At 47.4% G+C, this 71,796-nt stretch overlaps 2 protein-coding genes and 1 non-coding gene across 3 annotated transcripts; 2 read left to right on the forward strand and 1 right to left on the reverse strand.

Annotated features, from left to right (window-relative positions):
- Positions 1-12,725: 12,725 nt before the first annotated feature.
- TRNAK-CUU (transfer RNA lysine (anticodon CUU)) lies at positions 12,726-12,798 on the forward strand. The gene has a single exon. It is a non-coding gene; the product is annotated as a tRNA-Lys (tRNA).
- Positions 12,799-14,160: 1,362 nt separating this feature from the next.
- On the forward strand, positions 14,161-19,306 carry LOC100284180 (40S ribosomal protein S24). Its single transcript, NM_001157076.2, has 5 exons — positions 14,161-14,343; positions 14,451-14,492; positions 14,578-14,748; positions 18,732-18,818; positions 18,943-19,306. Exons 1-5 carry the CDS (start codon positions 14,260-14,262, stop codon positions 18,970-18,972), a joined length of 414 nt encoding a protein of 137 aa, NP_001150548.2. The 5' UTR covers positions 14,161-14,259; the 3' UTR covers positions 18,973-19,306.
- Positions 19,307-20,794: 1,488 nt separating this feature from the next.
- On the reverse strand, positions 20,795-30,835 carry LOC100279587 (hexokinase6). The gene is made up of 9 exons (NM_001152584.2): positions 30,451-30,835; positions 29,798-29,948; positions 29,501-29,683; positions 29,213-29,287; positions 28,914-29,069; positions 28,661-28,759; positions 28,450-28,580; positions 21,488-21,569; positions 20,795-21,404 (listed from the first exon to the last, which is right to left on the reverse strand). The coding sequence occupies exons 1-9, from the start codon at positions 30,741-30,743 to the stop codon at positions 21,060-21,062; spliced, it is 1,515 nt and encodes a 504-aa protein (NP_001146056.1). The 5' UTR covers positions 30,744-30,835; the 3' UTR covers positions 20,795-21,059.
- Between the last annotated feature and the right edge of the window lie 40,961 nt (positions 30,836-71,796).

Consider the following 71,796-nt stretch of genomic DNA (forward strand, 5'->3'; position numbering starts at 1 on the left):
CCGCGTCCAGCTCGGCCCCGCCCCGCCGCGCCCTTCCCCGGCGAGCCCCGCGCCCCCTCGGCCTCCCCGCGGCCGGCGAGCCCTCCCCGGCCCCTCTGCCCGCGTCGCCCCGGCGTCCTCGCGCCCAGTGCCGGCGGCTCGGCCCCTGCCCACGCGCCCTCGCCTCGTCGAGCCCGCCCCATCGCGAGCCCCCGCTCCCCGGCCGTGCCCCGGCGGCTGCGCCCTCGTCGCGCGCTCCGGCGGCCGTGCCCGGCCCCGCGCCCCTGCCCCGGCGACTCGCGTCCCGTGTGCCTCACGGTTCGCGTGCCTTCGGCACGCGTAACGTGCTTTCGCACGTGCGACCGTAGTCGCACTATGCTTAATCTCGTTTTAATCTATTTTAAATTGTTTAGTCGACATGCTGCGTCGCGCGCTTCGACGCGCGATGATTCTTTTAATTTTTAAATATTAGTGTGCTGTGTCGCGCGATGATCCATTTTGATTTCAGGTTGTTTATTGTGTGACGTCACGCGTCCAGTCGCGCGACGTTTCACTTTAAGCTCAGCTCTATTGACGTATGTCGTCGTGCGCTTCGTCGCGTGATGCTTAACGTCTCTTTATAATTAATGCAAGTGTCTCGTTGTGCGCTCTGTCACGCGGCGAGTCGTTTACCTCTTAATTTAATCTAAAAGTCGTGTCGGACGTCTCGACGTGCGACCACTCCCTTTCATTCATCTTCAATCGCTTATCTACTACTACTCCATAAGGACGCAACAAGGGCGTCCACCCCTGCTTCGCCACGCCCCCGCCTCCCTCTCGCGACACCCGCACCCGCGATTCCAGGGCCGCCTCGCTCCGCATGTCGTCCCCTTCCATCCACGCCTCTGCCCCTACACCCGCTGTGCATGCCCCTCAGTCCGCGATCCACATGCCCCTGCCAGCCCTCGCGTGCCCCGCCAGCCACCGTACGCCTCCTCCCTGCGCCCGCTCACGGATGTCGTCGCACGCCTCCACTGCGCCCGCCGTGGATCTCACCCACAACCCATCGCCCGTCCCCCATCCCCGTGTCCCTGCTCCCGTCCCCATCCTCCCGCAGTGCCCCCGCACCGTGCGCCCACCGCTACCGCCATCAAGGCTCCTACTCGCGCGACCCACCCCTGCCCGCGGGGACGCCCCCGAAACCTAGCTGTCACCCGCACCACCACAAACCACTACACATGGTAAGAGGTGAAGAGGATGGCACTGGCTCACCAGCAGCCCTATCGACGTGCTAGCTCCGGGGAAGGCGCGCCACCATACTCCCACCTCGCTTCGTGGTGCACTAGTAGAGATGGCAATGGGGACCCGATCCCCGATTCCCCGCGGGGAATTCCTCTATTAGGGGACCGGTATGGGACTAATTTAGTCCCCGCGGGGATCTAAATGGGGGAAATTTAATCCCCGTCGGGTTCGCGGGGACGGGGACGGGGAACCATCCACCGTCCCTGTTCCCCATGTACCCGCTCCACGAAACTATTTTATCCAAGTTAGTTAATTTACTTGTTAAAATTATAGTAAGAACTCAGTGCATGACATTGTTATAAAATAGAAAAGTAAATTCTAAAGTAGATGTCTCTTGTAATTTTCAATCTTGTTTGTTAAATTTGTATTAATTTGATACAATCAATTTAAATTTATCTTTAAATATTGTACTTCTAGCGGGGACAGATTCCCCGCAGGGTTTCCCACGAGGATAAATTCCCCGACGGGGACGGGAGAAAAAGCTCCCCCGTGAGCGTTCACGGGGACGGGGAATTTTTGTCCCCGCGGGGACGGGGATGGGAAGCCATTCCCCGACTGGGAAATCCTCGTTGCCATCCCTATGCACTAGATCTGCACTGCCGCCCCTCCAAGTAAGGAGATATGTCATACAGGGCACCAGATCACCAGCAGCCCTATCGACGTGATAGATCCAAGTAAGTTTTTTATTGTAATAATGTTTTTCCATCCCCTTTTCTATAGAGTTCGTGGATAGTTTGCAAAGAAATTGCTAGGGTTTCGGGAATTATTTTTGTTTCCAATGTCAAGTGGAGAAATCAGATGTAGGAGTTGATATTGGGAAGCAAATGAATGAGGGTGCGAGAGATGAGGGAGATGATTGTAAGATTGAGAGGAGCCACCCAATCAATCTGAATCGGGTGCCAGTCGAGGAGCACCCAGGGAAATGGTGAGACACATGGTGAAGAAGTGTCAGGAATTAAGGATGTAGTCACCCAAAAGGACACAACGAAACCCACTAATATAGATCTCATGCCCCGTTGTGGCGTTACCGAGGACGACACTCGTCGTGGACCTGCAAAGCGGCATCTGCGACCACCGACACCGGGGACGGGAGCACAGGCGCACCGACGACATGAGGTACTTCATGAGCCCCTTCCAAAATCCCGAATTTTCCTTCAATTTCAACCCTTCATTTTCCTCTACTTCGTCCTCTGCTCCAATGCTTCAGGAATATAGATAGTCAGAGAAAAAACAGAAAATAAGAGGAGGCGAGGCATCGAAATTCATGTTGGAAGTTCTGTTGTCCAGCTATATGCAAAGGAATCAAGCAAGATGATGTTGGAAGTTCTGAGAAAAGGCCCAAGGACTACTGCAGAATTGGAGGCACCTGTAGCTGATACATCTCTTGTGTCTGCTGATGCACCTCGTGTGCTTGCTGATATTGTACTGGATATATCTGGTGGGGAGCATGCTTTTATTGAGGCAGATGAAACAAAGGAACTGCTTAGTCCACTTACCAAACCAGGGAATTCATATAAAAGAATTTGCTTTAGCAACAGGAGCTTTGGTATTGGTGCTGCTAATGTTGCTGGTCCAATTCTTGATTCAGTTAAGAATCAGCTCACAAAGGTTGACATCTCAGATTTTGTGGCAGGAAGGTCTGAGGATGAAGCCCTTGATGTGATGCGCATATTCTCCAAAGCATTAGAAGGTTCTGTCCTGAGATATCTGAACATCTCTGACAATGCTTTGGGTGAGAAGGATGTCAGGGCATTCAATGAGCTCCTGAAATCACAGGAATCCCTGGAAGAACTATATGTGATGAATGATGGCATATCAGAGGAAGCTGCGAAAGCTCTATATGAGCTTATTCCTGCAACTGAGAAGCTTAAGGTTCTCCACTTCCACAACAACATGACGAGAGATGAAGGTGCTATGTATATAATATGATTTGGAGCTCCTGTTCCCATGTATGTGTCTTTTATTTTTGTTATATTTCCTTCCTCAATGATTCTATTGATTTCCTTGAATTTTTCTGAGCACCCAACATAGCTTCCCAGGTATTCATGGAAAATTTAATGCACTGTGTCGAGCGCAATAATTCTCTATTGGTTGTTTCTTGGGTTCATCATTTTTAATCCTTTTTGGAGTTCAATTCAATATTTGTTATGTGTTTTCTAATCATTTTGAGGTAATTCGTGCTCATCCTATATTGTTCTTTAGTTTCCTGATTTCTTCTCTGAATCATGCAGTCGAATTAAATAAGCAGATCTCCTGCACGCTGCCGCTGACGAACAAGACAAACAAGCAGGTCACGTTCAAGTTCAAGGTAAATGAATCCTTCTTGTGCATTTTAAGGTAAGACTGGACTTGTGCAGCATCGCTCGACTGTAGGAGCTGTCAATTTTAATATTTGTTATTTGGATCATCAATAAAAGTTACAATAGGGAAGCGTACTTCAAGATGGCTGAGATTTTCTGCGAAAAGAAGAACGAATTTTAGTGGAACAATTTGAAATTCGTAACTACTACATGGTGATGCTTTTTTCCTTCACGTTATTCTTACCATGAATTGCACAATTATCTTAATTGTAATCGTGACCTTATATGCATGGTTATCGTTACCTGAATTCATATAATAGTACCACGGAGGAACCAATTTCGGACGTACTTCTGGTGGCCCCTACATCACAACCAGCTATGATTACGATGCACCTTTGGACGAGTATGGTAGGTTTGTCTAGCTATATACATACATATAGTACAAAGTATTGCTACTATGTTGTTAGATTAATTTTTTTGCATGTATTAGGTAACATTAGGCAGCCCAAATACGGGCACCTGAAAGACCTCCACGACCTGATCAGGTCCATGGAGAAAATCCTTGTCCATGGGAAGTACAATGACACAAGTTATGGCAAGAATGCCATTGTACGTAGCTTTCACAACTGACGATTGTCTTTTTTTTTGTCTTGGTAACTAAAAATGTTGTTCATGACAATATGGTTTAGGTGACCAAGTACACGTATGGTGGTTCTTCAGTTTGCTTCATCAACAACTAGTTCGTCGACAGGGATGTGAAGGTGACCCTCAGCGGCGGAACTCACCTCGTTCCGGCATGGTCCGTCAGCATCTTGCCCGACTGCAAGACTGTTGCCTACAACACTGCAAAGGTTCTTTTCCTTTCTGTTTGTTTATATACGCAATATATAATATGATTTGGCTGTGCATTAGATCACTTACTGTCTTACTGATTTGAGTTTGCATTGAATTGAATGGCATAATTAGATCAAGACGCAGACATCGGTGATGGTGAAGAAGGCCAACTCGGTGGAGAAGGAACCGGAGGCCTTGCGATGGTCGTGGATGCCCGAGAACCTCAAGCCCTTCATGACGGACCACCGTGACAGCTTCAGACACTCGCAACTCTTGGAGCAGATTACAACATCCACTGATCAGAGCGACTACTTGTGGTACAGGACAAGGTACAAGTATTGTATTTTTCCCCAGCAAATAATATACTATTTGCATTGTAAATGCTGATGCAAATCAAATTTTACAGCCTTGAGCACAAGGGAGAGGGAAGTTACACGCTGTACGTGAACACAAGTGGCCATGAGATGTACGTTTTTTGTAAACGGAAGGCTTGTTGGTGAGTAGCGCCACCAGCACGACAACACCGAGGGCTTTCTCCTCCTGTTATTTATTTGACAGGGCAAAACTACTCGGCCGATGGAGCGTTCGTCTTCCAGCTCCAGTCTCCGGTGAAGCTCCACTCCGGAAAGAACTACGTTTCTCTCCTCAGCGGCACAGTCGGACTCAAGGTACCTCCTGCGCTAGCATCGATCAGCTTGTACCTTCGTTGTTCACCATGTATGCTTATTACTTTTGTGTTTAAAAACAAATAGAACTATCCCCACATCAATGTTATTTAGGAGTCTTTTACCAATTCATGGCTTCTATTATCTAGATATTGTTACGTGCCCATGTATAGATTTAACGTTTAATTCTCATGACAACCACCACATGGACATGGATCTACAATTGTTTTTCAAGCCTGGTTGAGGGCTAGGAACATGCAGCCCACCTACACAACATTAATATATACAACTTCAAAAAAAAATACAAATAGGCCCATATATTCTGCAACACTAATATTCCATCTTTTGCAGAGCGCAAAGACATTGGTCATTGTTGTGGAGAATCCTGATAAGTTCAGAGTTGTTGCTTTTTCTGCTCACTTCTAGCTAATCAGGTACAATGATGTTCTGAGTAGATTTTTTGCCCTTTTATTCAAAGCTTGAAAGAACAATTTTGATACATTTGTCTTCCAGCAATTGATTACCCAGTGTGGTATGCTATATAGAGTCCACTGGTCTTATTAGCATTCTTCCTAAGGGTGTTGCTTCATAGTAATTTGTAATAAAATTTTATTCTTTATTAAACTGTTCTCTGGCATAGTTCCTATTGTCTGAACAACCAGTCAAGTCCTACTATGCCTCATCATCTTGTTCAGACCATTCACCTTCAACCTCGAATTCAGATGGACAAGTAGTTTCTACGTGAACCTTGCAATTTCATTTTGTAGAACCTTTGCTTGAACTTTCTTTGACATATATAAGCACTAATTAGAAACATAAACACAATACAATTGAAGATTTGAAACTGCACGGAATTGAGGCATTATGGGGGCTAGAAGATTTAAACCAGCTCAAGTAGTTCTCTACAAATATCCCAACAAATCCAAGAAGACTAAAAGAGGAGAATTACTATCTGTGCTATTTTTTTCTACCAAATTGGGGAGAACTATGTTAGCAGTTTCACGATGAAGTTGCTTGAGGAAGCTAGGTTTTGATCTTTGTGCACATCTACTAGCTCTACGACGTTACCATTTCATGGAAACATCTTATTTATATTAAAGTAATGACGTAATGTTTGTTTAATCATAGTATTTTAGTCATAGGTCATGTGTTGGGGGGGGGGGCAATCCTGTTTTGAGACTGCTAGCAAACACAAGCAGTTAGCTTAGGTTCTGAAGTTTGTCATTTGCAACAACAAGCTCAAGCAGTTATTTTAGGTTCTAAACATTGTTATGCATGCAATTTTTTTTCATATTTTAGGTTGCAAGTTATTTTCTTTATTACCAGTTAGTTTAATTTGCCTAAGTTGTATTGGTTGTAGCAGTTAGCATGCATGTTTGTTGATATGAACAAAGTAGTTCATACTAGATAAGGTCACTATTTTTAGAGAGATTTTTTTGCTTTAGTGAAATTTTACTCCCTCTATTGCCATCTGAAGAAAAATAATAAGAGGCTATAAAGGGAACAAATCGGATGTCAATTTTGCTAACTTTATCGTCAATGCAAGAGTTCTTCAGAAAATGGCCATCGATGTCCCTAAAAAGCATAATGACAAATGGATGGCTAATCAACTTTTGAAGCTACATCTGGAGTAAAAAGCTTTGAAGGATGCTCATCTTCAGTTTATGCACTACTATTTGTTGACTGACATGGACTTGCAAAAGCAGACTTAATACTTGTCAGTTTTGGATCCATTTGTTGCATTGGTCGATGTCTTCGGTGGAACAATCTCAGTTAGGGATATTTCCTTCTGATTCGTTACTATTCAACATTTTAAGAAGTGGTTTATTAGTTTTGTTCAGATGTTTGTAATTATCTATGACATTGTAACCTTCATCAATCATACATGTATGTCATCGCTTCGTTCAACTACACAACGTGCATCTGTTAAGTTTTGTAAGTTTTGAATGTGCACATCATAAATTGATTGTTGTCTTATCTTATTGTGAGCTTGCCAGTTTTTAATGTGCAGATTAATGCACTTTTGTTTCCTTATTTGAAGTCTCTGTCACCGTCGCCTAGACCAACCAGATGCTCGAGGACCTTTTCTCGTAACAGGAAATCATAAATTTGTACATAAGTTATCATGTTATTATATGTTCCCGTTGCAACGCACGAGCATTCACCTAGTAATGATTAAATGTGGAACTTGATTTTACTTTATGCTAAAACGTAGTATCCAAATTAATGTCCTTCTGTTAAGCGAGTGGTTTAATCTATAATCATGTAACGTGATCGTTTCTCGACTGTCTTTTTTCTCTTTCTCTCTTAACCTTAATTGCGAGCCCGCGTGGAACGTCTGTTTATTTACCGCATTCTACTGTATGTTGTACTGTTCTTTTGTATTAAATGTGTGGATGTATGTATGTTTGCGCTCGCATAGAGAACGATCCGGTTGAAGAGCCCGAAGAACTCGCAGGAGAAGCCCCTGAGCAGCAATCGGTTGGTGGAGGCAAGTGTCCCTTGACCTATCTCTGTCCTATACATACTTTAATTCACTCCCCGCATTTCACAGTTATACCTAAGGATTGACTAGCCTTTGTTATCTCTATCCTTGTTTACCTATTTGGGTTGGATTATTATTGTTTAGCTTTATGCTATTGCTCAACTCTAATCAATGAACATGATGAGAATTATCAATGATACGTTGTTTTCCCCTCTTTTATTATGATGTTATACTTGTGGTCTTCAAGGGGGCTCGAGCGGTTTCTCGAGTGCCTCTCCGTAAGGACCTGTTCGTTGGATGACCGCCCGGGAAAACAGTGCAACCATGAGGGTGGAATGGGGTGCCCTTAGCTGAATAATTAGAGGATCCGGGGTGTAGTTTGCTTAGTCGTCGTGCCGTCAATGGGGCTCGGTGTATGCGACTCGCTCTGCCAAGCTTGGGTTCGCCCCTTGGGGAGGAGTGCGGTGCATTTAGGAAACCTAACGGGCGGCTACAGCCCCGGGGAATCTTCATAAAGGCTACGTAGTGATGCCCTGCTAGGCCACCTATGTAGTGGTCAATGGGGAGTAGCTCTCTCCGGGCAGAAAGGGAATCACAGCTTGTGGGTAAAGTGCACAATCTCTGCAGAGTGTTTGAAACTGATATATCAGCCGTGCTCGCGGTTATGAGCGGCCAATGGAGCTCCAATGATTAGAGATACTTGATCAGAGATGTTCGGATTTGCAGGTGGCAATGAGAATGATGGTTCTTGGTTTTGACTCTGGTAATGGTAAGTGGTACTCTTTCCGTTTGGAAAGGAGTACGTTTGGGTTAATAACGTGGGCTAAATCTAAAACTTGGCTTTCTCTACTAGTAACAATAATAATCTGACCAACTAAAAGCAACTGCTTGACTTACCCCCACATAAAGCTAGTCCACTACAGCCAAACATGATACTTGCTGAGTATGTTGATGTGTACTCACCCTTGCTCTACACACCAAACCCCCCCATCCCCAGGTTGTCAGCATTGCAACCACTGCTCAGGAGAAGATGAAGCCGTGGAAGGAGACTTCTAGGAGTTCCAAGACTACGACGAGTTCTAGGCGTGGGTTAGCGGCAAACCCCCAGTCGGCTGCCTGTGAAGGTCGCGTTTATCTACATTTCTTTTCCGCACTTTGATTATTGTAAAGACTATGTGGATGTCTCAGACATATGATGTAATCGATTATTTCCCTTTTTAATACTATTTGAGCACTGTGTGATGATGTCCATGTTATGTAACTGCTGTGTACGTGAATTGCTGATCCTGGCACGTACAAGGTTCGCATTCGGTTTGCCTTCTAAAACCGGGTGTGACACCTTTTCACCAAGGCGAGCTCCCCATTCTTCCAATGCAGACGCCATCAGATCTTCGGGAGAGCTTGGTCGCCGCCCATGCAACCCTCAAGGTTGCTGATAACGAGGTGGGCAGTCTTCGTGCTTGCCTAGAGGAGGCAGACCATCGCATAGCAGGTTAGTGATGTTATCTTATTCCATGGAGACTCCTCCTAATTCTACCGACTCCATCTTACTCCTTGCCTTTCTAGAGCTGGAACTGTAGGCATCAGGTCTTTGCAAGGGCGCGAGCATGGTTATTGCCCTTGTCTGTGCCTAGGGCACTGACCGAGAGGACCATTTTTTTTGCATTTGACCCTTTTCGGGAAAAAACACGTCTGGACCCCAGGAAAACTTAATGTCATTTTTGGACCCTTTGATCGGCGCCATAGGATATGGCGTCGAGGTAACACAGCTCAACGTCATAGTCTATGGCGCCAAGGTACCTGGTGCGCTGGACTCCCTTGCTGCGCTGGTGCTTATGTGGCCGAGCTCGGCGCCATGATTCATGGCGCCAAGCTCCCATCAACGGTTGTGGTCCTGACATGAAGCCTGTGGAATCTATCCATGCATCCATCACAAAAGACTGGAACAAACACCGCCCTCTCTGCTGCACTGATCGTCCTGCACCTTCTACCACTGATGCTCTCGTCCCGACCTCGCTTTTCCCTACACACAACCCTAGTCAAATTTCCCACATGTGACCTAATTAACCAAACCCACCAAGCACATCATGCAAGCTCATTTCTCACTGCAACCACACACTAGTCGATCGACCTCACTCATCGAAGCTAATAATGCATGTCTGCACCCCCACACCTTTTTTGTGTTGATTTCATTCATGACTCAACGAAATTTAACAATGATAAAATCAAGGAAGCTTAGCGCATTGTCATACTCCGGTAGCCTGGTTCATATGAACTAGCACTGCTACATCCAGAGAGAAGGTGGTACATGACACTTGCTGGTTTTTGCAGAAAAGTTACTCCGACACATATAGCGATCCAATTTGCACATGCTTGGACATTTTTACACACGTGCTCATTGTACGTGTTGGCAATGCAGGTGAGGAAATAATGGCGAGGTGCACCCGCGCATACATGCAGCATGGGATTCAATTTGGCTACGACCGGATATAGGAGGTTGGCACCATAAATCATGGCACCGAGCTCAGCCACATAAGTGCTAGCGCAGCAGAAAAGTCCAGCGCACCAGGTACCTCGGCGTCATAGGTTATGGCGACGAGCTGTGTTAGGGTCCAAAAATGTCATTACGTTTTTCTGAGGTCCAAACTTGATTTTTTCCTAAAAAAGGACCAAAATGCAAAAAAACAGTCGTCTGTCGCGGTGCCCGACGCACATAACCGAGGTTCATAACCAAGGTTGTATTTGAAAGTTCCCTTTGTCCGGGAACATGATTTGGATGTCGCCTAGAGAGGGGGAATAGGCGAATAAAAATAACACTTAAAAACTAGAAATGCTTACTTTACTCGAAGATTGGATCGCAGTGGAATGAAAGGCCCTTCGAGTAGGTCGCAGCGGAATTGAAGTTTGTCTCAAAATACCATGCACTTCAAAGACAACTTGTACCACATATAAGTATTAAAGTGCAAGTATAAAAACAATTAAGATAGAGAGACATCACACAACACAGAGCAAAACATTAAGTTATTATTGTTTAAGCCATTTTTTGGGTTTTCTCATACATTTCTTATGTTATTGGTTCAGTAGTTCCAGAAAATATTAAGTCATTTCAAGCAATATTAACTAATTCTTGTTTTTAGCCGTTCTTCATGCTTTTTTCAGATATTTCTTGTTTTGGTTTAGTCATTATAGGCAACATTATGTCATTCCAGCATATAGGCAACATGAAGTCATTTTCGTTTTAAGACACTTTTTCATTTTTTCGATATTTCTTGTTTTTAGTTCAGTCATTCTAGACAAAATTAAGTAATTTCAAGCATTTAGGTACCATTAAGTCTTCTAGCGAACATAAAACATTAAGTCATTTGAGCACGTTAAGTCATTCATGCTTAGTAAGTTATTATATCTCGGCTCAACTCGTGAGGGGCACGCGCGGGTATGACGACTCGGCTTTGTGAGCGGGCGCGTGTTGGGTGAGGCGGCTCGGCTTGTGGACAGGGCGCGGGCGCTGGCTCGGGGCGGGACATGGTAGGGGGCGCGCCCTCGGTCGGGTCCAGGTGATGGACCACACCCTAGGTGATATATATATGTCAACCATAAGGCTTATTTGGTTGTACAACGACCGATGGAAATTGAAAGGGATTAAATCACTTTCTATTCAATTTTGACTAGGAAGAGATTTAACGCCCTTTAATCCTCTTCATTCTTCAACCCCCTCCTAACTAAACAAGTCCTAATAGATTACAAGTGTGGTTTTCAATGGGTTGCAACCAGATCATGAACATAGCTTTCATTTTTTGTCGACTAGGTTGTATGTGGTTGTGAGTGTAGATTTCATGTTAGCGAGTTGCTGAAGTCTTAAAGGCACACAAAAATATTAAAACATTAGAGGGAAGAAAAAGAACAAAGATTAGACCGAGCAGTGCTTTGGCAGCCAACATGAAAGAAACCATCTAGGGCAATTTATTTACCCGAGTTATAAGGTTTTTACCCATTAACATACTCATAGATAAAGAAATCAATCTATTTTCATTTTTATATCGGTTAAAACCGTCGGGTATTCGAGTTATAATACCTATTGTCATATTTATTTACATCATGTATAAACATCAATTAATCCGACACCATCCAATCATGATCATTGACAGTGGCAGAGCCACTCTCGAAAGGAAGCCTTGACACTCGTCGCAAAGGGCCGACGCACCATCAAGGCAATATTGTAACACTCAGTCTGCTTCCGAACCAGTGATACTTACTCCTGTGAGCCCTCTAAGATCATATATCATCTGCATAGACCAACACGAGTTTTTTGTACGCACTTTGTAATTACGTATGCGCACTCGAGAAGACTTACTAGTCGTTCCTCCGAGAAGATTGGTTTAGGCCAAACACGTTTAACTTGATCGTTTCTTTCGAGACAAGTTTTTTTTAAAAAAACACCTTATTAATATAAGTACTTTATTAATTCTATTAAATCAGGCAAGAATATCACAAACATTGTCGACACGTTCAGCACCGCCACAATCTTCATCACACTCGGCTTTGCGCTCCGCGTCCTCCTACAGAAGCGGTGGTCAACGATGGGAACTCAATGTGCCTAGACTGGTGGCTCTGCCACCGCTACTGGTCGCTGAGCCATGACCACGAGCAATAAAACTCCAAAAACTGCACACTCTGCCTTTTTTTCGACTTCACTCTGCTATTTTATGTGTTGAAACACAATAACATCGAGGCAACGACGGCTATATAAAAGGTTTCTAGGTGCAAGCGAGCTTGCTGATCTGTTAGATCATCATCCAACCAACCGTATATCCTTTTACCATTAGCTCGAGTAGTTTTATAAAAGAACCCAACAAATCGTGACTGTATGTGTCTGTATCTATTGTTAGATGGTGATCTACCAGATCAAAAAGATTGGAGACTCTTACATAGCGGCCGAATTTTTTGCATTTTAGTCCTTTCTCGAGAAAAAAATCACGTTTGGACCCTAAAAAATTTTAATGTCATTTTTGGACCCTTTGCTCGGCGCCATAAACTATGGCGCCGAGGTAATACAGCTCGGCGCCATCGCCTATGGCGCCGAGGTACGTGCTGCGTTGGCACAAAACGGACGCCGTGGCGCGGACGTGGCACTGAGCTCGGCGCCAAGATCTATGGCGCCGAGCTCGGTTATATAAACATAAAGTCTGTGTAGCTTAGTTGGTATAGTGTAAGACTCTTAATCTTGTGGTCATGGGTTCAAGCCCCACGGTAGGCATTCAATACTTTTTTGTTTTTGTCACTGATTTTTTTGTCCAGATTATTGTTCCCAGGACTATATAATGATACGTGCGCTGATTTATATTGGAACTAGACATTTTAAAAATCTGTGCCAGCATAGTTACTATTCTGACGAAATTCAAATGTGTGTTATATATAAACTTTCTAGTTCAAAAAGAAGAAACGTTAAATAAATCACATCACCGACACTTCTGGTAGACTTGAAGGAATTAAGATCCAAGCTTTGAAACTGTAATTCTACTGGTGGCTAGTGCCGTTCAACCTTTGCACGATGGTTAAGTGGGAAAAAACGCACGATGGCCTATTTGGAATATAGGATTATTATATAAATCAATACATGAATTTTGTAGTTTCAACAGTTTGATTTTATATAAAAGCACGTGAAAAAAAACTATTCCCATATTCCCGTGTTAGGATTAGGACTCGACATATAGGCCTTTTTTTAACCTTTTCGAATATTGAAAACCAACTCCAAGAAAAATATTTTGTTCACTCAAAATCTTTCAAGCCACGTTGCTAACGTATCCACATAAATATTCGGTTACCCCACATATAGAAATTATTAGGTGCAAATCCCATCTAGAAAAGAGAAAAGGCTGTATGAGAGTAATAATTTCCAGATGCATGTGTATTAGAAGACAAAAGTACTGCAGTTTTATCTTTACTCACGTATAGGAATTATTAGATGCAAATTCAATCTAGAAAAAAAAACTATATGGAATAATATTTCGGCATAAAAATATTGAACGCACGGACAAATCAGCGGCATAAACGAAAAAATCTGAACAATAAAAAAACAAATCAGTGACAAAGACAAAATATTGACTCATGATGGGGCTTAAACACACAACCTTAAGGTTAAAAGCCTTGTGCTCTACCAACTAAGCTAGACAATCTTTGTGGTTATATATTCGAGCTCGGCGCCATAGATCTTAGCGCCGAGCTCGGTGCCACGTCGGCGCCGCGTCAACTGGTGGACGACAACGCGACAGGTAGCTCGGCGCCAAGATCTATGGCGCCGAGATGTGTAAACTCGGCGTCATAGCTCATGGCGCCGAGAAATGGGTCCAAAACTGCATTTAAGTTTTCTGGGGGTCTAATTGGAATTTTTTGACACAAAAAGGACTAAAAAACAAAAAATTCGGACATAGCGGTGGTTGCCTTCAATCAACCCAGCGCAGACGCGGTGGCTAAATAGAAAGAGTGAAAGATGGGCCATTCCAAGCAGTAATGACAAGGATGGCCCGTTTGAAGACGGCCCATCGTACTTCACCAGAAACATCACAACCCGCGTATCCAATCCCACTGCATATATACCCACTTTGCCCACCGCTAGGGTTTTCCTTGCCGCCAGCCAGCCCATTAACCCTCGTTCCTGTCGCGCAGCCACGACCTCCACTTCCACATCTCCCCCGGCGTCGGCGCGGTCAGTTGAACCATGGCGGACTCCAAGGCCACCTCGGCGGTCACCCTCCGCACCCGCAAGTTCATGACCAACCGCCTCCTGGCCCGCAAGCAATTCGTAAGTGGCATCCATCAGACCAACATCTTCCAATCCTTCCGTCGATGCTCCCCGTCTCGTCCCCCATCTCTCACTAAATCTTTGCCTGCCCTCCCTCTGTCTTGCAGGTGCTTGAGGTGATCCACCCCGGCCGCGCCAACGTCTCCAAGGTGAGATCTCGGTCATTGTCCTTTATGCGCGTCTCATGTGGCGGGTACTTCTTGCCTGGATCTTAGGGTTGTTCTCTGTGTGTAGGCGGAGTTGAAGGAGAGGCTTGCCAAGGCGTACGAGGTGAAGGACCCCAACACCATCTTTGTCTTCAAGTTCCGCACCCACTTCGGAGGAGGAAAGTCCACTGGTTTCGGCCTCATCTACGACAACCTCGAGGCTGCCAAGAAGTTCGAGCCGAAATACCGCCTCATCAGGGTATGTTGTCGTCTGGCTCTGTAGCTATGATGCTAAGCGCTTACATATAAAAGTTTGGTAGTTGGACAGTAAAATGCCTGATTACTGATTTAGTACCGCTGGCATCATATGTGTCACTGTTGTTACACTTAACTTTCTTAGTAAACCCTGCTGTTCTGTCAGTTTGTTTTGTGGGAGCATCATTGCACCTCTGAAACTAGGCATTAATTGTGACTAGCACTGCTCTTGGGTATAAGTTTTACTTTCTAGCCCTATTGTTTGCTCATGTTCAGACAAATATTTTTTTTTTGACGAAGGGGCAGAGCCCCCTATTTCGTTAAGAAATAGGATAAGAGTCATTACAAACCAAACGATGAGTTACAACCCATCGACAAAAAGAGCACCTAGTGCTACTAACCCCTTCACACTATCATACTAGATAAGCAAGGATCAGCCACCACTAACAACAATCAAGGTTATTAAAACGACGAAACGTTGAAACGCTCATGGGTGGAGTTTTAACTTTTAAACGGTTTAAACTTTGTTTAAACGTAGTTTTAAACAACATAGAGACATTTCAATATATAATAATTTCAGACAATAACATAAAGTCAAATACCAAACAACCAACATAAGTTCACATAATAATATTGTGCAAAATAAAGTGGAATGCTATGTCCACAACCACAAGCACACATGTGTTACTCAAGCACTCAATAACCATCATCCAAATCATCTAAACCAACATCATCCTTGTCTTGCTCATCACCACGACCACCACTGTTGATGGCTTGCTTGATAATTCCTTTCTTTTGCCGGTTGTTCCAGTGCTGCTGCCTCCTCTAGATGATGACCCAATTACTTCCACAACATCATCATCTTCATTCTCATGTGATTCAACTTCATCAAAGTACTGTCCCTTTGGTCTATCCCTTTTTCCTTCATCCAAAGCTGCCTTCAACTCTCTAGCAATTGCAGTTGTGGTATTGGGACACTTGAGGATATCTTTGTATCCACCCACAAGATGTTTCTTCACCCTCAGAATTCCTCCTTTAATCTGCCTTGGGCAAAGAGCGCATTGGATCAACTCTCGCTTGCCAGGCTCTACATAATAGGCATACTTCCAGCCTGGATCATCAGATTTGGGCTTCCTTTTTGGATCTTTCAGTGGATCATATCCATCACTTTGTATTTGAGAGCCAGTTGCAGATGCTTCTGTGCTAAAATCAGTCATTTCTCCTCCAATCTATTCTGCAATAATGGAATGCATGTTCAGAACACAGCACTTCAATCCTTCAGCAAGTGAGCAACAGGAACAGAAGCAACTGCTATTCTGTTCGGGTGCTGTGCAGTGCTGGAGTAGCCGAGTAGCGACCAGGTCTGAAACGAAGCCTTGCTGTTGCCGGGAACCGGGATCCCAAATGGAAGGGAAACAACAGAGCCTTCGTTGAAATATGTGCTAGACGGAACCAGAAAAATAGAAATGACTGAATGTTTTAACAGTAAAACAAATCAGAGGCTAGAGGAGCAGGCGAGCAGACATCGGCATATACCTGAGCCTGAGGAACAACAGACGTCGGGCGGCCGGCGGACAGGCCCTGCTGTGGCGGGTGGCGGACGTCCCTGTTGTGGGGGCGGCGGATGGGCGGACGCGGACAGGGACGGCGCGGCCTGGCACAGGCGATGGCGGCCTGGACTCCTGGAGGTGCCGCGGCGGCTGCACCGGATGGGCGGACAGGGACAGGGACAGGGACGGCGCGACCTGGAGGCGCCGCGGCGTCTACAGCGAAGTGGCAGACTGGACGGACTGGGCGGAATCCTAATTGGGCTGGCCGCTGGGCCAAATTTTACAGGCGGAAGTAAAACGCCCGAAACGCGGCATTTAACGATATTTTGCGTTTAAACGTCAAAACGTGACGTTTAAACGTCGTAAAACGACGTTTTACACGCAAGTGTTAAACGTTTTAGCGTTTCGGTGTTCTGGCAGCGTTTTATAGTTTAAACGTCGTTTTAATAAGCATGACAACAATCCAGACGAAACCACAGTTTTTAAGCAAAGCTTATTTTTACATAAAAGTGCAGCTACGTAGCTAACAGACCAGCTATAACTAGTTCACCAGAAGGACACCCCAGAAATTGAACGGTAGACAACCACAGAAATGCGCCAAAATCACCCTTCATCCAGAAATGCGGCGGTCTCTCGGACACCACCCAAACGACCTGCACACCACTTCACTTGCTATCTTTCTGATTAGTCGGCTTCCTTGGACCATCTCTTTTTCCTTCTCTCTCTGACGAATAGCCCAAGAATCCAGCCAAAAGCAACAGAGAAATATTATTATAGCAGGATCAAGGAGAATTTTATCACCAAATAACCAATGATTTCTGGTTCTCCAAATAGCCCAAAACACAGCTCCACAACCAAATATCATTAAATTGGAGATTCTGTCTTTAGATTTGTTCAGCCATCTGTCACAAAGTTCCCCAATGCTTTTTGGAATGAAATCAAGATTTAAGGCAATTTGAATCACTCGCCATACAAATCTAGCAATGGAACATTTAAAGAACAAATGTTCAATCGATTCCAGACCACCACAAAAACAGCACTCGCTTGAGCCATGCCAACTTCTTTTTATCAGATTATCTTTTGTAAGAATTTTATTTCTTACCACCAGCCAAATGAAAACTTTGATTTTTTTGTGGTAACTTAGATTTCCACAAGAACCTGTAAGGAACAGTCGCCTGATCAATCGAATTTTTCTTATATAAAGAATTAACAGTAAAACCTTTGTTACCCATACACCATTTCACTCTATCCTCTTGAATTGACAGAGTATAATTAGCACATAAAGCAACTAATTCACCATAAAGTACTTGCAGGTTACCCATTATTCTTCTTCTGAAGGAAAGAGCATCAAAATTTGAGGACAAGACCTATGTTCAGACAAAGATGGCATGTATAAAGCAAACAATAATTCAAAGCAGGAGTACTTAATATAAGCAAACATGAGTTTTACGCATAAAGGGGATACACAAAAGATAGTCATTCATAAATATGAGCCTCAGCGTCATCCTCATACCTTTGGAAGCTGTCTTCTGGCACAAATGTAACGACAAGTGCAGAATTAGCAAATGTACGCCTTCACCTCTAACCAATTTATAGGGTTGAGCCTTTACACAACTTTGTGTGAAATTACATTTTGGTCCCTATTTTGCACACGATAACGTTTCACATTCGAGGGGGAACATTTATGTTATTTCTCTGCGCAAATGTGATACACGTTTGCGCTGAAACTTTTTATGTCATCTTTTCGCTGAGGCTCCTTTTATGATCTGACTTCGGCTGAAGGCTTTCTTTCTCGATGCTGAAGCTTTACTATCAGTACCTTTGGCCCTATGCACCTTTCGCTCGCCTGCATGTCCCAAAGCAGTGTGATGAAGGTTTAGTGATCTGAGGTGGATTTTCTTCGGGTCAAGCCAACAACCTTGACTTGAAACATCACCTAAACACAAATTTTATTATTCTTGACCTTCGGCTGGAGACCTCCCCAACAACTGCTTTTTTTTGTAAATGGTTTCATATCGATATGCACTCTTATTTGTAAATGGTACCTGTGATTGAGATCCTGCTAGTAGAAACCAAAGGACATGCAACCTTTATGCCGAAACTACAGTTTTTTTAGTGTGCCTTTCATTCCTGTTCTGAGCTAAGAAACTGTTTTTACCACAATTTTGTCATTGCAATATTTTCATTTACATTACAATAGTCTACTTCAGATACTTGTCTATGATGACAATATCATGATGCAATCTAGTTTCAACGTTGAACAAGAACTGTTTGTGATATAGATATCGTTGGAAGCTCTTTTCCCTTGCTGGTATTCAATAGTAATAGCGTATTAATGCATGCCCGAAATGATATTTTATTGTTGTATTGTAAGTTTTGATTGACATGAACCTGATGGATGTTCACTATACTGCTTTTTTGTGTTCTGTTTTGCCAGAATGGTCTTGCTACTAAGGTTGAGAAGTCCCGCAAGCAAATGAAGGAGCGGAAGAACAGGGCCAAGAAGATCCGTGGTGTCAAGAAGGTGAGTTATCTACATACAATGATACTCCTTACCTGCAGCTCTCTTGTGCAGTTTATAGTGTGGACTTACCGTGTCACTAGTGCTTACATATGCTAATGTAATATACACTTTCTGTCTTTTACAGACCAAAGCTGGTGACGCCAAGAAGAAGTAAACGTTCGTTTACATTTGTATTACTGTTCTGGGCTCTGGGTGGTCTAGCTGCAATGTCATAATTATGGTCGTGTTAGGTTTTGTTCCACCCTTGGCACTGAAGTGATTTTTTTTGTAATTCCTCGGCACTGAAGTGAAGTTTTGTCTGAATATTGCCTCGTAACATAATTGCCCGGTCCCTGTTCTAGTTGTGGCGCAGTCTGGTTTGTTTTGACATTTGTTTTCAAGGTTCATCCTTATTTGCATTGCATTTGTTTATGGCTTGACGTTAACATTTGGAACAAGTATTTGTCACCGCTCATGTCGATGGTGTAAAACATGATAGTTATGTTGTCTTCCCTGGGCTGTGTAAAATAAGGGATTTGCAATATGACATTATTTGCAGAGTGAAGTTTGAAATAAGAGATAGGGAAGCTGACGAAGATAGCCTTACAAGTCTTATTGGTATCTAATACTCGGTGGACTGGATCTACGTCGCCTCGCCGCCTACTCCTCGTAGATCTAGTTGCCGGTGGACTGGATCTATGTCGCCGCCTACTCGCCTCTCCTTGGTCCGCCCCCCTTGGCTGCCTTCTCGTCTCTTCTATAAGGTCCTCTGGCTCTGTCCTACGTCCCTCTATAGATATAGTCCTCCACCGACCACTGTGCCGGTGTGTTTGTGCCCGTTTGGCCATCTACACGTGTAAGTTTTGAGGATTTTGGCTCTGTTTTTTTATGTTCTTTGCTCTAGATCTTTGCATCTTCTCTGACTCTGGATTTACTCGTGTTGCACGTTTGTCATGTGTTGTTGCCGGCGTAACCGGTGCTCCGGCCTAGGTAAACAAGTAACCTTGATCTTGCTCTCTAACCCTAAGTTGCTTTTTCTCTAAATCTTGCTCTAAACCCTATTCTTTTGGATTTTGTAGACCTAGCCGTGAGAAACTGGTGCGCCGGTGATGGAGAGTCAACATGATGCGACCTTCGTCAACCATGAGCTCGTCATAGATAGGTTTTTAATGAGACATCCATTGCATTAGCTCAGTTAATCTATATATATCATCTGTTGTGACAGTGTGTGATGATGCCTGTGCAAGTGTAACACAAGCTGTGTTTTCTGTTCTTGTCGTGTCTAATGGCCCAGCGTGCCAAACGGGTCAGCCTGTCAGCACGACCCGCTTAATCTTTAACCGGGTCGTGCTCGTGTCTTTGGCTGAGCACGTCCAGTGGCACGACACGACAGTACGACACAACTAAGTAATCGTGCCTGCTGTGCCGTGCTACGATCGTGCTCGGGCCGGGTCATGCAGTGCCACCCTTTTGGCCATCTATACTCTGATCCGCTCGAGTAGGGATCCATGGCGAGGAAGCTCATCAGCGACAACAAGAAGAGAAAAGGGTCTCAAGAACATGATCCCTCTGTCCGAGTTCGAGGATAGGCTTTGAGTTGCCCGTTTTTTATACATGTTATCGTGCTAATTAGATCTGCGTTTTGTTATGTTTGCTGCATGCTAATTTTGTTCTTCGTTCAATAGGAAACTTTTAGTTGTATAAGAGCAGTTGTGCTAAAGTTAATGAAATATGTCGGGTGTGAAATAGTTTGTTCATTTCACCTTCTTAGAACTCTTGATATCAGTTGATTGTCAGATGTGAAATATAGCTCTTTTTTAGGGCACCTTCTTACAGGATATCAGTTGATTGTTCGTTTTGCTTAGCATAAACAGACCCCGCCAATTTTAAAATCGAAAATGCTATACGTCCGACCAGTGTGTACGACCTTTGTCAAGCAAATTCTAAAGGTCCAAACACAACTGTTGAATAAAAATTCCCTACAAAATATCCAAATAACTTTGAACCAAATTTTCTATAGCTGAATAGGCATTGTAGGTTTTCTCTTCGTCGGATACACAACAGAGGCGTTATATTAAGGAAAAGAAGAAAGGGAGTCTTAAGTGACGTGTACAACCCCTTAAAAATGGGCACTGCAGGAGCACAGGCCTGACAGAAAAAAGAATGTGGCAGTTGAATGTTATAACCGTTATAGACAAATATCCACTGGAGCAATTGTATACCTGCTATACCTTCAGAATCTGAAGGAACTACAAGCAGAAATTAATCATCCACGGCCTGGAGACGTTGAGAATAGGAGGCTGACAAGAGCGCCGCTCCAGTGCCTGAGCCATCTTCGGCAAGTTTTATCACTAAAGAGGACGCCACTCCCTCCCCAAGCAAGTCTCTAAGAGTGCTCTCCATGCACTGGGCGAAGAAAGTATAATGCTTGTAAACTCCGCCATCCACAGCAATCACCGTCTTTTGTTTGTCTGGGCTGGCAACGTCTCGCCCAAGCTTTTTGAGGATGCCGTGTATCCCAGCAGCAGCAAGTCGTGCAGCGCGACTGGCAACAACCTCGCAGACATCCACTACCAATTTCCTTGTTTTGAAACAGGTGTCTTCTATCTGAAAACCAAACAAGAAAATGTGTTTTGTAGGGACTGAACAAGTGGTAGAATAATTTAACATTAAGACTGAAAGATGAATACCCTGAAGACTTCTTTCAGCTTGTTGCCAACCGTTCTGAGATCAGGCGATGTGTCTTGATGCATCATCAGCACGTGATATGTTCTAGAATTCAATACATATTCACCCTTTTAGTTAGCAGCAGTAGTGTGAAAAATGAGAGAATACGTACTCACATTTAGTTTGAAAAACTGTCAAGACATGTTATAATACAGGCTAGATGAAAACCTAGAAAATTAAAGCTCAAATATTTGAGAAAAATGTTCACCATCTTATTCAGTTCAATCAACTTGCAAGATAATGCTTGCTGCTGCTTATTAGAATCCCGTTTAGGGTTTTGGGGTTAGCCTCTTGTAATTATCTTCATACCCTGTGTAATGGATCAGGCCTAACATCACTTGGTCTACTCATACAACTCCCAACCCTAAGTTAGGGTTAGAGATTTCCATTCCAACTTGATATCAGAGCCACATTTTCTTTTCTCTCTCTTCTCCTACCCCATAGCCGCCGCTGAGCTCCCCCTGGCCAGCCACCACCCCCTCTCTCCGCCCTGGCTCGCCGGCCCCTCCTGGTCGCCGCCCCCTCCTTCTACCTCTTCTCGCTGGGCCGCCAGCTCCCCAAGGCCGCCACCTGGAATCGCGTCGACCATCTCCCTGCAGCGGACTCGGCCCGAGCTCCTCCCAGCAGCGGCGCTGCCCAAGCTCTTCCCCGCATCTGCTCGATCCGAGATCCGCGCCCCATCCTCTGCCCTACTTCTGGCGTCCCTGGTCGTCGTCCGTACGCCGGCCTCCAGTGCTCGCCGCGACATCTCCCTCATCATCGTGTTGTGCCGCCATGAATCCGACCCGACGCACTCGGAGGCTGTGCTCCTTCCCGTCACTGCCGCGTCTCTCTCTGACGGATGCGCCACCCTCTCCTACGCCGGGCTTGGCCCCCCTAGATTCCCCGCTGTCGCTGCACTATCTCGAGCGTCATCGCCGCCGCCGCTGGCACGGGACAACACCTATCCGCCCCTCTAGTTTCACTTCAGAGGCCTCCTACCTCCATCGCCACTCCCGTGCACGTGCAAGTCCTTCACGACGGCCAGCTTGTCCGAGACATTCTCGTGGCCTTCGACCGGACCATGTATCATGTTCTTCGTGATTGTTTCGAGCTCCACCCTTTTCCCATGCTGTGATTGCTTCCTTGACGATCGAAACCTTGTTGTCTCCCTCCCCTCCTAGTGGAACTGCCAGAGCACCTCTCCTGGCTCTCTCCTTGCACCCCGTGCCTTCACCACCCCCTCCTTTTCCCATCGATTGGGTGGTCGACTTTGGAGCCTCCTTCCACACCACTCCTACCACTAGCTGTTATTCCACTACCATCCTCCACACCCCTCACATCCTTCCTCTATCGTGGTGGGGAACGGTGCCACCCTCTCGCCCACCTCGGTAGGTACATCGGTTCTTCCGGGGCCCTTCTACCTTAACGATGTTCTTGTTGCTCCCCATTTGACTCATTCCATTCTCTCGGTTCGTTGTTTCACTGGTGACAACCACCGTTCTATAGAGTTTGATCCCTGGGGGCTCACCATACGACACCTTCCTTCTTGTGCCGTGCCCGCTCACTGTGGCTCCCCTCTACTCTATTCACTTGTCATCCACTTCCCCCACCAGCGTATCCTCCCCCCATGCTCTTGCTACTACCACTACCTCCACCGTTTGGCATCGCCGCCTCGGTCACCTTGGACCTGACGTGATGTCCCAGCTCTCCTGCCGCTCATATATCTCCTGTCGTACCTCTGCCATGCCTGCCAGCTCGACCAACACTCCCATCTTTCTTTTTCCATTTCCACGACCAGCGCTACTCAGGCATTTGATCTTGTCCATTGTGACCTTGGACCTCTCCTGTCCACAGCCTTTCTGGTTACAATTACTACCTGGTCATTCTTAATGACTTCTCTCATTTTTTTTGACCTTTCCTTTGCGCCAAAAGTTCGATATCTTCCCTACCCTTACCCACTTCGCCTGGGTCTCCACCCAGTTCCGTCGCCCGGTCCATGCCCTTCAGTGTGCAATGGCCGAGAGTTCGATAACACTGCCCCTCGCTCCTTCCTCTCCCATGGCGTTCAGCTGCGCCTCTCGTGCACTTACACTTCTCCCTAGAACGGCCGGGCCAAACGCATCATTCGCGCCACCACCAACATGGTCCGCTGCCTCCTCTTTCAGGCGTCTCTCCCTACCAGCTACTGGGCAGAGGCCCTAAACACTGCTACCCTTCTCTTCAACTGCTTACCCTCGAAGGCCAGCTACCCCACTCCCCACTTTGCCTTGTATGGCACAACCCCCTCCTATGACCACCTTCGTGTTTTCGGCTCTGTCTGCTATCCCAACATCTCCGCCACTGCTCCCCACAAGGCCACAAGCTATCTCCCCGCTCCAGTAGTTGTCTTTTCCTCGGTTACTCTCCTGACCACAAGGGGTACCGCTGCCTTAACCTCCTCTCCCACCGCATTTTTGACGAAGATATTTCCCCCTTGCTGGCTCCTCCCCGCCTATCGATCTCAAATCCCTCCTTGAGTCTGGTTCTGTTCCTCAGACGCCTCCGCTCGCACCTCTCCCTACGCCTCGCATGGCTTAGCTGCCACGGCTCGCGCCTCCACCTGCACCATGCGTGGCCCCGCCACCTCCTCTCGTGCCTCTATCCGCGCCACGTGCGGCCCCGTCAACCCCGCTCGTGCCTCTATTCGCGCCACGCGCGAATCCGTCTACCCCGCCCGTCTACAAGCGCGGCACCGTCACTTGCCCCCCGTCTACAAGCGCAGCACCGTCACTTGCCCCCCGTCTGGCTCGTTTCGATGACCCTACCCTCGTCTACCACCGTCGCGGGAGGGCCGCTCCCTCGACTCCTGCCGACCCGCCTGCTCGTCCCTGCACTGAGCCCCCAGTGTACCGACATCCACGTGACCCCGGCTACGTCCACCCGATGGTGACTCGTCGCACAGTCGTCGTTCTCCGCCCCGTCGACCGGCTGATACTGACGGTCGACGCTCCTTCAGACGCCTCCCCTATCCCCCTACTCCGTTCACGCCACCCTCGCCGATCCCCACTGGCATCGCGCTATAGAGGAGTATGTGGCCCTGCTGACCAACCACACTTGGAACCTTGTGCCGCGTCCACCATGCACCAATGTGGTGATCGGCAAGTGGATCTTCCGCCACAAGATGACCTCGGATGGCTCACTCGACCGCTACAAGGCCCATTGAGTCCTTCGGAGCTTTACCCAGCGCCCCGGAGTGGACCACGACGAGGCCTTCAGCTCCGTCGTCAAGTTCGCCACCGTTCGGGCCGTTCTCTCCCTCGCCCCCTCCCGGGACTGGACGGTCCATCAGCTCAATATCAAGAATCCTTTCTCCACGACACTCTAACGGAGACGGTCTACTACAACTAGTCCACCGGCTCCGTTGACTCCACTCGTCTGGATCTAGTCTGCCGACTGAACCGCTCCCTGTACGGCCTCAAGCAGGCGCCGTGGGCCTGGTATAGTCGCTTCACCTCCTACTTGGCCTCCCTCGGCTTCATCAAGGCCAAGTTGGACATGTCCCTGTTCATCTACCGGCGCGACAACAACAACGTCTACCTCCTGCTCTACGTCTACGACATCATGGTCACGACGTCCACCGCTGACCTTCTACAGCGACGATCGACGCCAAGCCTTAGGACCTAGGGCCTCTTCACCACTTCCTCGGCATCACCGTCGAGCGTCGGCCTCAGGGTCTCTTCCTCCACCAGCGCTAGTACACTCTCGACATCCTAGAGCGGGCTGGCATGTTCGACTGCAAGCCCTGCTCCACGCCTGTCGACAATTAGGCGAAGCTCTCTGAGGACGACAGGCCCCTGGTCGCTGACGCGACGTCCTACCGGAGCCTGACCGGCGCCCTCCAGTACCTGACCTTCTCTAGGCCTGACATCGCCTACTGCGTCCACAAGGTGTACCTCCACATGCACACCCCACGGGAGCCCCATCTCACAGCTCTTAAGCGGATCCCGCGCTACCTCCGCGGCTCCCTCGACTATGGCCTTCTACTCCGACCCTCACCGACGTTGGAGCTCGTGGTCTACACCGACGCTTACTGGGTCAGTTGTCCCGACACGCGCTGGTCCACTTCCGGCTATGCCGTGTTCCTGGGCGCCAACCTCGTCTTCTGGGCCGCCAAACGGCAACCTGTCGTCTCTCGCCCTAGCGCAGAGGTCGAGTACCGCGTTATGGCCAACGGCGTGGCAGAGGCCTCCTGGCTGCGCTAGCTTCTCCAGGAGCTCCACAACCCCCTCCAGCGCGCCATCCTCGTCTACTGCGACAACGTCAGCGCGGTCTACCTCTTCACCAACCCCATGCAACATCAGCGCATGAAGCACGTGTAGATCGACCTACACTTCGTCTACGAGTGTGTCGCCGCCGGTGACGTTCAGTTCTCAATGTCCTCACCACGCTGCAGTTCACTGACATCTTCACCAAAGGGCTGCCGTCAAGTGTCTTCGCCGATTTTTTATCCAATCTCAACATCTGTACAGGATAGAGTCGAGACTGTGGGGGTGTTAGAATATCGTTTAGGGTTTTGGGGTTAGCGTCCCCTTGTAGTTAGTCCCTTGATATCAGAAATAAAGCAATCATTCATCAGAGAAATTTGTGTTCTTGCAATGAGTTGGTTTGGTTTTCCCCTTCCCTATCTCCCTCTCTTTGTCCGTTTTGCTCGCTCTTGAGTTCCTGAGGTTTTTGGGTTGTTTTGCTTGGTTCAATTTGAGCAAGGACCTTTGATGAACATCCCTGCCAAGTGCAGATTCATAATGAGTACATGTTTTCACAATAGGGAGGATTTCTTGCGATAACCCCAACTCCATTGATGGATTCTCAGGTCTGCGGTATTTTTGTTATTTATGGAGCTTGATTCTTTGGAAATATTTTTGGATATACTTAAGAACCATCTTTGCAACGTTTGGGAATTTTTGGAACTCTTTTGAATCGATTTTGCCTTTTGGAGTAGATGTTTCATGTTGAAAACTGCAGGTGCCATTATTTTGGGAGCATGGTGCCTTTGGTTGCATTGGAAGAGAGTTATCTTCGATGGAGAATCGCTAACCATTGGCAAGGTGCATAGAAGCTTCTTAGATGAGCTATCTCTATGGGTCCTAGCTGGTGTCAAACACCTCGGAAGCCTAGGTCTTGCTGCTGCTCTTGGCGCAACAAGCTCGACTTAGTTTTTTATTGGTCGCCTCTTTGTATCTTTTCCTATGGATATTTTTATTTACGCTTGTTGTTGGCCACCATAGGGTGGTTATTGTACTGGTCCTCTTGGACCTTAATTCCTCTCTTCTTAATATAACAACACGCAGCTCTCCTGCGTTTTTCGAGAGAAAAAAAAACTGCAAGAACCAGCTAAGCCGAAATGCAAAGTTAGCTTAGCCAGGTTTGTCGACTAGCTCAATTTAAGGTGATTTTTGGTGGAAGTGGGTTTTATGGTGTTGTTAACCTCTCCACAAAATGCCACATCGATTGAAGGTCGTTTAGTTGGATTTCAACATTTTGCTTTAGAAGTTGTGTGTTGAATCTGAAAAGTAGGCTAAGCCGACTCCCAACTAGGCTAAGCCAAATTTTGTAGTGAGAGTTGACATTTTGTTGTGTTTTCGAGTTTTGTTGCCATGTTCCGCGTCTCGACTCTTTCATGGGTTTCCTACCTTGTCCACGAAGGTTTCTCAACTCTGTAATCACCAGTTGGCTTTGAGAGTTTCGAGTCAGAATCTTGCTTCATCCTAATTGAAGTAGAGAGCTATGTTGTGTGTTTTGGTGTTTCGCTTGGCCTTCTATCACAGTGAATGTCCCATTATGTTTGTTGGTCATCACCGAAAATATCTAACTACCAGTTGACTCGAGGGCATCATTGTTGGAAAGTTTTGGTGTTGTTTGGAGGGTGCTTTTGGGACAACGGCTATTTCGAAAGAAAATTTGAATTGGCTCTCATTCACCCTCCCTGGTTCCTTTCTCGGTCCTTCAAAATCCTACAAGGAATAAGGGTATAAGACTCCTACTTTCATGATGGAGGGCCTTGGAGTTCTACAAGGAATACGGCTCCTATTTGCATCTCGAAGGACCTTGGAGGATACTATATAAACAAGGAATTGGGAGGCCCTATGGGTCATCAAGCCAAGAGCAATCATTAATCAAAGACTTTTAAAATGAAATTAGAAGTGCTCATGAGGATTAGACTATGTAACTCTATAGCACTGTATTCTTGTATAAGACAAGGATACAAGTCCTAGAGGGTGAGTAGGGTTGTGATAGGACGGCAATGACTATGCTCTTTCTGACTTGTGTTTAACCATCATAGGTCGACTTCATCAAAATCTTATCCTCTTGTAGTGGTTTCTTCAACACCGTCATTTAGGGTGCTGTGTCAAATTCAGAGGGTAAGAAATGGAAACAGAGGTAACAAGAAACAAAAAGTGAGATTCACTGCCACTCCTGCAGTCCGATCTCCTTGGCTCGTCTCTCACGAGTCTGGACACAAAAATCTCTTTGTGGGGGACCTCACTGCTGCCATCAAGCTCTCACTGGCGGCAAAACTTCAATTAAGATTTGAAATAGGAATGTGATTCTTGAACTAAGATTCAATTCTACAGAAACAAACAGGAGGATTTTCTATGCGGCTCATCTACATCATTCTTGATACAGTGTATGCTCGTGTCATACTCACATGGACTGCTGCACATAATCAAGTGTATCACACTCTAACAGCTACTCCACAGAACATCCACTGTAGGATAAACCAAAGCTGAATGTATATTGCTTTTAGCATCAGTAGGCACAACATTTCAGCACAAAATCTTCCAAGCTAGACTATGCTATGGATAAAATATGTAGCAGATCTTCATTTTTTTTTAAAAGTTGGTGCCATTAGAAAAGGAATCCAAATAGCAGTACAAACTACTGAACTGTTACTAGAATGCCATACCTAAGGATATATGGGACCTCAAGTTCCAGAGGTACATTATCTGAGAAAAGAGAAGCATCCTGAGCCATTTTTAGCAAGACCCTTCGGACAATTTCCCCCATATACATGCCAGAGATCAACTTCTCATAAATCTGGGTTGGAAATAATGCTGCAGAGTCAATAAAAACCAAAGGGTAAAAGATCATAATCTGTAGCATATGAAGGGCAATACCTGTTCATCAGGGTTCAAACTTTCTGCATCCAAGGCTACATCAAATTCAGTCAGTGGAAGGTGGGTGGACCTAAAGTTCCCCCATTCCATGTTTATCACCTGATAAAAAGGTAAGCTAATGATGAACACCCTCATAAACATGTCAATGCTATCAATAAGGCAAAAACCTACATGCAAGAGTACAGTCAATGTAAGTCCCGTCTTTTGTATGTTTTTTACTTTGCAATCATAGAGAGAAGTAACAGATGCTCACCATGTTTCCAGACTCAGGAGGTGGGCCACACCATTTAGGAATTGAGTCCATATGTTCTATGTACGCTGCATTAGTGCCAGTACCCAGTATAACTGCAGCAACAGTATCATTATCCACATATCTCCCAGCAGCCAATGTCCCTACTGTATCATTGACCTGAAAAGGTAGCGTCTACATTTCAATATCTACAATATGGGCCCAGTTAAGACATGATCGGTACACAAGAAATTAATATCTTCGACCATTTACTAACAGTATTACTCCAATTGAGCGTTATGTGGATATTTAAAGAAACTAACCAGTACTGTGACTTCCATATCAACTCCTTGGCGTTTGATAGCCTTGTTTAATTCTGCCACTACGTCCTTTCCTACCTGTATTCAAAACAAAATGAAAGAAGTAGATTGTTCATATATATCCAGATACAAACATGTAAACAAGTTGTACCTCAAAAAGGGAAACAGTTAGATATGCTCTGTTAGATTTATTGACAGGATGAAACATGGCATTTGTTCTACTCCTGAAACAGGCCCATATTCTTAAATTAGTCTTCAATACATAAAGTAGGCTACAAGAACTGATCATACCATTTCATCAATTGCAAAACCCTTTGTCCATTTGATAAGAGTGCCAGATGCAACTGAATTTTGCTTCACTGGAAAGGAGAATGTAAAACCAAGTTGTCTTTGCATGCCCTCAGGAAGATAAAAGCCCTCACCCTCAGAGGCAATGAACTTCGCTAAAGCAGCAGCAATAAAATCAAACAGCTCCTAAAATAGAATTACAGAGAACATTGCAAACTTAGTGTATGACAAAAAAATGAGTTCCTCATAAATAAAATAACTGAAATGAATGTAACATGAGACGTGGACGTGACTCCTTACATTTGATCCCCTGGACATTAAATGTTGAGGAATGGATACCGTTTTAGATTCTTGCTTGACTATTCGTTGTTCCTTGCCCCCAAACTGAATTCGTAAAACACGAAAGTTTGTTCCGCCAAGGTCAAGAGCATAAAATAGCCCTTTCTCGTCCCTTCAAGAATTGGCTTACAGAGTTAGATGTATGTGATAAAAATGCAAACTCATGGCAACTGAAACATAAGAAAAGCAACCCTAAACGAAGAATCTAAGATTGACTCCAGCAGCTTACTCATTTACATCTTTTATTTCGAACTACTCTTACTATGCGGTAAAACTCTATTTTACACGGCTATATGCATGATTTGCTGGACATATAGTCTAAGGGTTCGATATGTTCAGTTTGGACTAAAACTGTCTCCAACAATTTACACATCATATCTTACATCTTATCTACTATTTCAAATTTTACTCATCTACTATTTCAAATTTCACTGTATGAACAGCGTAAAACAACAACCACACCACTATTCCACGCGCACAAGTGTCACGCCTTTGACCCAAGCAAGAACAAAGAGGCAACACCACAAGCTTCCACGTCTAACTGCATTTCGGACGGACGGATCGCTCTCCGGGTCTTAATCGAACAGGCAGGGGTAGGGGTCTGCGCTGATTACCCGGACGGTAGGGAGTCAACGTAGGTTACGAGCATCTTGAGGAGGACGCTGCTCCCGCTATCTCCCTCGGAGTCGTTGGAGGCCAGCCCCGCGCGCATCTCCGCGACCATCGCGTCTGCCACCTGCCGCAGCCGCTCCACCGGCGCCGCGCACCGCTCCTGCAGGTCCCGCAGCACGGCGCCTGCGCGTGCCCATCGCCTCGCTTCCCGCAACCTCTGGCGTGCCATCACGGCGACTACGGCTGCGGCTGCGAAAACCGCCGTAGAAACCACCAGTGCCGCCGGCTTCCGCATCGGCGACGTTGCGTTTGCCCCTCGGCTTCAGGCCCACAGCTCAGCAGTCAACGGTATCACTGCCACGGGAGTTGGTGACTGGTTCACTGGACGCAGGCCCGCAGCACTGACCGGCAGCTTTCAACTGGGAACTATATGGCTCCAAAGCCCGAACCTAGGTGCTGTTTGGTTCACGAAATATAACGTAAAGGGTAATGGTAATGATTTACACTCGATTACGGGCGGTAACAAGTTTGAATAGTCTGGTATCAATTTTTAGTATGATATCTGATTATGATTGGACTAAAACAAACATGATTTAACGTTATCACTTACCTATTACGTTACAAATATTTGAAGCAAACGGTACAGTGCGACGCCGACGCCTACCCCTCATGGCCTCTTTGCTGCAAAACACATGTTTTATGGTCTCGAAAAAAAATCATGATTTATTTATAAGAGGTCTGCCTCAAAACTATTTAAAAATCAATAAATTTTATTTCTAAGGGCATGATTGGTCGGATATTTTCAGCCCAGCCATGCCCTCTGTATGTAGGTACAGCCGTACAGCAGGTTTAGGATGGGTTTGATTTGCTTTAGATTTTTAGAATCTCATTTTACACAGAATCCAATGTACTATTCTAGAATTTAGCTGTTGGTGACTTGTTCTCAAATGCTAAGAGTTAAGAACAAGGCAACATGAAAAGTGTTAAGTGTTAAAGTCCTTCGTCCTTCGAAGCATTATGTCCCTTCGGGAAATAATGAGTTTCGGACGAAGGTCATAAGAGACATACCTTCGTAAATATAATAGGTAAAAACGAAAGACTCATATAAAGTATGAAATATAATATAAGCATCATCATGGAATCATTTCTATTTTATTAACATGGGAAAATAGAAATGATTTCAAATTACAAATGTACCTTCGGTCCTGAGAGAAGGTAAAAAGTACAGGCGTGACGCAAAGGCAAATGTAAAGTCAGCGTGAACAGTACGGGAGTACTGTTCATCTATTTATAGACGCGGGACGCAGCCCACGTAAAATTACATCCATGTCCATTACATTTGTTAACGGTTTATGGAAATCTATTGAGGACCCCGAAGTCTTTTCATCTTAAGGTCGGTTCCCCCTTGTGCCATCGCGCCGAAGCTTCCCTGCGTACAGCTTCGGCTGCCCCCGACCTTCGTCTGGCTCAGCCTTCGTCCTGGTCGTGCTCCATATCCATAATTCTGAATCCGAAAATACCTGTTCATATAATTCACTTGGAAAACATTGTCAAATCATGTTTTTGAGGACCTTCGGAGGACGAAGGCCCCCAACAGTAGCCCCTCGCAATATTAATTTGTAAATAATAAATTCAGATTGCGATATGGACGAAGGCCTTGAGCCGAAGGTCCGAAAAAACACCTTCCCTTTGCTAGAATAGCAACACTCACTGACAAGCGGGGCCTTTTAACTTTCAACGCCCTAGGCGTATAAATAAGAACACATCGTGAATTCATTTGGTACACACGCTTGCCTTTTGCTTCGGCCCACTAAAATTTTTAGCTCTTGTTCATTAAGATTTGCTGGTCTTTTTGATTTCGAAGCTTCGGCCTCGGGAACAATTTTTAGTGTTTCCGAAGATGTCTGAAGACAAGAAGATCCCTGCTGAGACGAAGCTGAGTCTCGAGGAGGAGAAGAATCTGGGGTTCCTGATAGCGATGGCAGAGACTAATACAGAAAAAATCACGAAGGAGATTCTCGAAGGTTTGTCCGAAGATACTGATGACAGCGACAGCTATGATGTGGAAAGTAGTGGGGAAGAGGCCGAAGATCGACCGTGGCGACCAAGTCACTCAGTTTTTGGGAAAACAACCATCAAGCAGAGTCACATTGATAATATGAGGGGGCGATACTTCCGAGACATATCTATTGTGAGAGCTGATGCTGGGGAAAAGACTTCTCCCACCCCTGAAGAGGATGAAGTTGTAATTTTCCGAAGTCTCCTCAAAGCTGGGCTTCGATTCCCCCTGAGCAATTTTGTTGTTGAGGTACTGAAAACATTCCAAATCTACCTTCATCAACTCACTCCCGAAGCTATTATAAGAATGGGGATTTTTGTCTGGGCTGCGAGAAGCCAAGGTTTGGAACCAAACGCTAAAAGCTTCTGCAACATACACGAGTTATTGTACGAGACGAAGCCCTGGGGAAAGGAGCAATACCACAACAACTTTGGGTGCTACAGCTTCGGCGCCCGCTCCGGGTCAAGCTACCCTGTGCCAACCTTTCGGAAGAGGTGGCCCGGAGCCTGGATGTCTGAATGGTTTTATGTGAAAAATGATCTAACAGCGCAAAATAATGTCCAAAGTATCATTATGTACCCAATTTGGCAACGCTTCGGACTTCGAAGGCCGAAGGTTGAAATGGATGAGGCAGCCGAAGAATGCCAAAGAGCCTTCAGCGCAGTCTGCTCCTTCATTGGGACAAGGGACTTGGTCCAGGAGCACATTGCCTTCAGGATATGGCCACTTGCAGAAAAGTGGGAAATGCCGGAAGAAACCATCAAAGAGTCCGACGAAGGCGGACTAGTCAAATTAAAATACACATTCAAATATGCAGATAAATTTATTGAACCTGATGATGACTGGCTGAGAAGCATTGAAATATTAAGTGATGAATTACTTGGGGCATTCTCGAAGGCTGAAAATACTGCACTATCAGCAGCCTTCGGAGGCCGAAAAAAGAAGAGACTGAACCGAGTGTTTGATGCAATCGGGTTCTTCTACCCTGATTATTGTTATCCCATCCGAAGGCAAAAAAGGAAAAACATAACCTCTGAAAAAGAAGAAGCTGGAACCGCTCCTAGCGAGCCAGAACCAAAAGGAAAAAGGTTGAAAGTCTTCACACACCGACCACGCCATATTGAACCAGCTTCGGTGCCGGAGTTTACCGGGAAAACTTCTTCAGCCACCGAAGCTGAGAAACTAATCGAGCCGGCCTTGTTGCCAGAGATCGCAGAAACGGCCAAAGTGCCACCAAAGATAGAATCAGAACAATCAAACATTTTGTTGTCAGAAACAAAAGAGAAAACCGAAGCGCCGCTCACAGAAAAAATTGAGAAAGTAGGAGAAGCAACTGAGGGCTTCAAAACATCAGAAGTTTTGAGTCCTACAGCAATCATTGGGACAGCAAAAAATGAAAAAGTGCCAGCTGCAACTCCGAAGAGAAAGAGAATGGCTAATGTGCTAGACGTATTGGAAACGATCAAATCTTCGAGCACACCTCCGAAGAAAGCTGCTGTTACTCCTGAAACAAAAGCTGAAATCTCTGGTTCTACAGCTCCAGAGCAAGAGATTGAAGCCGAAGCTGGACCCTCAGAGTCCGCAAAAACTTTGAAAAGTGAGGCAGAGAAAATAACAAAGCTAACTATTGAAGAATCTAGTGTTGCTGCCCCCGAAGCATCCCCCAAAATTCGTGATTATATTTTTCGTCATGCTTCGGGGAAAAAATTATCAGAAAAAGAAGAACAAGAGGCCCAGCATTATGCCCAAAAACTGAAATATCCGAAGGGGGCGTTAATATTTAATGGCAGTGGAGAAGAAGACTTCTTGTACTGTCTTCCCGACAACAAGGAAATTTCTGTCTGTCGGGAGATAGGCAGAAGCTTCGGATTCCCAACTTTAGAAGACGGACTTTCGGTGCTATCAAAAAACGATCTGGCTGACAGCCTAGCTTATAACAGTTTAAAGGTATGATAAATGAAATCCTTGTATTTTTCCGTTCATTTAAACCCTCTGACACACACACATATTCCTTTTTGCAGGGCTTGATTCTTAGCAATGCTCTCAGAGCCCAGAAAGATACTGAAGACGAAGGGTGTACTATAGCCCTGAGCAACCTTCGTTCCGAAGTAATTGAACTGAGGAACGAAGGTCTCGAAAAAGACAAAATATTATACTCATTGATAGATAAAATAAAGGAGGACGAAGCTGCTTTCAAAAGTCAGGCTGAAGCTCAGAAACGCGAAATTGAAGACCTTCGGAAACAACTGGCCAGAGCCACAGAGGAACGTATACTTGAAGAAACAAAGCGTGAACTCAGCGATCAATGGGCAGATCACCTAGAAGTGACTGTTGAAGAGCTTCGTTCATCCAAAAAGAGATGCTACAATAAATCTATAGACTGTGTTAAAAAATTAAAGGCTAGCTTCGCCAAGGTCGGCGCATTCTCAAGTGAAGAAAATTTTCTGAGGGGCAATCCCGAAAGTGTCATTGAATGGATTGACCACGAAGCTGAAGTCTTCGAAGAAATTTTAAATAGCCGAGGAGATATATGTGCCTTCTCTGGCGCCAGAGGGATTGCCACTATTTTAGAGAAGAAGGGCTGTGAACATGTGAAAATTTTAGCACAGTCCGAAGCCACCTTGTCGACTGAAGATATAAAAGATCCTTCAGCCGAGGCTAGCGCGGTTGGGGGAAAATTTTTTACCGACATCTGGGACAACGGTGGCCGAGAAATGGCAAGAGAAATTATTCAGAGAAGTGAAAAGGGCATCCATGATGCTAGAGAAGTGGCTAAGGCTGCTGAAAAGAGCACAGAGCCCGAAGGTCAATTAGGTACTAAATAATAGCTTCTACCGTGTTGTAATCTTTAGGCTTTTAAGATCTGTTTGCGATTTGTAATAGTAATGTAGTCGTATCCTGCTTCAGATCCGACTAAAGCGCCTTCGGGCCCTCAGCCGAAGGGGGACGACGAAATTAAAAAGATGGCCGAAGATATTATGGACGAAGTCGTCAATCGGCTTCTGAATGAAGCTGCAGGAGTCGTTTTGAGAGAGGATTAAACATTTTTGTAAAAACTTCGGAAATGTAATACAATGTAACATTTTTGTAACCCCGAATGTAATATATCTATTTTTGCTACTCAATTCTTTACGATGCATGAAACTTTACACACGTACCGTTTTTGAGTTTGGCGAAAAAAAACACCTTCCCTTCTTTTCATGCTTCGTGAAGAATATCCAAACTTCGTGAAAAAATTCTCCGAAGCTATATTTCCGAAGATGAAGATTGATTCTCTTTACGACCATGATTTTCACTCTTTCAAATCATACTTTCGAAAATCAATATTGTGTCCCCTTCTTGGGCCATATGCAACATGATGTATGATGCTTATGCTATGCAAAATGATGTAATGATGTTATGCTACGTAGATGACATTTGTTCCGAAAGATACACACATATCCCCACACAATATTTTTGTATCAGCACTGATTCTTCGCTGTAAGCTCTGCATTCCCTTAGGAACGTCTTTGGAGCTTCTTCGCCTCTTACTTAGGCGGTATAAGCTCTGCATTCCCTTAGGAACGTCTTTGGAGCTTCTTCGCCTTTTACTTAGGCGGTATAAGCTCTGCATTCCCTTAGGAACGTCTTTGGAGCTTCTTCGCCTTTTACTTAGGCGGTATCAGCGTTGACTTTTCGCTGTATGCTCTGCATTCCTTTTGGAACGACTTTGGAGCAGAAAACTTACGCTGCGCTCCCTTCGGAACGACTTTTTGTGACTTCGTCAGACTTACTCTGCGTTTCTTAGAACGACTTTTCGTTGCTTCAAAGGATTTTCGATAGTCCGAAGGTCCTTTTTATTGTCGCAAACCTGTGAAGAAAACATATTTTTCTTGTAGGAATCAACGAAACTAATTACATGGAAACAATGTCCTTTATTACAGAGAATAAAACTGAATGAAAAAGATTGCTATTAAGGTAGGATATTTGTCAATAGATGTGCTTTGATTCTGGCACGGTGCTGTTGACCGTGCGAGCTTCGGACTGTTCTCTGAAGTCCCTTTGATGTGGAGCATATTGGCTCCCTTCTGGCTGCTGACCTTGTTGCAACGGAGGTGGAGGCGGAGGCTGTTGCCAGGAAGCTGAAGGCTGACTTGCCGAAGCAGTAGAGACTACAGGATGATTGCCCACATATTCTGGGATGTAGGGCGAATGATACGAAGCTGTATGCATGACCTGCTTCGGCTGGGCTTGTTGTGCTGCTGCTTCAGCTATTTCCTTTTGCTTCTGTATAGTAACATGGCACATCCTGGTAGTATGGCCTTTGTTCTCACCACAGAATAAGCAAAAGATTCTTCTTGGTTGATCGCCAAATCTTCCTCCGAAGCCCCTGGCGCCTCTGCCTCTTGGAGCTGGTGGTCGGAAGGAGCTTTGCTGTTGCCCCGAAGCCTGTGAGGAGTACTGTGGCCTTTGCTGCTGGCTCCCTTTATCATCATTTTGATTGGAATTATGAATTGATCTGACATGCCTCGGATAGAATCTTCCTCCGAAGCCCCTGGTCATCTCAGAAAATCTGAAGGCCTCCTCCCTTCTTTGGCGAAAATCATTGTCAGCTCGAATATATTCATCCATCTTCTGGAGCAGCTTCTCCAGCGTTTGAGGAGGCTTCCTGGCGAAGTACTGAGCTGACGGACCTGGCCGAAGCCCCTTGATCATGGCCTCAATGACAATTTCATTGGGCACCGTTGGTGCCTGTGCCCTCAAACGCAAAAAACCTTCGGACATATGCCTGAAGGTATTCTTCGGGGTCCTGAGTGCACTGGAACAGAGCCTGAGCAGTGACCGGCTTCGTCTGAAATCCTTGAAAGCTGGTTAACAACAAATCCTTCAGCTTCTGCCATGAAGTGATCGTTCCTGGTCGAAGGGAGGAATACCAGGTTTGAGCAACACTTCTGACAGCCATAACGAAAGATTTGGCCATGACTGAAGCATTGCCACCGTACGAAGACACTGTTGCTTCGTAGCTCATCAAAAACTGCTTCGGATCAGAATGGCCATCAAATACGGGGAGCTGAGGCGGCTTGTAGGACGGAGGCCAAGGCGTAGCCTGCAACTCAGCGGACAAGGGAGAAGCATCATCAAAAACAAAATTCCCATGATGGAAATTGTCATACCAGTCATCTTCGTTGTGAAAGCCCTCCTGATGAAGGTCTTGATGCTGAGGCCTTCGGAGTTGCTCATCCTGAGCAAGATGACGAACTTCTTCAGAGGCTTCATCTATCTGCCTCTGCAGTTCAGCTAGCCTGGCCATCTTCTCCTTCCTGCGTTGAACCTGTTGCTGAAGGATTTCCAGATTCTGAATTTCCTGATCTAGATCATCCTCCGGATGTGTTGGACTGGTAGCCTTCCTCTTCTGGCTTCGTGCCTCTCTGAGAGAAAGGACATCTTGATTGGGGTCCAGCGGCTGCAGCGTGCCAGCCCCTGGTGCTGGAGCCTTCTTCGGCGGCATGACGAAGCTGATGCTTGCCGAAGGTGCCGAAAAACTCAAGAAGTGGAAGTGAGTTCACCGGAGGTGGGCGCCAATGTTGGTGACTTGTTCTCAAATGCTAAGAGTTAAGAACAAGGCAACATGAAAAGTGTTAAGTGTTAAAGTCCTTCGTCCTTCGAAGCATTATGTCCCTTCGGGAAATAATGAGTTTCGGACGAAGGTCATAAGAGACATACCTTCGTAAATATAATAGGTAAAAACGAAAGACTCATATAAAGTATGAAATATAATATAAGCATCATCATGGAATCATTTCTATTTTATTAACATGGGAAAATAGAAATGATTTCAAATTACAAATGTACCTTCGGTCCTGAGAGAAGGTAAAAAGTACAGGCGTGACGCAAAGGCAAATGTAAAGTCAGCGTGAACAGTACGGGAGTACTGTTCATCTATTTATAGACGCGGGACGCAGCCCACGTAAAATTACATCCATGTCCATTACATTTGTTAACGGTTTATGGAAATCTATTGAGGACCCCGAAGTCTTTTCATCTTAAGGTCGGTTCCCCCTTGTGCCATCGCGCCGAAGCTTCCCTGCGTACAGCTTCGGCTGCCCCCGACCTTCGTCTGGCTCAGCCTTCGTCCTGGTCGTGCTCCATATCCATAATTCTGAATCCGAAAATACCTGTTCATATAATTCACTTGGAAAACATTGTCAAATCATGTTTTTGAGGACCTTCGGAGGACGAAGGCCCCCAACATTAGCAGAAGCTAGATTCTATAGATTTTAGATACAAAACTACCCTAGACATAATATCTAATGTGTTTGATTTATTGTGAGATATTTTTATCTGGATTCTAAAAATTCGATGAAAACCAAACATAACCTTAGTTGGCTGGACCTGGACATAGGGATGTCAATGGGTATCTGAACCTGATACCCGATGGGTAAAAACCTATTAGAAAATGAGTATGACGAATTTTGATACTCATTGATATTTTATTGTGTCATTTGTTATACCTATCGGGTATGATGGGCATGTGTATGTTCTCTCCTGCTCCATACCCGCTAACATATAACATGTGGGTTCGAATTAAGGGACTTATTCTCTCTTATTCATTGGCTTGTAAGGTATTATCATTTAATGCTAAATATTGTTGACCACGTAATAAAATTATGTTAGGTTCGATAAATTTATCATACTAGCACAAAGATAATATGTTATTTTAGCATCTTTCAACATTGATAAGGTATGAGATTTCAACATTTGTATTCAGTACTTACTTTTGTAATTCAAGATGATCATGTGTACTATAATGTTATTGGGTATGGGTACCTGAAAGGGAAATGTGCCCTTGGGCCATTTCTAAGTATTTTGGTGATTGAGTGCCAACTCATGTGCTTAAATATGAATTTATGCAATGGATGAACAAAGTGCAAATCTAGAGCAAAGGTATGTTTCTAAGTCTTAGTACATTGGTTTTGTGTACTAATATATTTGTCTAAGTGTTAGAAACAGAAAGAAGAAGAGAAGAGAAGACTTGGCTGTGTGCAGCCAAGGGGCTGCTTCGGTCTGGGGCACCGGACTGTCCGGTGGTGCACCGGACAGTGTCCGGTGCGCCAGGCCGCCTCGGCCGAAGAGGCCGCTCTCGGGTTTTTCTCCGGCGACTTCGGCTAAAATTCACCGGACTGTCCGGTGAGCCAACGGTCGGTCGGGCCAACGGTCGGCCGCGCGATCGGCGCGCGACACGTGGCCGAGCCAACGGTCGGGAAGGTACACCGGACTGTCCGGTGTGCACCGGACATGTCCGGTGCGCCAACGGTGCGCAGATCTGACTCAGACAGCAACGGTCGGATGTGCTGTTTATGGAAACAAATCGGGCACCGGACAGTGTCCGGTGTGCACCGGACTGTCCGGTGCGCCCGACGACAGAAGGCAAAGATAGCCTTCCAGATGTGTTCTCAAAGGCTCCTAGCTGCCTTGGGACTATAAAAGGGACCCCTAGGCGCATGGAGGTGTACACCAAGCATTCCTACAACCTTTCTAAGCACCAAGACATTGATCTAGCGCATTCGATTCATTGTGATAGCATATAGAGCTCTTGTGGAGTTGTGTACTCTTTGAGTTGTGTTGCGAGCTCTTATTGCTGCTTGTGTGCGTGTTGCTCTGATCTTTTGAAGTCTTGTGTGCGTTGCTCATTCCCTCCCTTGCTCCGTGATTCTCTGTGAACATCTTTTTGTAAGGGCGAGAGGCTCCAAATTGTGGAGATTCCTCGCAAGCGGGATTGAGAAAAGAAAAGCAAGAACACCGTGGTATTCAAGTTGATCATTGGATCACTTGAGAGGAGTTGAGTGCAACTCTCGTCCGTTGGGACGCCACAACGTGGAAGTAGGCAAGTTTTGTACTTGGCCGAACCACGGAATAACCACCGTGTCATCTCTGTGATTGATTTCTTGTGGTTATTGTGTTTTGACTCCTCTCTAGCCACTTGGCCATAATTGTGCTAACACTTAACAAGTTTTTGTGGCTTAAGTTTTGAAGTTATTCAGGATCACCTATTCACCCCCCCCCTCTAGGTGCTCTCAATTGGTATCAGAGCCGTTCTCTTCAAGAAAGGGACTAACCGCCCGAAGAGATGGATCCTAAGGGGAAGGGAATTGTGATCAACGACAAGGAGAAGGAGTCCTTCGTCAACGAGCCAAGGGATGACAAGTCCAACGACTCGGGCTCGGGCCACAGGCGCAAAGATGGGAAGAAGAAGAAGACAAGGCGCATCAAGGAGATCATCTACTACGACGATAGTGATGAATCTACTTCTTCCCAAAAGGATGGTGACAACGACTACAAAAAGACGGTCAATTCGAACTTTTCATTTGATTATTCTCGTATTCAACATAGTTCGAATTCGCATTTGCTTTCCATTCCTCTTGGCAAACCCCCACACTTTGATGGGGAGGACTACGGATTTTGGAGTCACAAAATGCGTAGTCACTTATTCTCTCTCCATCCAAGCATATGGGAGATTGTGGAGAATGGAATGAAATTTGATAGCTCGGATAGTCCTATGCTTATAAATGAACAAATTCATAGAAATGCACAAGCTACTACTGTTCTCTTAGCATCTTTGTGCAGGGAAGAGTACAATAAGGTGAGCGGCTTGGACAATGCCAAGCAGATATGGGACACCCTCAAGATCTCTCACGAGGGGAACGACATCACCATGCTCACCAAGATGGAGTTGGTGGAGGGCGAGCTTGGACGATTCGCCATGATAAGGGGAGAGGAGCCAACTCAAACTTACAACCGGCTCAAGACCCTTATCAACAAAATAAGGAGCTACGGAAGCACGCGTTGGACGGACCACGACGTCGTCCGCCTACTACTCAGGTCCTTTACCATTCTTGATCCTCATCTCGTGAACAATATTCGTGAGAATCCCAGGTACACGATGATGACGCCCGAGGAAGTACTTGGAAAATTCGTGAGCGGGCGAATGATGATCAAGGAGGCAAGGTACGTCGACGATGCGTTGAACGGTCCACTCCACGAACCTCAACCCATTGCTCTCAAGGCATCAAGAAGCAAGGAGGCACTACCAAGCAAGGTGGCGCAAATTGAGGCGGCCGGGCTTAATGATGAAGAAATGGCTCTCATCATTAAGCGCTTCAAGACGGCATTAAGGGGTCGCAAGGAGCATCCCAACAAGACCAAGACGAAGGGGAAGCGCTCATGCTTCAAGTGTGGTAAGATTGGTCACTTTATCGCTAATTGCCCCGATAATGATAGTGACCAGGAAAAGAAGAGTGGAAAATGGGAAAAGAAGAAGAATTACAAGAAGGCAAAGGGCGAGGCTCATATTGGAAAGGAGTGGGATTCGGATTGCTCCTCGTCCGACTCCGACAACGAAGGACTCGCCGCCACCGCCTTCAACAAGTCATCCCTCTTCCCCAACAAGCATCACACTTGCCTCATGGCAAGGGAAAAGAAGGTAATCACTCGTAATGCTAATACTTATGATTCTTCTAGTGATGATGAATCTAGTGAGGATGAAGTAGATTATTCATGTTTATTCAAGGGCTTAGATAGATCTAAGATAGACAAAATTAATGAATTAATTGATGCCTTGAATGAAAAGAATATACTTTTAGAAAAGCAAGAGGATTTGTTGTATGAAGAACATGATAAGTTTGTAGAGGCTCAAAAATCCCTTGCATTAGAAATTAAGAGGAATGAAATGCTTGCTTGTGAAGTGTCATCATGCCATGATTCTATTTCTAACTTAAAGAGCATAAATGATGATTTAAATGCTAAACTAGTAGAAGCAAATAAATCCAACTCTTGTGGTAAAACTGTTGTTATTTGCAATAGATGTAAAGACTTTAATATTGATGCTTGTAGTGAACACATAGCTTCTATTGCAAAGTTAAATAATGAAGTGGCTAGTCTTAATGCCCAACTTAAGACTAGCAAAAGTGAATTTGATAAACTAAAATTTGCAAGGGATGCCTACACTATTGGTAGACACCCCTCAATTAAGGATGGACTTGGCTTCAAGAGGGAAGTCAAGAACTTAACAAGCCATAAGACTCCCATTCCCACTAAGGAGAAAGGGAAGGCTCCTATGGCTACTAGTGCTAAAAAGAACCATGCCTTTTTATATCATGATAGGAGATATTCTAGAAATGCTTTTAAAGGTCATGATGTTTTTGGTTCACATGCTTATGACTCTTATGCTATGACTGCTTCTAGTTCTCATGTTATGCCTGGTAGAAATGTGCTTAGAAGAAATGTTGTTCATCAAATGCCTAGGAGAAATGTTGCTCATAATGCTCCTAGGAAAGTAGTAAATGAATCTTCTACAATTTATTGTGCTTTAAATGCTTCCTTTGCTATTTATAGAAAGGATAAGAAAATTGTTGCTAGGAAGTTAGGGGCAAAATGCAAGGAAGACAAAACTTGCATTTGGGTCCCTAAGGATATTTGCACTAACCTTGTAGGACCCAACATGAGTTGGGTACCTAAGTCCCAAGCCTAAATTTGCCTTGCAGGTTTATGCATCCGGGGGTTCAAGCTGGATTATAGACAGCGGATGCACAAACCATATGACGGGGGAGAAGAAGATGTTCACCTCCTACGTCAAGAATAAGGATTCCCAAGATTCAATTATATTCGGTGATGGGAATCAAGGCAAGGTAAAAGGGTTAGGTAAAATTGCAATTTCTAATGAGCACTCTATCTCTAATGTGTTTTTAGTAGAGTCTCTTGGTTATAATTTGCTATCTGTTAGTCAATTATGCAACATGGGGTATAACTGTCTATTTACAAATGTAGATGTGTCTGTCTTTAGAAGAAGTGATGGTTCACTAGCTTTTAAGGGTGTATTAGACGGCAAACTTTATTTAGTTGATTTTGCAAAAGAAGAGGCCGGTCTAGATGCATGCTTAATAGCTAAGACTAGCATGGGTTGGCTGTGGCATCGCCGCTTAGCACATGTGGGGATGAAGAACCTTCACAAGCTTCTAAAGGGAGAACACGTGATAGGTCTAACTAATGTTCAATTCGAAAAAGATAGACCCTGTGCAGCTTGTCAAGCAGGGAAACAGGTGGGAGGCTCTCATCACACCAAAAATGTGATGACGACATCAAGACCCTTGGAGATGCTGCATATGGACCTTTTTGGACCCGTCGCCTATCTGAGCATAGGAGGAAGTAAGTATGGTTTAGTTATTGTTGATGACTTTTCCCGCTTCACTTGGGTGTTCTTTTTGCAGGAAAAGTCCGAAACCCAAGGGACCCTCAAACGCTTCCTCAGGAGAGCTCAAAATGAGTTTGAGCTCAAAGTGAAGAAGATAAGGAGCGACAACGGGTCCGAGTTCAAGAATCTTCAAGTGGAGGAATTCCTTGAAGAAGAAGGGATCAAGCATGAGTTCTCCGCTCCCTACACACCACAGCAAAATGGTGTGGTAGAGAGGAAGAACAGGACGCTCATCGACATGGCGAGGACGATGCTAGGAGAGTTCAAGACCCCCGAGTGCTTTTGGACGGAAGCCGTGAACACGGCTTGCCACGCCATCAACAGGGTCTACCTTCATCGCCTCCTCAAGAAGACTTCGTATGAGCTACTAACCGGTAACAAACCCAATGTATCTTACTTTCGTGTATTTGGGAGCAAGTGCTACATTCTAGTGAAGAAAGGTAGAAATTCTAAGTTTGCTCCCAAAGCTGTAGAAGGGTTTTTATTAGGTTATGACTCAAATACAAAGGCGTATAGAGTCTTCAACAAATCATCGGGTTTGGTTGAAGTCTCTAGCGACGTTGTATTTGATGAGACTAATGGCTCTCCAAGAGAGCAAGTTGTTGATTGTGACGATGTAGATGAAGAAGATGTTCCGACGGCCGCTATACGAACCATGGCGATTGGAGAAGTACGGCCACAGGAACAAGATGAACGAGACCAACCTTCTTCCTCGACCATGGTGCTACCCCCAACTCAAGACGATGAACAGGTTCATCAACAGGAGGCGTGTGATCAAGGGGGAGCACAAGATGATCATGTGATGGAGGAAGAAGTGCAACCGGCACCTCCAACCCAAGTTCGAGCGATGATTCAAAGGGATCATCCCGTCGACCAAATTCTGGGTGACATCAGCAAGGGAGTAACTACTCGATCTCGTTTAGTCAATTTTTGTGAGCATTACTCTTTTGTCTCCTCTATTGAGCCTTTCAGGGTAGAGGAGGCCTTGCTGGATCCAGACTGGGTGTTGGCCATGCAGGAGGAGCTCAACAACTTCAAGCGCAATGAAGTTTGGACACTGGTGCCTCGTCCAAAGCAAAATGTTGTGGGAACCAAGTGGGTGTTCCGCAACAAACAGGATGAGCACGGGGTGGTGACGAGGAACAAGGCTCGACTTGTGGCAAAAGGTTATGCCCAAGTCGTAGGTTTGGACTTCGAGGAGACTTTTGCTCCTGTGGCTAGGCTAGAGTCAATTCGTATCTTGCTAGCATATGCCGCTCACCATTCTTTCAGGTTGTACCAAATGGATGTGAAGAGCGCTTTCCTCAACGGGCCAATCAAGGAGGAGGTGTACGTAGAGCAACCCCCTGGCTTCAAGGATGAACGGTACCCCGACCATGTGTGTAAGCTCTCTAAGGCGCTCTATGGACTTAAGCAAGCCCCAAGAGCATGGTATGAATGCCTTAGAGACTTTCTACTTGCTAATGCTTTCAAGGTTGGGAAAGCCGATCCAACTCTTTTTACAAAGACATGTGATGGTGATTTGTTTGTGTGCCAAATTTATGTCGATGACATAATATTTGGTTCTACTAACCAAAAGTCTTGTGAAGAGTTTAGCAGGGTGATGACGCAGAAATTCGAGATGTCGATGATGGGCGAGTTGAACTACTTCCTTGGGTTCCAAGTGAAGCAACTCAAGGACGGCACCTTCATCTCCCAAACGAAGTACACGCAAGATCTGCTAAAGCGGTTTGGGATGAAGGACGCCAAGCCCGCAAAGACTCCGATGGGGACCGACGGACACACCGACCTCAACAAAGGAGGTAAGTCCGTTGATCAAAAAGCATACCGGTCAATGATAGGTTCTTTGCTTTACTTATGTGCTAGTAGACCGGATATTATGCTTAGCGTATGCATGTGTGCTAGATTTCAATCCGATCCTAAGGAGTGTCACTTAGTAGCGGTGAAGCGGATTCTTAGATATTTAGTTGCTACGCCTTGCTTCGGGCTCTGGTATCCAAAGGGGTCTACCTTTGACTTAGTAGGATACTCAGACTCCGACTATGCTGGATGTAAGGTCGATAGTGTTGGGGACTTGTTCTCAAATGCTAAGAATTAAGAACAAGGCAACATAAAAAGTGTTAAGTGTTAAAGTCCTTCGTCCTTCGAAGCATTATGTCCCTTCGGGAAATAATGAGTTTCGGACGAAGGTCATAAGAAACATACCTTCGTAAACATAACAAGTAATGACGAAGGATTCATATAAAGCATGAAATATAATATAAGCATCATCATAGGATCATTTCTATTTTATTAACATGGAAAAATAGAAATGATTTCAAATTACAAATGTACCTTCGGTTCTGAGAGAAGATAAAAAGTACAAGCGTGACGCAAAAGCAAATGCCAAGTCAGCGTGAACAGTACGGGAGTACTGTTCATCTATTTATAGACGCGGGACGCAGCCCACGTAAAATTACATTTATGTCCATTACATTTGTCAATGACTTATGGAAACCTAACAGGGTCCACGTAGTCTTTTCATCTTTAAGTCGGTTCCCCTCTCTGCTATCGCGACGAAGCTTCCCTGCGCACAGCTTCGGCTGTGCACCATCCTTCGTGGAGCTTGGTAATCAGCCCGTCCTTCGTCTGGTTCAGGCTTCGTCCTGACCGCACTTCATGTTCGTAATTCTGAGTCCGAAGGTACCTGTTCACATAATCCACTTGGAAAACATTGTTAAATCATGTTTTTGAGGACCTTCGGAGGACGAAGGCCCCCAACAGTAGCCCCTCGCAATATTAATTTGTTTGAAATAATAAATTCAGATTGCGACATGAACGAAGGCTTTATGCCGAAGGTCCGAAAAAACACCTTCCCTTTGCTAGAATAGCAACATTCAATGACAAGTGGGGTCTTTCAACTTTCACCGCATCAAGCGTATAAATACGGCCATACCGCAAACTTATTTTGCACGCTTTCTGGCCAACCACTCTTGCTCACTCATTTTTTAGCTCTTGTGCACTGTGATCTGCTAAGCTTTTAGCTTTGAAGCTTCGGCTTTGAAAACAGTTTTTTAGTGTTTCCGAAGATGTCTGAAGCTGCTAAGAAGGCTGCTGCTGAAATGAAGCTGAGTCTTGATGAAGAGAAGAACTTAGGGTTTCTTATAGCAATGTCGAAGACCAACACAGAAAAGATCACCAGGGAAATTCTGGAAGGGCTGTCTGAAGATACTGGTGACAGTGAAAGTTATGATGTGGACAGCGGTGGCGAAGACTCCGAAGATCGCCCCTGGCGACCAAGCCATTCAGTTTATGGTAAATCAACTATCAAAGAGAATCATCTTGTTAATATGAGAGGAAGGTATTTCCGGGATCTGTCCATTGTGAGGGCGGACGAAGGGGAAAAGACTTGTCCACACCCTGAAGAAAATGAAGTTGTGGTGTACCGAAGCTTTTTGAAAGCCGGATTGCGATTCCCCTTGAGCAGCTTCGTCGTGGAGGTGTTGAAAATCTTCGAAGTCTATCTTCATCAACTTACTCCAGAGGCTATTATAAGGCTAAATATCTTCGTGTGGGCCACGAGAAGCCAAGGTCTGAAGCCTGACGCAAGAAGCTTCTGTAATGTTCATGAATTATTATATGAAACAAAACCTTGGGGCAAAGAACAGTACCATAACAACTTTGGCTGCTACAGCTTCGTCTCTCGGTCCGGGGCAAGCTGTCCCGTACCAACCTTTCGGAAGAGATGGCCCGGGGATTGGATGACAGAATGGTTTTATGTGAAGAATGACTTATCAGTACGAGAAGACATCAAAGGTATAATTATGCATCCTATTTGGCAAAGCTTCGGCCTTCGGAGGCCGAAGGTTGAAATGAACGAAGCCGCCGAAGAGTGCCAAAGAGCCTTCGGCGTTGTCTGCTCTTTTATAGGAACAAGGGACTTAGTACAAGAGCATATTGCCTTCAGGGTGTGGCCGCTTGCGGAGAAATGGGAAATGCCACAAGAAATCGTTAAAAAGGCCGACGAAGGTGGACTCGTCAGGTTTAAGTACACTTTTAAATTTGAAGATAAATTTATTGAGCCAGACGATGAGTGGTTGAAAAGCATTGACAATTTAAGTGATGAGCTGCTTGGGACATACTCGAAGGCCGAAGATACTGCAATGTCAGCAGCCTTCGGAGGCCGAAAAAAGAAAAGGCTGAATCGGGTATTTGATGCCATCGGGTTCGTCTACCCTGACTATTGCTACCCCATTCGAAGGCAGAAGAGAAAAAATACAACCTCTGCAAAAGAAGAAACTACAGCTGCTCCTAGCGAGCCAGAACCGAAAAGGAAGAAGATAAAGGTTCTTACTTATCGACCGCGTTATATTGAACCAGCTTCGGTGCCTGAGTTTACCGGAGAGACCTCTTCGGCCACCGAAGCTGAAAAACCAGCCGAGCCAACTTTGCTGCCAGAAGCCACAGAAACAGCCGAAATACCAACGAAGACAAAATTGGAGCAATCAAAAATTTTGTTATCAGAAACGAAAGAGAAGGCCGAAGCGCCATTCACAGAAAAAAGGGAAGAGGTAAAGGAAGCAACCGAGGACTCCAAAACATCAGAAGTTTTGAGTCCTGTGGCAATCATTGAAACAGTAAGTAATCAAAAAGTGCCAGCAGTGACTCCGAAAAGAAGGAGAATGGCTAATGTGCTAGATGTGCTGGAAACGATCAAATCTTCAAGCACCCCTCCGAAGAAGGCTGCCGTCACTCCTGAAACAACAGTCGAAGCTTCGGGTTCTAAAGCTCCAGAGCAAGATACTGAAGCCGAAGCTGGGCCCTCAGAGCCCTCAAAGGCAAAGACCTTGGAAAGTGAGGCAGAAAAAATAACAAAGCCAACTTTTGCTGAAGGAACCGGTGTTGTTACCCCCGAAGCATCCAAAATTCGTGATTATATTTTTCGTCATGCTTCGGGGAAAAAATTAACAGAAAAAGAAGAACAAGAGGCCCAACACTATGCCCAAAAGTTGAAATATCCAAAGGGGGCGTTGATATTTAATGGCAGTGGAGAAGAAGATTTCTTGTATTGCCTCCCCGACAGCAAGGAAATTTCTGTCTGTCGGGAGATAAGCAGAAGCTTCGGATTTCCAACTTTAGAAGACGGACTTTCGGTGCTGTCAAAGAACGATCTGGCTGACAGCCTAGCTTACAACAGTTTAAAGGTGCGACAAATGGAATTCTTATATTTTTGTTGAATTCAAAATTTTTCGTTTGTTTAAAACTATTAACACAGACATATTCCTGTCTGCAGGGCCTGATACTCAGCAATGCCCTCAGAGCACAGAAAGATGCTGAGGACGAAGGATATACTATAGCCCTGAGCAACCTTCGTTCCGAAGTAATTGAACTGAGGAACGAAGGTCTCGAAAAAGACAAAATATTGCATTCCTTAATAAATAAAATAAAAGAAGACGAAGCTATTTTCAAAGGTCAGGCCGAAGCTCAGAAGTGTGAAATTGAAAACCTTCGTAAACAATTAGCCAGAGCTAAAGAGGAATGCATACTTGAAGAAACAAGGCGAGAACTCAGCGACCAATGGGCAAATCATTTAGAAGAAACTGTTAAAGAGCTTCGGTCAGCCAAGAAGAAATGCTTCGACAAATCTATAGAGTGTGTCAAGAAAATAAAAACTAGCTTCGCCAGCGTTGGCGCATTTTCGCAAGAAGAAAACTTTATAAGAGGTAACCCCGAAGGTCCCCTGGAATGGATCAATCATGAGGCGGAGGCCTTCGAGGAAATCCTGAGTAGCCGCGGTGACATCTGCGCTTTTTCTGGTGCCAGAGGGATTGCCACTATTTTGGAGGGGAAAGGATGTGAACATGTAAAGATTTTATCGCAGTCCGAAGCCACCTTGTCCACTGAAGATATAAAAGATCCTTCAGCCGAAGCTAGCGCGGTTGGGGGAAAATTTTTCACCGACATCTGGGACAACGGTGGTAGAGAAATGGCCCAAGAAATTATTCAGAAAAGCGAGAAAGGGATTCATGAGGCTAGAAAAGTAGCCGAGGCTGCTGAGAAAAACGCAGAGCCCGAAGGGCAAATAGGTACTAGCGAATAGTTTTCATTGCATTATAACTTTTAATTTTATAGTTCGTTCGCGATCTGTAATAATGATGTAATAGTATCCCGTCCTCACTCAGATCCTACTAAAGCATCTTCGGGCCCTCAGCCTAAAGATGACGACGAAATTAAAAAGATGGCCGAAGCTATCATGGATCAGGTTGTCGATCGACTGCTGAACGAAGCTGCAGAGATAGTACTTAGGGAAGACTAAGTGCTATTGCAAAAAACATTTGATATATGATTTGTGTAATATTCTGTAATCCTGTATGTAATATACTTGTTTTATGATTCAATTCTTTACGATGCATGAAACTTTAAATACGTACCATTTTTGAGTCTTCGACGAAAAAACACCTTCCCTTCTTTTCATGCTTCGTGAAGAAGAATTTATCATTTATCACGACAATATCCATAGTGTTCTGATAAGAAATATCCAAGCTTCGTAAAAATAATCTCCGAAGCTATACCTCGAAAATCAATATTGTTTCTCCCTGTAACTTGGCATGATTTGCCCTTTTTCAAAGCATTTTCCGAAGATCGATAACATGCCCCCTTCTTGTGCCACATGCAGCATGATGTATGATGATTATGCTATGCAAAATGATGTGATGATGTTATGTTATGCAGAATGATATTTTGTGCCGAAGATACGCACATTCCTGCAATGGGGCACAATCTTTTGTATCAATACTGACTTTTTCATTATAAGTCTCCCTTAGGAGCTTCTTCGCCTTTTACTTCAGCGGAATCAGCGTTTATTTTTCGCTGTAAGTTCTGCATCCCCTTAGGAACGTCTTTGGAACTTCTTCGCCTTTTACTTAGGCGGTATAAGCTCTGCATTCCCTTAGGAACGTCTTTGGAGCTTCTTCGCCTTTTACTTAGGCGGTATCAGCGTTGACTTTTCGCTGTATGCTCTGCATTCCTTTTGGAACGACTTTGGAGCAGAAAACTTACACTGCGCTCCCTTCGGAACGACTTTTTGTGACTTCGTCAGACTTACTCTGCGTTCCTTAGAACGACTTTTTGTTACTTCGAAGGATTTTCGATAGTCCGAAGGTCCTTTTTATTATCACAAACCTGTGAAGAAAACATATTTTTCTTGTAGGAATCAACGAAACTGATTACATGAAACCTAAACAATGTCCTTTATTACAAAAAATAAAACTGAATGAAAAAGATTGCTATTAAGGTAGGATATTTGTCAATAGATGTGTTTTGACTCTGGCACGGTGCTGTTGACCGTGCGAGCTTCGGACTGTTCTCTGAAGTCCCTTTGATGTGGAGCATATTGGCTCCCTTCTGGCTGCTGGCCTTGTTGCAACGGAGGTGGAGGCGGGGGCTGTTGCCAGGAAGCTGAAGGCTGACTTGCCGAAGCAGCAGAGAGTGCAGGATGGTTGCCCACATATTCTGGGATGTAGGGCGAATGATACGAAGCAGTGTGCATGACCTGCTTCGGCTGAGCCTGTTGCGCGGCAGCTTCGGCTATCTCTTTTTGCTTCTGAATGGTAACATGACACATCCTGGTAGTATGACCTTTGTTTTCACCACAGAATAAGCAAAATATTCTTCTGGGTTGATCCCCGAATCTTCCGCCGAAGCCCCTGGCGCCTCTGCCTCTTAGAGCTGGTGGTCGGAAGGAGCTTTGCTGTTGCCCCGAAGCCTGTGAAGAGCACTGCGGTCTGTTCTGCTGACTCCCCTTATCATCATTCTGAGTGGAGTTGTGGATGGACCTGACATGCCTCGGATAGGATCTTCCTCCGAAGCCCCTGGTCATTTCGGAAAATCTGAAGGCCTCCTCCCTTCTTTGGCGAAAGTCATTGTCTGCACGAATGTACTCGTCCATCTTTTGGAGCAGCTTCTCCAGGGTCTGAGGAGGCTTCCTAGCAAAGTATTGAGTAGCAGGTCCAGGACGAAGCCCCTTGATCATGGCTTCGGTGACAATTTCATTGGGCACCGTTGGTGCCTGCGCCCTCAAACGCAAGAACCTTCTGACATACGCCTGAAGGTATTCTTCATGATCCTGAGTGCACTGGAACAAGGCTTGAGCAGTGACCGGCTTCGTCTGAAATCCTTGAAAGCTGGTCAATAACATATCCTTCAGCTTCTGCCATGAAGTGATCGTTCCTGGCCGAAGGGAGGAATACCAGGTCTGAGCAACACTCCTGACGGCCATAACGAAAGACTTTGCCATTACTGCAGCATTGCCACCATACGAAGACACTGTTGCTTCGTAACTCATCAAGAACTGCTTCGGGTCCGAATGGCCATCGAACATGGGAAGCTGGGGTGGCTTATAGGACGAAGGCCAAGGTGTAGCCTGCAGCTCAGCGGACAGAGGAGAAGCATCGTCGAAAACAAAATTTCCATGATGAAAATTATCATACCAGTCATCTTCATTGAAGAAGCCCTCCTGATGAAGGTCTTTTTGTTGAGGCCTTCGGTTCTGCTCATCGTGGGTAAGGTGACGGACTTCTTCAGAAGCTTCGTCTATCTGCCTCTGCAGCTCAGCTAGCCTGGCCATCTTCTCCTTCTTCCTCTGCACCTGTTGATGTAGCATCTCCATGTCCCTGATCTCTTGGTCTAGTTCATCCTCCTGAATCGTCGGGCTGACAGCCTTCCTCTTCTGGTTTCGGGCCTCCCGGAGAGAGACGGTCTCCTGGTTGGGGTCCAGCGGTTGCAGTGCTGCAGCCCCAGTCGCTGAAGCTTTCTTCGGTGCCATAGCGAGGGTCTATAGCTTCCGAAGGTGTTCAAAAAACTCGAAGTGGAAGTGAGTTCACCGGAGGTGGGCGCCAATGTTGGGGACTTGTTCTCAAATGCTAAGAATTAAGAACAAGGCAACATAAAAAGTGTTAAGTGTTAAAGTCCTTCGTCCTTCGAAGCATTATGTCCCTTCGGGAAATAATGAGTTTCGGACGAAGGTCATAAGAAACATACCTTCGTAAACATAACAAGTAATGACGAAGGATTCATATAAAGCATGAAATATAATATAAGCATCATCATAGGATCATTTCTATTTTATTAACATGGAAAAATAGAAATGATTTCAAATTACAAATGTACCTTCGGTTCTGAGAGAAGATAAAAAGTACAAGCGTGACGCAAAAGCAAATGCCAAGTCAGCGTGAACAGTACGGGAGTACTGTTCATCTATTTATAGACGCGAGACGCAGGCCACGTAAAATTACATTTATGTCCATTACATTTGTCAATGACTTATGGAAACCTAACAGGGTCCACGTAGTCTTTTCATCTTTAAGTCGGTTCCCCTCTCTGCTATCGCGACGAAGCTTCCCTGCGCACAGCTTCGGCTGTGCACCATCCTTCGTGGAGCTTGGTAATCAGCCCGTCCTTCGTCTGGTTCAGGCTTCGTCCTGACCGCACTTCATGTTCGTAATTCTGAGTCCGAAGGTACCTGTTCACATAATCCACTTGGAAAACATTGTTAAATCATGTTTTTGAGGACCTTCGGAGGACGAAGGCCCCCAACAGATAGGAAGAGTACATCGGGGATGTGCCAATTCTTAGGAAGGTCCCTAGTGTCATGGAATTCTAAGAAACAAACTTCCGTTGCCCTATCCACCGCTGAGGCCGAGTACGTTGCCGCAGGACAGTGTTGCGCGCAACTACTTTGGATGAGGCAAACCCTCAGGGACTTTGGCTACAATCTGAGCAAAGTCCCACTCCTATGTGATAATGAGAGTGCTATCCGCATGGCGGAGAATCCTGTTGAGCACAGCCGCACAAAGCACATAGACATCCGGCATCACTTTTTGAGAGACCACCAGCAAAAGGGAGATATCGAAGTGTTTCATATTAGCACCGAGAACCAGCTAGCCGATATCTTCACTAAGCCTCTAGATGAGAAGACCTTTTGCAGGTTGCGTAGTGAGCTAAATGTCTTAGATTCGCGGAACCTGGATTGAATTGTAGCATACATGTATTTATGCTTTGATCATGTTCCTTTTTGCATTTTGTTGCTTATTGTGGTGCTCAAGTTGTACAAACACTCCCTGGACCTCACAAGTCCGTTGCAAAGTGTTGCACATGTTTAGGGGGAGATGTGTTACAACTTGACCCTTTGAGACTAACCATGTATTTGAGTTTGATGATTTAGTCTCAAAGGAGGCTTGAAAGGGAAAAGGTGGACTTGGACCATGAAAGACTTCCACTGCATTCCGATGAGAGGGTAACTTATTCCAAGTCCATCTCATGAACTCTTATTGCCATTTGCTCTTAATTGAAGATTTTGGTGAGGCAATGGGGTTATTGGGCCACAATTGATCCCGTTTTGGTGCTTGATGCCAAAGGGGGAGAAAATAAAGGCCAAAGAAATAAATGGATCAGCTACCACTTGAGAGATTTTGAAAATAGTAGAATAGAGTTTTTGTTTTGTCAAAAGCTTTTATTGTCTCTATTGTCAAAAGTTGGTTTCTTGTGGGGAGAAGTGTTGATTATGGGAAATAGGGGGAGTTTTTGAAATCTTTGATCAATCTCTTTTGGAATGACTCTCTTTATGCCTCAACATGTGTGTTTGACATAGAAATAGAGATTTGAGTTTGATTTGCAAAAACAAACCAAGTGGTGGCAAAGGATGATCCATATATGCCAAAATTGAATCAAAACCAATTTGAGTTTTCATTTGAAGTGATTTTGTACTTGTTCTAGTTGCTTTATGTTGTGTTGGCATAAATCACCAAAAAGGGGGAGATTGAAAGGGAAATGTGCCCTTGGGCCATTTCTAAGTATTTTGGTGATTGAGTGCCAACTCATGTGCTTAAATGTGAATTTATGCAATGGATGAACAAAGTGCAAATCTAGAGCAAAGGTATGTTTCTAAGTCTTAGTACATTGGTTTTGTGTACTAATATATTTGTCTAAGTGTTAGAAACAGAAAGAAGAAGAGAAGAGAAGACTTGGCTGTGTGCAGCCAAGGGGCTGCTTCGGTCTGGGGCACCGGACTGTCCGGTGGTGCACCGGACAGTGTCCGGTGGTGCACCGGACAGTGTCCGGTGCGCCAGGCCGCCTCGGCCGAAGAGGCCGCTCTCGGGTTTTTCTCCGGCGACTTCGGCTAAAATTCACCGGACTGTCCGGTGTGCACCGGACTGTCCGGTGAGCCAACGGTCGGTCGGGCCAACGGTCGGCCGCGCGATCGGCGCGCGACACGTGGCCGAGCCAACGGTCGGGAAGGTACACCGGACTGTCCGGTGTGCACCGGACATGTCCGGTGCGCCAACGGTGCGCAGATCTGACTCAGACAGCAACGGTCGGATGTGCTGTTTATGGAAACAAATCGGGCACCGGACAGTGTCCGGTGTGCACCGGACTGTCCGGTGTGCCCGACGACAGAAGGCAAAGATAGCCTTCCAGATGTGTTCTCAAAGGCTCCTAGCTGCCTTGGGACTATAAAAGGGACCCCTAGGCGCATGGAGGTGTACACCAAGCATTCCTACAACCTTTCTAAGCACCAAGACATTGATCTAGCGCATTCGATTCATTGTGATAGCATATAGAGCTCTTGTGGAGTTGTGTACTCTTTGAGTTGTGTTGCGAGCTCTTATTGCTGCTTGTGTGCGTGTTGCTCTGATCTTTTGAAGTCTTGTGTGCGTTGCTCATTCCCTCCCTTGCTCCGTGATTCTCTGTGAACATCTTTTGTAAGGGCGAGAGGCTCCAAATTGTGGAGATTCCTCGCAAGCGGGATTGAGAAAAGAAAAGCAAGAACACCGTGGTATTCAAGTTGATCATTGGATCACTTGAGAGGAGTTGAGTGCAACTCTCGTCCGTTGGGACGCCACAACGTGGAAGTAGGCAAGTTTTGTACTTGGCCGAACCACGGAATAACCACCGTGTCATCTCTGTGATTGATTTCTTGTGGTTATTGTGTTTTGACTCCTCTCTAGCCACTTGGCCATAATTGTGCTAACACTTAACAAGTTTTTGTGGCTTAAGTTTTGAAGTTATTCAGGATCACCTATTCACCCCCCCCTCTAGGTGCTCTCAGTACCCGATGGGTACCCGCTACTAATGGTGGGTATGGGTATGGCGTATTTTTGTACCCATGATGGGTAGTAGGTATGAGTATGAGGCATTTTTCTCTAGTGGGTATGAATATGGCTTTGTGTGCCAATTGAATACCTTACCTACTTCCATCCCTAGTTGGAAGGGATGAGCCTGAGTGATGAGATGCAAATGGATATGTGCAGCCTGGTTGGAGAGGGAACGGATTCAGATTCGTTTTTCGGGCCTAGCCGACATGGTGCAAAAGCGTGCGCGGAGCAAGACAACAGTGAGGCTGGTTGCAGTGCACCATCCCCTTCTCGTCCCTTCTATGCTAGCTCTCGACTCCACTCTTGCCCATGTTGCTCCAGTGCACAGCCTGTAGCAGGCTACAACCTTAGCTTATAGTCATATCAACTTTTCTATTTCAGGATTAAATAATTCACGCATATTTGTTTCAATGCTTACAAATTACATAACATAATATTTTTATTAAATTTAAAATTACAAAGTGCATAACAATTAAAATAAAAATACGTGATAATTAAAAAAATGCATAAACCTTGGTGTCTAAAAGCTAGAGCATGAACTGTGACACCACGACTGGCGCGACCCCGTCCCTCGCTCCCGCCACCTCCACCCAAGTGGCCCACGGTCGCACCACCACTATGGTGTGTGACCCATGTCGATGTTTGGGCCCAACGGCCAACTACGGGGCATATCGCATAATGCTTTTGGGAGGACGATGGGGTCAATCACATCTTGATGGTTCATGTAGGGCACGACAGAACATAGAGGATTATATAGGCTTAGGCCGCCATTCGCGTAATACCCTACATCCTATGAGTTTGTGGAGGTGTATTACACTTTATTCTTGATTACATAGAGAGCTGGAGCTAGAAGATGACTATGCTTATTGAGTGGTGTCCCTTGTTTTTGCAGGAGTTCCACCTCTGCCTTATCCCCAACAGAAGATGAGTTACACACACGACCTGATGAACATTCTCAGTCCACCCTCATCTACGAGAATGGTGCCGACTTGTCTAGAGGTTAGTGAGTCTTCAGGGAATTCACGCGTCCCCTGCATGCATGGAATGCGGCCTAGGAGTCTTCACACCCACACAACCACCTTCCTCGTTCGCTTTTGGTTACACCCGACTGATGTCCCCTAAAGGCTACGCTCCCGGCCCATCGGGGGCCTTTCTGGCGGCCCACAGAACATATCTGAATCATGGTAACCCGGGGGATATCTATCCCCAAGCCCTCGAGGCTCAACCCAATTTTCGAGGATGATTGGCTTGAGAATCCAGGAATGATTTCTGATCTTGATGATGTATCTGATCGAGTCAATTGATTGCCTTTCTTGGATACAATTATTTTTCAATGCCTTGATCCATTGGGTCCACCTTAGGTGCACACAATGTATGTAGCCCTCAAGCTTCGAGCTAACTATAGCAATAATCAACTCAAAGGTTCCAAAAAATCTTCCTCAAGTAACTCTTTCTGCTTGTCTTGCATTGGATTAATTGTTGCCTTCTCATAGATAAAACATTCGACATAAGTCTGACCGACTGGAAATCGGCTGACTGAATCCGTTATGGTGGAAGTCCGATGAGTTCAACCGACTACTCAACCGGCTGTGGTCTAGCCGATTGCAATCTGTTCGACTAAAATATGACGAGTTCTCCCGATTGGAATCCGACTGATTGAGGTTTGACCGAATGCAATCTATCCAACTGAGGCCTGACTAGAACGTAAATTCCTTGCCTTTATTAGCAAAAAGGTTTTCTAAAAAATCTGACGTGGAACACCCAATGGGTGTGCCCAATGGGTGTGCTTGTCGTCTGTTCCAAAAATAGTGTCCTGAGTTGACATCGCGTCATGATGCGAGTAACTGACCTCTGATGTTGTGTTCGCTAGAGGTGTGCCATTCTTGGAAACCGAAACGACTCTTTGATTTCTTTGCTAGAAAATCACGATGCTTCATACGGACGAGATACGAAGGGCATCAGTTATACTTAATAAATAAGGGAGTCTCCAGTGTTTCCTTTATCACTTGCTCTATTTTCACTTCCTTGAAACCTCCTCCTCCTTTTGTTGAATAGAAAACCCCACTCGCTCAGCGCCTTGGTCGGCCAAAGCAAGCAGAACCGGGAGTCGATGCCACCCCGTAAATCATTTAGAGATTTGTAGTACTCTGAAGAGGAGTTCTCTGACTCTGATGGCAGGAGCTCTCCGACTCCCCCTTCGCGGTCGCCGTCAATCAACTCCGACGACTCCATGGGGCTCTCCCTGGGCGAGCAGGCCTTTATGAGGGTCTTGGAACGCTCTGGCCTTGCCAACTCGGATGAGTTGGACGAGAGCGAGGAGGAGGACTTAGAGTAAGGGGAGGATCAGAGAGAGGAAAACAACGACGACGGAGGCGATAGAAGCGACAACGACAAAGACGATGGCAGCAGGAAGGGTGACAATAGCGGAGGCGGGCAAGGGCGGCAGCGGTGGCCGCAACACCGGTGATAAGGCGCCACCCTCCCAAAATAGTATAGTGTAGTAGTAATAAATAGTAGTAGTAGGTGTAGAAGTAGTATCATAGTAGTAGTAAGTGTAGAAGTAGTTTGGTAGTAGTAGTAAGTGTAGAAGTAGTAGTAATCTTTTATGGAAATAGTTCATAATGAATTGATCTTCTGTGTATGAATGGTATATCTATATAATGAAGTGATTTGTTCTTGTCTCCAATGAGTCTCCTCTGAGTGTTTTGATTTTTTTTGTGTTTGGTTGTCTGTGTGCTAGAACCAAGAACAATTGTGTTCCTTATCTGATTGAACTCTCTGATTGAACTCCTTGTAACCAACTCTTGTGACCAAGTGGTAGTTTCACAAAAGTTGACATCATCTGGATTTAGGGAGATATATGCCTTAGTTATCCGTTTCCGCCAGAAACCTTAGCCTTGTCCTGCTATTGTTCCAACCTCCAATTTCCAATCTCTCATTGCCGTTTTTCGAATATGGTAGCTCTTGATGGCTTTGACGAGGAAGAAGATGACTAGCTAGTATGGAAAGTTGGTAAATTGTATTCCTCCATTTGATCCTAAAAATTAGATTCTGTTTTGCGCTTCTTCGCTTCTTCTATCACTAAATCTGATCTTTTGCGCCATGTCGATATGAGCGCACCCCCAAAGAGTTGAGTTTGTGGAGGACTTGGAACGGGATTTCAGTGCCCACTGAAGATACCCATGAATATATCGCCTTTGCATCCTTTTTGTCCGCGTATTAGGTTTACTTGTTTGCTCTTTTCTTACTGCCTCGTTGATTTCTATTCCATTGACCTGACCCACCTAAATCCCAATTATGTGCTTTACATCGCCAGCTTTATTCATCTCTATGTGGCTTTCCTTGGGATTGTTCCTCATTTCAGTCTGTGGAAGTACATATACTATTGCAAGTCTTGCATGAGGGACAAAAGGCACTGGGTAGTTGGAGGAGCAAGTACGGAACTTTGTTGAGGTTGAAAAGCTGATTATCTGGATATTCCTCTCAAGGACAACAATAATGGGTGACATTATGAGTAGTTCACTTTGGAGAATCACAACAATTCCCTATGTGCTTGTTCAGGGAAGCAACACAACGTGAGATTAGCGAGTTGGGTAGAGGAACAAACCGACTTCGAGTCCACTGAGATTACTGCTTTGATGAATGAGACTACCAGTCTGAAGGGGGAGGATCTGATAGCTCAAGTTGTAGTGATTGACTTTATGTACTACAACATTCAGTCTTTGAAAGGTCAAGTTTATCCTGCATACTTGTATTCTCAATGGTATGACCCTTCACTCATATTTATATACTTCCGTTCGGGAGAAAGTATTAGGCCCCAAAGGGGGAGTGTTGGGGCGAAGGCAAAGACGCCACCCTTCGCTCGAGGCCTTCGCTGCAGCCGCTGGTTCGACGGAGACAAAGCGGGCAGGGACACCCTTCGCAGGACTCGGCACTTTGACGAAGGCCTGCGGCGACGTCCTGCCACGGCGCGTCCTCGTTCAGTCCCAAGGCCCACGTGTGATCTGGCCCATTGTAACGGGCCCCGCGTGGCCGCCTCTGTATTACGGGCCTAACTTGTAAAGGAATACTTGTAATTACGGTTTGTAACCCTGCTTTATGGGAATATTCTGGGGATAAAATAGGTGTCTGAGGGCACATGCGTCCTTAGCACAAGACGCTGGGCACTCAGATACCTATAAATACCCCCGCACAGTGCCCGTGAGAGGCCAGATCAACAGAGCTATTGCCCCCGTGCACGTAACCCTGTTGTCACCACTGTTCACCCTTGTTGGCCTTCTTGCTGCTGAGAGTGAGTTCCAACATTTGGCGCCCACCGTTCGTGCTACGACAAAACCACCCGCGATGGCACCCAAGAGAGCTAACCCCAAGGCTGACGAGGCTGCGAAGGCAGCACTGCTGGCCGCAAGAAAGGGCAAGGCCCTCGTCCTCACCCAATCCACCCACCAAGAGCCCACTGAAGACAATGTTCCCCACACCGGCGAAGACGACACCTTCCGCACCTGCGGAACCGAAGGACAGTCACAGCCGCCCCCAGGCTTCGCCCCACTGGAAGGCGTGGACCTCACCGAGGACGGTGAGGTCCTCGGCGTCTCAACAGAAGAACAGCTGCAGCTGCGCGCCCTGCGCCTCAGGAACCGCAATCTCCAGAGGCAGAAAGAGATACTGGAGGCCAAGCGCCAGCGTGTGTCCGCATTAGCCAAAGTGCGGCAAATGATACGCGACGAGGAGCAGAAAGCCCAAGACCTCGAGCGCGAGATCGCGCTGATGCAGCGCGAAGGCCACCTCGGTCTACAGCAAGAGCCACCCCTCCAACAGCGCACACAACCGGAGGACACGCGCGAAGGCCACCTCGGCCGGCAGCATGGCCCACCCCTGCAGCACCGGGCGCAGCCGGAGAACCCGTGTTTCCCCCAGCATGACTACGTCTCCCAGCACGGCGCGCCATTCCAAGGGGTCAACTACCTCGACGAGCGAAGTCCCCTGGCGCCACACCTACAAGTGACGCCTTGGCCAGCTAACTTTCGAGCGGGGGCATACCCCAAGTACAACGGCAGCACCGACCCGGCGCAGTACATCATGAGTTATCAAGTCGCCGTTGCATCAGCCGGAGGAGACGACGCCACAATGGCGAAGTCTTTCATCATCGCACTAGAGGGCCCAGCACTCACCTGGTTCACCAGATTGCCTCCGCTGTCCATTGATTCGTGGAGAAGTCTCAGGGACAAGTTCCTCCTCAACTTCCAAGGCTACCGTCCAGACACCGACGCTTTGGCCGAGCTCTCGCTTTGCAAACAGCTGGAAAAAGAGACTCTGCGTGAGTATTACCGCAAGTTCTTAACACTCAAGTCACAGCTGCCCTCTGTCGACGATCAGATCGCTATCCACTACGCCATCAATGGCCTTCGGGCTGGCGTCCTCTACAGCCATTGTATCAGAGATCCACCAAAGAGCTTGCAGGAGCTATATCAGCTCTTCGAAAAATATGCCAAATCCGAAGAGCTCCACCAGCGCAAGGTTGAGTCACAGCGGAAGCCCAAAGATGCCCCGCAGTCCAGCCGCACCTGGACAAGGACTCCGCAACCAGACTCCGGTCGAGATGGCCGCAGTCAACAGCAAGTGCACAACATCGTCAACCAACAACCTGCTGCTGATCCCCCTCGCCGCCAGGAATATCCCCCCCAGGGCCGCGGAAACGGAACTCGCGGCAGGGGTCGAGGGCGGGCGCAACAGCCGCCGCGCCGATTCTATTGCCTTTTCCACGGCGAAGACTGCGCCCACCAGACCAAAGACTGCCCCGAGACGAAGGCCACCAGAGACAGAATGGCGCGGGCGCAGCCAGCCGACAATCCCAGAATTGTCGCACATAATTACCAGCCACCCCCTCCACCATATATTCACGCTCCCGCTCCGCATCCACCACACCACGCTTACCAACACCATCAGGAAGTACAAATCGTACCTCCTCCACCCCCACCACCACACCAGCAACATCAGAACATCCCCCATGCCCCAAAGCAGGAAGACTTCGCCGATCAACCATATCGCGGAGTCATTCACATGATAACAGGGGGGTCTAGCACCGACTTCGACACCAAGCGGCAGAAGCGGGACCACTACCGCAGCATCAACCATGTCGCCGTCACTAGCCCAGTCGTGCAGACGAAGTGGTCCCACATACCGCTAACCTTCGACGCACGAGACGTCGACCTGCGCAGCGCCCCCCACATCGACGCTATGGTCATCAATTGCAGCGTGGCAGGCTGGGACTTACACAAAGTCCTAGTCGACAACGGCAGTCAGGCGGACATCATCTTCCTCCACGCCTTCGACCGCATGGGTATAAGCCATAGCTTGCTGAAGCCTTCGGACAACCCGTTGTATGGTTTCGGCGGCAAGGGCACCTTTCCAGTTGGCAAGATAGAGTTGCCCCTCTCCTTCGGTGTAGCGCCCAATGCCCGAAGTGAGCAAGTAACCTTCGACATTGTCGACATGGTATATCCATACAACGCCATCATGGGCCGGGGCTCCATCAACAAGTTCGAAGCTGCCATCCACGGGTTGTACCTATGTATGAAGATACCAGGCCCGCTAGGCGCCATCACAGTCTACGGCAACCAGCAGACGGCGCGCAACATTGAGCGGGACTTCGTGCCCGGTCAGAGAAACGTACACTGTCTCACGACCCAGCGCGAGGTCCCTGCGCCGGCCAGCCCAACCGACAAGCAGCACGACAAGGCGCAGTTGCAGTGCCAAGACGGGACCAAGACTGTCCCCCTCGATCAGGCCACACCCAAGCAGACAGTAACTATCAGCGAAGACCTCACCTCACTTGAAGAAGAGAAACTTCTCTGCTGCCTGGCCAAGAATAAAGATGTCTTCGCCTGGTCTGCCCTCGATCTGGTCGGAGTCAGCCGAGCCATAATTGAGCACAGCTTGGGCATTGACCCTTCGGTGCGACCCAAAAAGCAGAAGCTTCGCAAAATGTCAGACGAAAAGACAGAGGCCGCCAAGGCGGAGGTGCATCGCCTCCTGGAGGCTAAATTCATCGAGCCGGTGGCTTACCCCACGTGGCTCTCCAATGTTGTGATGGTGCAGAAAAAAGCGGAAAATGGCGCATGTGCATAGACTTCACCAGTCTCAATAAGGCCTGCCCAAAGGACAATTTCCCGTTGCCGCGGATTGACAAAATAGTCGATAGCGCGGCCGGATGCGAGGTCATGTCCCTCCTCGACTGCTTCTCCGGCTATCACCAGATATACATGAAGGAGGAAGACAAGGCTAGCACCAGCTTTATAACACCCTTCGGCACTTATTGCTTTGTCAAAATGCCGGAGGGTCTCAAGAATGCTGGATCCACCTTCTCCAGACTCACCAGAACAGTGCTCGAGGGGCAGGTCGGCAGAAACATATTCACATATGTGGACGACATCGTCGTCGCCAGCAAGAATAAGGAGGACCATCTCGCCGACCTAGCAGAGACATTCGCGAACATGCGAGATGCACGACTCCGCCTAAACCCGGAAAAGTGCGTTTTCGGTGTTCGCCAGGGCAAGATATTGGGCTACCTGGTGTCCCGCCGCGGCATCGAGGCCAACCCAACCAAGATCCAGGCCATCGTCGATATGTCGCCTCCGCAGTCCGCCAGGGACGTCCAGCGCCTGACAGGCAGGATGGCAGCTCTCAACAGATTCATCTCCAGGTCCGCCGAGCGAAGTCTCCCCTTCCTCAAAACACTCCGCGGCGCGAAGGACTTCGCTTGGGGACCGGAGCAAGCAGCAGCCTTCGCCTCACTAAAACAGTACCTGTCGGAGCTGGCCATCCTCACGAGCCCCGACTCCTCGCTCCCCTTATTGCTCTATGTCACGGCTTCGCCGCACGCAGTCAGCGCGGCACTGGTACAGGAGCAGACAGTCGAGGGCGCAGTCAGACAGTGCCCTGTCTACTATGTCTCCGAAGTCCTGACACCGTCCAAATGCAACATGACAGAGCTGGAGAAGATAGCCTACGCAGTTGTTATGTCCTCGCGCAAGCTGCGTCATTATTTTGAAGCATTCAAGGTCCGAGTCACCTCAGACAGGGGGCTCGGCGAACTATTCAGGAACCCGGAGGCATCAGTGAGGATTGCCAAGTGGGCAGCCGAACTCTCCGGCTACCACATCAGCTTCGAGCCCAGAACAGCTATCAAGTCGCAAGTCCTGGCAGACTTCGTCGTCGACTGGACTGGGCCAGTAACGCAGCCGGACCCATTCACAGAAAAGGTCTGGACTATCCATTGCGACGGTGCATGGTGTCATGCGGGGGCAGGCGTCGCTGCAGTCGTCACCTCGCCAGCCGGAGTCAAACACAGATATGCAGCACGCCTCAGCTTCGCTCTGGAATCCGACAAATGTACAAACAACATAGCAGAGTATGAAGCAGTCATCCTCGGCCTCCGCAAGCTAAGGGCCCTCGGAGTCACCACATGTATCATCAAAACAGACTCCAAGATAGTTGCCGGTCAGGTCGAGAAAGACTATGCAGCAAAAGACCCCGCCCTCATGCAATACCTCGCGGCTATCCGAAGTCTTGAGAGACAATTCAAGGGATTCACCCTGCAGCATGTGGATAGGGCCAAGAACGAGGAGGCCGATGCCTTAGCCAAGGCCGCCGCCAGGGGCGAGCCCCTGCCCTCCGACGTGTTTTTCCACACCATCGGCACTCCAGCTGTCCGGAGCCCCGAAGGGCTCCAGATAACTAATGATAGCGAAGGCCACCGTATAGTCAACCTAATCATGACAGAAGACTGGAGGGCACCAATAACCCTGTTCCTACAGGGGTACTATCTTCCAGCCGACGTCAGTGAGGCAAAGCGCCTCAGACATCGAAGCCGGGACTTCGCTCTGATCGAGGGCCAACTGTACAAGAAAGGGGTCAGTCAGCCAATGCTCAAATGCGTCACCGAAACCGAAGGCATGCAGATCCTACGCGAAGTCCACAGTGGCACGTGCGGCTCGCACGCAGGGCCAAGGGCCCTGGCTGCCAAGGTGATCCGTCAAGGGTTTTACTGGCCCGCAATGATCTGCGCCGCAAATCGGGTCACGAGGTCCTGCGAAGCCTGCCAGAAGTTCTCCCCTCGGTCAGGCAAACCCTCGCAATATACAAAGCTGATTGCCCATACATGGCCTCTCCAGCGCTGGGGCCTGGACATCGTCGGGCCCCTGCCCACCGCTCAGGGGAACCTTAAGTTCGCCTTCGTAGCTGTCGAATACTTCACCAAATGGATTGAAGCGAGGGCTGTTTCCACAATCACATCAAAGACTGCCCAAAAATTCTTCTGGCAGAACATTGTTTGCCGCTTCGGAGTACCGTCCGAGCTAACAGTCGACAACGGCAAACAGTTCGACAGCCAAGATTTCAAGGATTTTTGTTTTTCCATCGGCACCAAGCTTGCCTTCGCTTCAGTCTATCATCCGCAGTCCAACGGGGTCGTGGAGCGCGCCAATGGGAAAATATTCACAGCTGTCAAAAAGATGCTCCTCGATGAAAGAAAAGGCAGGTGGACCGATTTATTACCAGAGGCAGTCTGGGCGCTAAACACAACCGAGTGCAGAGCGACCGGGTTCACTCCTTTCCGCCTTCTATACGGATCGGAGGCAATGACCCCGCAAGAAATAAAGCATGGGTCCCCGCGTACAGTTCCGTCAGCCGTCCCCGACGTGGATGAGCCAACTTCAAAAGATCTCATTGACGGAGACCGGGTCTTCGCCCTACAGGCCCTAAACAAATATCAGGCCCAGACCAAAGCATGGCGCGACCGCGCAGTCATCCCGAGGGAGTTCAGCGAGGGGGACCTCGTACTCATCCGAATAGCTCGGACGGAGTCCAAGGGCAAATTGGAGCCCAAGTGGGAGGGCCCCTTCATAGTCAAGTCAAAAGCTTCCCCCAGTGCTTACAGGCTCACAACGCCAAACGGCGAGGACCTAGAGCACTCCTGGAACGTCGACAACCTTCGCAAATTTTTTGTTTGACCCATTCAGGGCTGATTTCGCCCTTGTAATTCGCCGCAAACAATCTTGTACCGGCCCGCACTCTTTTCCTCCCGGGGGGTGAGGTTTTTAACGAGGCGGAGCCATGTAATACATGTGAGAAAAATCCCCCGCAAAAAAGCATGTGTCGAAAAAAGACCGCAACAACGGTCTTCGGCATTCGACCAATTCGAAGTCACCGCGAGGCTAAGCGCTAGCCACCCTCGCGTGCGACCAATCCGCGCAGAAGTCGCCTAAGGGTGCAGCCGGACTTAGCACAACAAGTGCGCAAAAATCCGAAGTCTATCGCGAAGACTATCCGCGCAGAAGTCGCCTAAGGGTGCAGCCGGACTTAGCACAACAAGTGCGCAAAAATCCGAAGTCTATCGCGAAGACTATCCGCGCAGAAGTCGCCTAAGGGTGCAGCCGGACTTAGCACAACAAGTGCGCAAAAATCCGAAGTCTATCACAAAGACTATCCGCGCAGAAGTCGCCTAAGGGTGCAGCCGGACTTAGCACAACAAGTGCGCAAAAATCCGAAGTCTATCGCGAAGACTATCCGCGCAGAAGCCGCCTAAGGGTGCAGCCGGACTAAGCACAACAAGTGCGCAAAAATCCGAAGTCTATCGCGAAGACTATCCGCGCAGAAGTCGCCTAAGGGTGCAGCCGGACTAAGCACAAGCGCGCAAAAATCCGAAGCCTATCGCAAAGACTTCGCGCAAGAGCCGCCTAAGGGCGCAGCCGACCCAGTACAACAAAAGCGGAAACGACACCAAGACCAATTACAATCATGCTGGCACAGCATAACCAATCACACCAGACAAAGTACACAGCCCTCGCAGGCACAGGCACGCGAGGGCACACAACTCCATTTTACAAGCCCTTACACATACACAAGCGAGGGCACCGCGCCCTACATCGGCTCAACCTTAGGAATAATCCCCATCTCTCTATAATTAAACAACATTATCCTAAGCTCCTCACCCGCAAAAAGGCTTCGCAGCTCCCCTTCCCCTGCACCAGCGTCGGCCGGCAAAGACAGCAGCTCCTGCCGACCAGCCCTGCTAACGCGAAGCCGGGCCCCTTCCTCCGCACTAATCCTACGCTTTGCAACCGCCCTTCGCCGTCGGTGCCCGGTGCTAGGACCGGGCACGTCTGGCGCGTCCGCAGCATGTGACGCAGCCTCCGCCGCAGCCACGTCCAAGGCCGCAAAATAATCCAAGTCCCCCTCCGAAGACTCCTCAGTCCACTCAACCGAGCTCCCAGAGTCAGTAAAATCAAAAAACTCAGAAACAGACCCACCATATTGATTTCCATCTTCCGCGGTCGAAGCCGCCAAAAACTCAGTAGTAGCGGTTGCGTGCGCAGGCCCAAAATCTTGAACCTGCGCAGCAACCAAAATTCAGTACAACATCCAAAAATTCCTCAACCCTAAACACCACCTATGCCACCTGCGAAGGCCCTGCCGCTGCGGGAGCCTCCGCCGAGGCCTCCGCCGCTGCCTCCGCCCCCACCTCCGCCGGATCTTCAGCGCTCGGCATAGCAGCTGCGGGGGCATCGGGCGCGCCTTCGGCCACCTTTGGGGGAAGGTCTTCGCCGGCCGCAGCAGGTGCAGGGGCGCCTGGTGCATCTTCCACGGTCTCCGGGGTCGGTCCCGAGGCGACTCCAGTCGCGGCCTCCGCAGGGGTCGTCTCCGGGTCAGGCGGCGCGCTGTTCAGCGCCCCGAAGTCGTCCACCCGCTCGCCGCGCTCCGCCTAAGACAAAACGCACAAAAATTCAGCAAACACACGCACAGACCGCATCCAGAAAACGCCGAGCAAACGACAACGTTACCTGAGCCCTCGCAGCCTCGGCCCGCGCCCGAACCACCTCACGACCGTATGAACCCCACATCCGGTCATAGAGGGCCTCGCCGGATTCCTTCACCACGGGGTCTTCGACCTCAAAGATATCTCGCCCAAAATCCTCATCTGCCTGGTCGAGGGCCTCAAAGTGCCGGCAGCCTTCGCGAGAGAGCGCGTTCATCGCTGCCTCGCAGGTGACCAAGGAGGTGAACGACATCAACCCCGCCAAGACAGTGGGGAGCTCCTGCAGTTCCTCCTGCACCCATTCCAGACAGCGAAGTCCGGCCTCTCGCTCCGGCACCTCGAAGTCACCCGTCCGCACACCCAGCTCGCGATATGTAGTCATGAGCTGCGTGCGCGTCCGTTCGGCCTCCGCTCGCATCGCGGCCTCGACCCCCTCCGCGCGGCTCTCCAGGGCAGTAAGCCGCCGCTGCAGCTCTCCGGCGAGCTCCTTGGCGATATTGCCTTCCGCCCGCGCCAGCCTGGCCTCCGCCTGAGCAGCCTGCTCTTTGGCGATGGCTTCGTTGGCCTCCCTCCTCTCCCCCGCCAGCTGGCGCCGGAAGTCAGCCTTCTCCTTCTCCAAGGCGGCCACCTTCTCCGCCAGTTTGCGGCACTTGCTGTCGGAGGCCGACTTCTCACGGACAGCGTCAGCATGTTGCGTCCGAAGTCTCTCGACCTCGGCAGACAAAGCTGTCGTAAGGGCCCCCGACGCGGTGCGGCTGGTGAAGTCAGCCACCTGCAGAACACACGTAAGGCCGTTACGTAAAAAAAAATGTGTGTGTATATCTCGGAGGGCGGAGAGGGAATAGCTCGGCGGACCTGACTCAGCGCCTCCGCCGCTCGACTCAACGCCTCCGTCGCTCCCTTCAGCCGGCGGGTCGCCACGCCCGCCTCGTCCCTGACCAGTGCGAGGGCAGACACCTCGCCTCCGGCGCCAAGGACCTCTCCCCCCGCCTTCGGCGCTGGCGCAGCCGTCGCGATCGCCGCGCCAGGCATAACTAGAGCAAGCGGGCCCTCGTCCGACCCTGCAACGCGTCAACGAATTAAAAAAACAAAAAAAAATGTGTGCATATATTTATTTATATAGACTTACCCCCAAGATAATCCTCCACATTAATCTCGGTGCCGAAGTCGGCAACGCGTTTACCGGGCAGCGGTAACGTTCGGGCCGCCTTCGCAGCCTCCGCCACTCCGCTGGCTGACGGCACCACCTTCGTCAGCCTGGGGCCTCCGGCGCCCACCGTCACCTCCGGCGCCTTGCCAGGCGCAGAGGCGCCCACCTTCGCCGGCAGCGGCGGCTTGCCTCCGCCGGAGGCCTCCGCCTTCGCCGTTCCCCGCAGCCTTTTCGGCCGAGCTTCGTGAACCCTCACAGTCGCCTGGCGTTTTCGCGCCGCCCCTTGGCGATCCTTGTCCATCACTGCCCACACAACATGACCGATATTTCGCCCATAAGGAAAAACTCTCCACCGATGAACCATACGAGATGTAAAACAGTCCTCCTCAGCCGCACAGGGGATAGGAATGTCTTTAGGCCAACAACCCCCGGTAACCCTCAGCATCCGAGCCGAAGACTCCCGGAGCTCGGGCGAAGACATCCTCTCCCCCGGGGCCGCACACGTCCTCATTAACTCTCTAGCGAAACTATCAGACACCCCAAGTCTTCCCATCGCAGTACCTAATTTTCTCTTTTTCGAGGAGGCGGCGGCCTCCAGCGCAGGGTCGCCTCCAGTCTCCACCGCCGGTTTCTTCCCACGGCGGTCCGCTTCGTCTTGACCAGGGTAGCCGTCGTACGGCAGCTGATTTAATTCGAAGACCCTGTTCAAACGTTCATTTGACCCGCGGATGTCAAAGCTGCGCTGGCCTTCCGTCCTCGGCACGTAGCGCCCCACGAGCCGCACCGCCAAGCCCTCCGCATCACGCACAAAGGCGGCCGGGTCACGGTTTCGCAAATTCAGTGCGAAGGCAGGACTTCGAACCACCCTTCCTCCATGAAAGGGCATCTGGCGAGGGCATACTTCGCCCAGCGCCCAGCCGTGCGCCAAGGGCCAGACCCCGTACGCCACGAACTCTTCAACTAAATCTCGACCGCTGCTCTGACCGGCGGCGCACCGAAGGGCCCCTTCGTCTGCGTCATCTTCTGCTACCTCATAAGGCGGATACGCAGAGTAATAGTGAGAGCACATTTCGGACACGGGGAGCCCTTTATGGCCTTTGACAGTAGCCTCAACAACATAAAACCAAAATTCATTCCAATTGCCCCACTTGTTGCGGGCGCACGGGACCAACTCCACTACTGGCATTGTGGTCTTGCCGGTCTTCGGCGTGAATGTGCATGACCCGAACTGGGCAACTCCGTCCTCAACCATCCTTTTCTGCCAATGCAAACAATAATTCTTCGCAAAAACTTCAACTGACGGCTGTCCGCCGTACGAAGTCGTCGCCCAAACATACTTCGCCAGCGCCACTATGGCGTTCGGTGTCAGCTGATGTATTTGAACGCTGAATCTACGCAGGACTTCGCTGACAAAACGGTGCGCAGGCAAGCGGAGTCCGGCGACGAAGAACGCCTCGAAAACAACCAACTCGCCCTCCGGCTCGGGGACTTCCTCCGTCCCCGGAGCACGGGCGACCCCGCCGCCAAAGTAGCCCAACCGCTGCATATCTTCAATACGGGCTGACGTCATCCGTGACACACCAAATTCAACAGAGTCGCCGGCGCGCAACTCCTCCACCTCCACGTTACTCAACGTCTCCTCAGACGAGGCGGCGGCCGGCGACGCGGCGTCGGCGGAGGAAGAAGAGGATGGCATTGCTACGTACCGTCGTCGGCGGCGGGCGGTCTGCTTCACTCGAGCCAGAACGCCGGCGAGCAAAGGGAGCAGCGGAGGAAAAGGAGCAGCAAGACGGCGGGCGGCTAGGGTTTTTACGGAGCGCGGAAGGCAGAGTTCAAACAGCGCCGCCCCCGCCCCCTTTTATAGGCAGGGCGCGGCTCTTCGGGAAACCCGCAATCCGACAGGCCGCGACGCTTCGGGAAACCCGCAATCCAACAGTACGCCGTCCATCAACGGTCACATCAAAAACCCCCGCGGAACCACTTCGAGCGAGGGCAGCGTCTCCGCCATCTAGCGACGTCTTCGGCACCAGGTGACTTTGTCGAACTGGTCCCTCGGAGGGCAAATGTTGGGGCGAAGGCAAAGACGCCACCCTTCGCTCGAGGCCTTCGCTGCAGCCGCTGGTTCGACGGAGACAAAGCGGGCAGGGACACCCTTCGCAGGACTCGGCACTTTGACGAAGGCCTGCGGCGACGTCCTGCCACGGCGCGTCCTCGTTCAGTCCCAAGGCCCACGTGTGATCTGGCCCATTGTAACGGGCCCCGCGTGGCCGCCTCTGTATTACGGGCCTAACTTGTAAAGGAATACTTGTAATTACGGTTTGTAACCCTGCTTTATGGGAATATTCTGGGGATAAAATAGGTGTCTGACGGCACATGCGTCCTTAGCACAAGACGCTGGGCACTCAGATACCTATAAATACCCCCGCACAGTGCCCGTGAGAGGCCAGATCAACAGAGCTATTGCCCCCGTGCACGTAACCCTGTTGTCACCACTGTTCACCCTTGTTGGCCTTCTTGCTGCTGAGAGTGAGTTCCAACAGGGAGAAAGATGTTAAAGGGCTCTCACGTTCTCCGTTTTTGGTGCTTAATGCCAAAGGGGGAGAAAATATTAAGCCCAAAGCAAAAGGACCGCACCACCCCATTTCAAAAAAATTTGAAATGAAGTTTTTAAGTGGTATTTTTCAATTGGTATTTATTTCAATTGATGTATTCTCAAATTAGTATTTGATATCAATTGGTATCCTTGTTTCACTTGATTTGTGAAAATAAAATTTCAAATTGATATCTATCTAAAAAAACCCTCTTGAAAGCTAAGAGGAGAATTTCATTCAAGGGAGTTTTTATTTAGTCAAAGAAAAAGCATTTGAAACAGGGGGAGAAATTTCAAATCTTAAAAATGCTTCTTGCAATATCATTTCTATACCTTTGACTATTTGCAAAAAGACTTTGAAAAGATTTTCCAAAAG

This window comes from Zea mays, chromosome 3 (assembly GCF_902167145.1).
Source record: "Zea mays cultivar B73 chromosome 3, Zm-B73-REFERENCE-NAM-5.0, whole genome shotgun sequence".
Classification (NCBI taxonomy): Eukaryota; Viridiplantae; Streptophyta; class Magnoliopsida; order Poales; family Poaceae; genus Zea; species Zea mays.

Coding starts and splice junctions, on each gene's coding strand:
- LOC100284180 (NM_001157076.2), top strand. CDS start 14,260: ATGGCGGACTCCAAGGCCACCTCGGCGGTCACCCTCCGCACCCGCAAG. Junction 14,493..14,577: donor GCCGCGCCAACGTCTCCAAG/GTGAGATCTCGG, acceptor CTCTGTGTGTAG/GCGGAGTTGAAGGAGAGGCT. Junction 14,749..18,731: donor CGAAATACCGCCTCATCAGG/GTATGTTGTCGT, acceptor CTGTTTTGCCAG/AATGGTCTTGCTACTAAGGT.
- LOC100279587 (NM_001152584.2), bottom strand. CDS start 30,743: ATGCGGAAGCCGGCGGCACTGGTGGTTTCTACGGCGGTTTTCGCAGCC. Junction 29,684..29,797: donor TAATGTCCAGGGGATCAAAT/GTAAGGAGTCAC, acceptor ATTCTATTTTAG/GAGCTGTTTGATTTTATTGC. Junction 21,570..28,449: donor GAGGTCCCATATATCCTTAG/GTATGGCATTCT, acceptor ATTGAATTCTAG/AACATATCACGTGCTGATGA.